Genomic DNA, 71777 nt, shown 5'->3' on the forward strand with positions numbered 1-71777 from the left:
CAGCATCTTCTCAGCCCCATTTACAGCCTCTGGAAACCAGCATTCTACTTGCTCTGAGTTACACTTTGCTTGGATTGAACATATGGATGAGAACATGCATTTGTCTTTTGCGTGTCTGGCTTATTTCACTTAGCAGCGTATACACCTGGCTCATACATACTGTTAAAGATGATGATTTTCTTCTTTTAAAAGGCCAAATAACGTGTGTGTGTGTGTGTGTGTGTGTGTGTGTGTGTGTGTGTGTGCTTCACCATCCTTTAATGAACATTGGTCCTATATCTGCTGTTATTATGTATAGTCAAAGATGAAACAGATTAAGGGCTGAATCCCAGCATGCAGTGTCAGAGGGTTGGAGAATGATAAGAGCGAATTTACCCTATCCACTTGGCTTATAATTCCTTCCCTTCAGTAATTAAGAAACTATTACCCAGCATGCTAAGCAGAGGAAGGCTGTAACACAAATGTTAAATGGTCTTATAATAAAAATCCAGAGCCAGATATTGGGGTCAATACTGAAAGATCAGAGAGACAAAGGAACAAGCCACTGCCACATCTTATCTTTAGGATTCCTCAGCCTGAAAAAGCCTTTAGTTCCTGTCTCTTTCTGCCTTATATACCTTTCTCCGCCCATCCATATCACTTCCTTCTTAGTGCTGGGATTAAAGACATGTCTGCCTTCGCAAAAGCATGAGATCTCAAGTGCTGGGATTAAAGGTGTGTGGTTCCCAAGTACTCGGATTAAAGGTGTGTGCCACAACTGCCTGGCATCTGTGTTTAATCTAGTGACTTGTTCTGTTCTCTGATCTTCAGGCAAATTTTATTAGGGTACACAATATATCACCACAAAGGGCATTTTGGAAGGTGTGATGATCTGGATCTTTAAGTGCAAGTGGTTAGTACAGGTGTAGATTAAGACAACTCCAGACTTTCCAGATAAAACTTCCCTTTAAGAGTAAAGGGGGCTGAAGAGATGGCTGAAGAGTTAAGAGTGCTTCCTGTTCTTCTAGAGAACTGAGTTTGGGTTCTATCACCCAGATTGGGTGGCTCATAACTATCTGTAGCCCCAGGGGATCTGACCTGTACTCTTGTGCACACACCCACACAGTCACACACACACACACACACACACACACACACACACACACACACACACACACACACACACAAAAGAGTAAAACTTTGGAAGAATAGAATAGTTGGTCTGAGTCTCTGTGGAGAGGATCACTCTCAAAGAAGTCCCAGAGAGGGCACTGGAAACGTAGAAACCCCCAACTCTAAGACAACTGTCATAGCTACAGGCTGGCACAGCTAGACAGAAATTGCAATTGGAAAGATGGCTACTAATCTTGTCATCAGAGAGCACTGTGATTTGGCTGAAGATACAGTGTTGATGGGCAACAAAGTCCCTGAATTTATAGGTGGTGGTAGGGGGTCAGTATCATCTATAAAGGGGAGATGTGCATGTTCATCAGTGTTTATCCTGCCCTCTTCAGGGAAGGATGGCTGTGAAGCGGGAGGTCATAAACCATTGAGACATTTCCATTCTATGCACAGAGTTCAGTGACTGCACTCCCACTGGGCTACACCTGGTCTGGGCTCCAGGGAGTAGCACCTAGCCCTAATCCATCTTTTGTTTAGCTGACACCTTTTGTTTCTCTTGTCTCAGTCTCCCAAGGATACCAAGGCCTATGCAAAACTTGGTTCAGGAAACTGGGAAAATGGTGGTGCCTGATGAATCGAGGAATTTGCACTTGGCATTGTACTTTTGGGAGCCTCTTTCAGGTTGTTTTGAACATATGGAAATCACCTGGCTAAAACTGGAAATACAGAGAAAAATAAAAATGCCCTGGGTGAAGGGAAAGTGCAGGATTCCCCTGTGGCCGTAAAAGGCTAAATTCATTCTTAAGGTGCCTCTGAGTTTTCTTTCCACGGATCTAAGTGAACCCCCACACCCATGCCGCGACACTTAGTTCTCTCTCTCTCTCTCCCCCTCCCTCCCTCCCTCCCTCCCTCCCTCCCTTTCTTTCGTTTTTTTTTTTAGACAAGGTTTCTCTGTGTATCCCTGGCTGTCCTGGAATTCCCTCTGTAGACCATGTCAGCCTCAGACTCACAGAGATCCACCTGCCTCTGCCTCACGAGTGCTGGGATCAAAGGTGTATGCCACCACTGCCTGGCCATGCACAGAGTTCTACAGAATGGATCTTCTTAAACCTTTTCCACTTGTGAACTTTCATACATATATAATCTACTTTTGTTTTACGATCATTGGTGTTTTGCCTGCATGAGTCCTGGAACTGGAGTTACAGACAGGTGTGAGAGGCCATGCAGGTGCTGGGAATTGAACCTAGGTTCTGTGGAAGAGCAGCCAGTGTTCTTAACTACTGAGCCATCTCTTCAGTCCCGTGAACTTTCTTTTGGTTGTTGCCTGATAATTTTTTCTGCCACTCCAGGTAGAGGTATATAAAATAGTTATAAAAATCAAACATTTACTGATAATAAATCATAGATAAACATATTTTAAAACAAGTCTGTTATTACGTATTTAACTTCACTATTTACTCAACAAGAAAGCAAATTTACATGCTAGTGAGGTATATATGCTTAAAAGATTAAATCTTGGCTGAGTAGTTGATATTGCAGAACAAAGGACACCTTCAACATTTTTATGGATGGTAGCTAGTTTGGTTATATAATCATCAATCCTGAAAATGTCAATTCACATAAATACATCATTTAAAATGGCAAAAGGATGTTTGGGTCCATTTCAGAAATTGTTGGAAATTCTGTTGAAATTTTACTTAAGTATTTGCTTTTGAAACCCAAGTCAGCAGCTGGAACAGTTTTTAAAATTTGTTTTTAGGGTCTGGAGAGATGGGAGAGATGGTTAGGAGCTCATGTTGCTCTTGCAGAGGACCCAGGTTTGGTAACCAGCACTCAGAACCATCAAAAACTCCAGTTTCAGGGAATTCAACACCCTTTTCTGACCTTCACAGACACCAGGCAAGCATGTGGTGCACATACATACATGCTGGCAAAACACTCATATATGCAAAATTTTTAAAAATTGTTTTTGTATTTGTGTGTGTGTGTGTGTGTGTGTGTGTGTGTGTGTGTGTGTGTGTGTACGTGTGTAGATGCACAAACATGATGGGCATTTTCTTGTCATATTTTTAAAACGGGACCAATTATGCTGTCACTTAACCAGCACGAATATCCCATTGCCCAATGAGGCTGCATAATAAATAGTTTGACTCTCCTTAGGGTTTGTTTTCACTGTATAAAACCTCCGGCCTTTGAGTGTTAGCTGGTCTTAAAGACCATGTCTAGCATGAACCTCTGCGCTTTGCTGTTCGTGCAGTCCCTAGGGGGAATGCATTTGAAGATCTCTAGACTGGACTGCTTGTCTTGGGTCCTCTTCCATGATAATTTCCTTCAGATAACTTAAAAACACATACCAATTGCTTTCCCCTCAGTGGTGGGATCTCAGCTAGAGGGCTGCTGTGACCATTTTCTAAGTTTTAGAAACAAATCTTGAAGGAAAACATGAGATTCATTTGCTTGGCTATGAGAGACGCATCGCTTGAGTGTGCTAGATTTTAGTTGAATATCCGCCATGAGAGCGGCATCTGCTCATTGCGTGAGCTGACCATTGCAAGCATAGCAGAGATGGTCTTTTCCTCATTACTTGGCAATATTCAGTCCTTTACCTGAAATGGTCCATGAAGTAGTAGGAAGGATGCTTTCATGATAGGAGAAGCAAAGTACAAAAGAAACCCCACTTATTCAAGACCCCTTTGGTATACACCTTCTAATACTGCAGCTAACCTGAGCTGGGAAAAGAGTGAATATTTTCATTTTGCTTTTATATTTTATTTCACTTCTTATTTATGTGCTGCTGTTCTTTTCTGGTCATAAAACCATACCCTAGGGGATGCACTCCAAAAGGGGACATGTTCTTTGAACCATTTGGACCATCTGTGCACATTCTGCATCCCCATCTCCTGAAGAAACGGGCTGCCATGGTTGGGTTCAATCTGACAACTGGCCTGTGTCACCAGGGTGGACTTCTGTCCTGTGAGATCAGATGTCGTTGTCCACCCAGCCTCCTTCTGAAATATCAGCAAGCCGGTTCAAGCAGGTCCTCTGTGCACAGCTGGAGGCTTCAGGCCCACATACTTGGAGCCCTCTTGGAATTTCATCCATATTATCTTTCCAAAATAGTTTCAGCACAAATTTTCAGAGAGCCGTGAAATGAGGGGATTCTTAAAGACTTCTTGTGTTATAAGCTGATTTAAAATTACTTTTACAGAGAGGAGCATAAGACAGTAAGAACAGGAAGAGAAGTGCCTGAGGGAAAAACAAAGACGGGCCCTGGAGGAAAAGGAAAGGGAGGAAGTAAGAGGAAGGAAGGGGAATTGTTGCTAAATCCTCCAGTTTCAAAGAGGAATAGCAAGGAGCAGACATTCAATTTTGGGGAAAACTGCATAAGTATATATGCTTTTACAACCTATTTTGTTTGAAACAGTGTTTGCTGATATTAACAATGATGTTCCCTGACGTTCCACCTTTGAGGGACCGTGTAGCTAAGATTAGGATTCCTGTTGGATGGATTCTCACAGAATTCAAGCCTTTATTAATTCTCTTTCCTGTAAACTGTGGGAGGCAGGGCAGACCCCCAAGTAGCAGACTTCTGAACCCTGTCAGACACCGGAAGCTCCCAATTTAAGCATTCATTGAAAGCGTTTACACCAGCACAGACTTGAAAATCTGCCCTAAAGAGCATGGTGCCAGATGAGATTCTTACTGATGCAGGAAGAGGGGACATGTCCCAGTGCCAGCATACACTGTTTCACTGGGCAAGAGGGCACATTCCTTCCCAAGATTATAGACAGGCCTTTCCTGAAGTCCGGTGAAATTGTGCCTGGCTCTTTTGGCTCTGTGGGAATGAACATCCTTGATCCACTTTCCTAGTGAGGGAAATGGCCACAGAGCAGAGCCAAGTAGATTACTCTGAATTGCTTGAGACAACCCTTTAGATGCTAGAGAGAGCCCTATACCCCAGTTCTGTGTACAGCATCATCATCCAAAGTCACAACTGTGCCCACATGGCTGTGGCAAGAACTAGATGCTATGTTTTGTTTTATTAATTTTTATTTTTTATTTTTTGAGGCAGAGTCTCTTGTCTCCCAGGTGGCTTCCAATCTACTATGACTTTCTGATTCTCCTGCCTCCACCTCCCAAGTGCTAGGGTTACAGCTACACATCACTGTGCTCAGTTTTATTTGGTGCTGGGAATTGAACCCAGGTCTTCATGTACACTAGACAATCACTTTACCAACTGAGCCACACATTCTCAGCCCAGTCACACGTTTTGTTTTTTGAGATAAGATCTTTCTATGTAGCCCCGGTTGCTCTGACTGTCTGTATAGACCAGGTTGGCCTACAGAGATCTGCTTGCCTCTGCCGATAGAGTGCTGGAATTCAAGGTGTGTACCACAACACTGGGCCTTAGTCCACACATTTTCATACATCCAGAGGTTTGATACTTGGCGCTTGCAGCCAAGATAGAGTGGATTCTTCCCTAGATTTGAAATTATTTTATAAACCAGCTCAGTGATCCCCAAGGGATAATTATGAGATATTAGGATTCTTAGATGGCATTTATGTTTAAAGTGTATCGACACAAATATTTGCCTTTATGTGGATCTCTCTCTGTTTTTTTTTTTTGTGTGTGTATGTGTGTGTGTGTGTGTGTGTGTGAAAGCTCAACACATTTAACATTTCTCTCAGTGAGATTTTTATTTTAGGTCTGTTTGGAAAGCCACAGTGGCTACTTACATTGGCTGCAATGTAGGAAGCACTTTTCTGGGTCCTCTCCAGTGCCAGGCAGAAGAAGAAAAACTAGAACTCCTGCTGTGTCTGCTTTCAGAGCTCCTCCCTCTGTGCACAGGCCCCAGGTTTTTCTTTTTAAAAATGCAACCAGCCCACATTCCCAGCATCTGAGGACCTGACCCCTGGAACCCAGCTCTCCTTCATACACTGCTGAGGGAAGAGAGCGCCTCAGGTGGGCGGAAGGCAGGAAGGTAGGGTCACACGTACTGACAGCTCATATGGTTCCGACCTCACCAGTCTCCAGTCCCTCCCCACCCCTCCCCGGGGACGGGCTGTGTAGCTCCCTGGGGCCCCAGTCCCCTACTGGGAGTGGCTTCTCCCAGACAAGCCCCCCCTTTTTTTATTATTACCAAATGAGTGATGGTAGAGGGGGGAGGTGAGGAAAACCATGAGAAACTGATGCAATCTTTGTCACATCATCAGTTTTTAATGAAAAATCGAGACAGTTTCACCTTTACAGGGGTAGAATTCCCTTCTCAGGGACTTGTGAAGAGGGAAGCATCCAGTCGGGGCATGTGTGTGTTTTCCTCAATCATCCACTTAAAAAATAGTCTCTTTTCTATAAGATTTGGAGAAAAACAGACCTGCAACCAAGCACCACTGAAATTTACTTACAGCTTTTACCACCTAACCTTCTGTCTTTCTGTGGAATTTAAGTTCCAAGAGGTGGGAATCCAGTCCACTTTGCTAACCCAGTTTTTAGCAGGGCCCCAGGAAGGTGGCTGCGTAGTAAATATTGGTTGGGTAAATGAATAAGTAACAAGAGGCCTTGCCCTGGATTGGAAGATGTCAGGATTTGAAATGAACAGCAGGATCAGGGTTCCTGGGGTCTGGCAGCTACAGCAACTTCCTACACCTTCTCTGAGAAGTCACTTCTCCTATTTAGGTACGTCTTCAGGGAAATAATCATTTGGAGCTAATATTAAATGATGACTGTGCACAACCTTATAGGTTCTATATAATTCATTCATTCACTCAGAGTCTCAGGTGTCCCAGGATGGCCTCAAACTCACCTTGAACTTGTGGTTCCCCTTCCACTACCAACCAGTCACTGACATTTTAGGTGTCACCCTGTCTATAAGTATTTATTTTTATTTTAGCTCCCCTCTCTCAATTGAGACAGTCTCACTCGGTAGCCAAACTGGCATGGAACTTGTTATGTAGCCCAAGATGACCTTGAACTCATAGCAATCCTCTTGGCTCAGCCCCTCTCTCTCTCTCTCTTTTTTTTTTTTTTTTTCGAGACAGGGTTTCTCTGTGTAGCTTTGGAGCCTTTCATGGAACTCCCTCTGTAGACCAGGCTGGCCTCGAACTCACAGAGTTCCACCTGCCTCTGCCTCCTGAGTGCTGGGATTAAAGGCGTGCGCCACCACTGCCCGGCTTGCCTCAGCCTCTCAAGTGTTGAGATTACAGGCATGATCCACTGCACCTTATTGATACATGTATTTCTTGCCACATGTGTGTACTAGGTACCTACTCTTCCCATTACATGCACAAGGAATCAGGAAGGGTAACTACTTTGCCTAAGGTCACACTGCTAGTAAGGAGACCTGGGATTAAATGTAGGCATTCAGGACATGAAAGTCTTCGGTGAGCCAGAGCTGTGGATTAGGGGACTCTGCAGCCCCCCACCCCCAAGTCTAAGATTAAGAGGGAAGTGGTTCAGGGAGGAAGCTGTGATGATCAGGTCCCTGGCTGCCTTCACAAAAGCCAACTGTGGAGCAAGGTCCAAGTGATTATCACATGAAGATCGGAGTTCAAAGTCCTTAATTCGAAGACTACCTCCAGCAATGCGCACAATGTATAAGGACCAGAGAGCGTAATTAAGGACCCGGTCAATCAGCGCCCCAACATTCAGAGCTTACTGGCTGCTCTTCTGCTTCGTGGGCCTCATCCCACTGCCTCTCACAGGTCAGGACAGGAGAGTCAGGCAGGGAAGCCAATGAGAAACGTGATAATTCCTGGTGATGAGCAGTTGCTGATATGTGTGATGGGGGAGGAAGAACGGGAATCCTGTTTGATGATTAACTGGGGTTTTAATTAACACAGGACTGTTCCCCCCCCCCCCCCCCCCCCCCGCCCCTTCTCCTCCTGACCCTAACCTGTGTTTTGCCTTATGTCCGTGGCAACCAAATCTCCTTTCTGGGGAGCAGAAATGGGCTTCAGTAAACAGATCTATTTGTGTGACTCCTATTACTCATTTGAAGCAATGTCACTCCTTTTTCCACTGTGGTCTGTGTGTCTGACTCAGAGGGAGCTACAACAGGGTTCTTTGAATTGATGGCTCACTCCCAGCCACGTCTGACTGACTGCCAACTTAGCAGGGCGTAGCTCACCAACTTTTTTTTTTTTTTTTTTTAAATCCAGACTGATTCATAGAAACTCCTTTAAAACACTGGGAAAAGAAACCGCCCATCACACACCCCAGCACACCAGCCCAGGAAACTTATAACCTCGGGAGGCAGGTCCCTCCCCTCACTGTGGCCACATACCTCCCGAAGAGCGGACCGGACCAGCAGCTGGCTCCACCACTCAGGGCATCTGCCTCCGTCGCCTGACACTCCAGGTAGGACCGCTCCCTCACTGGGGAAACTCTGCTGGCCCTGGGCTCCTTCCTGTGCGCCGTTTAAGCTCTTGGAAGCCGTTTGCTCTCTTATTTTCTCTGCTCGCCTTCTGTGGCTCTCAAAGAACGGAGTCCTTGAAACTTTTAGCTCAAAGTAGTGGGGGAAATCTGGGACATCAGCGGGCCCTGGCTGTAATCACGCTCTCTTGCTGGTATCTGGATTCTTGCTCTGAGGATGTGGAAGGGACAGGGACTTTGGAACATACCTGAGTGGAATATTCTTTATGGAGGAAACTCTACGTTCTTTGAAAATGCACGAAAAGCAAGCTCGAAAGATGTTCTTTCTTAAATCTTTTGTTTTGATTTAAATTCTTTGAGGTGAAATCTACAAGGTATCTTACCAAGACACTTCAACTTTTATTTTCTTTCTTTCTACGAAGGTTAAATGCAATAGGTAACCTTTGAAAAGAAAGTTCCCTTTGCTCTGTGGGCCGTTTGTTGGTCTTTTATACTTTAGGGTGATGGTGGATAAATGTCTGGGTTTCAGTCTGTTTTCGCTCTGGCATTTCCTGCCCCCTTCTTGTCTGTTTAAGTATTTCATTTCTTACTTTCTCCCGCCCCCCCCCCCCCGCCCCCCAACCGATGGGAAGAGGGGATTGGTTTGTTTAAAGAAAAACCGTTAGGGAAACAGAGGCAAAGAGTGTTTCAAATAAAACTTGGGAGGGGTTGATTCGGTGGAATGGGAAGACTGGTGTGGATTCCGGAATCCTTGGCCAGATGTGGAGGTGGGGGAAGGAGGCAGAGAGGAGAGGGTGGGGCTGGGGGACTTCTGGCATTCCTGTAAAGCTGTTGAATGGCATTGTGCTTTACCCCGCCAGCTGCATTTCAGAGCCAACTAAAAAGATCTATCAGAAACGATTAAAGACTTTTCTGAGTGGATGTGGAATTTTCCAGCGTGGCAGTGGTCGTATGGGAATATTTATCTTCTTACTTTTGCCCAAAGTACTGTATAACTACAAACCCACGTGCTAAGTGTAAAATGAACCAAGACACCGGCTCTGTTTGCTTTTGTTTTTATTAGCTTAGCGTTTTGGTTGAAGGTCTGTGGAGGTGTGGTTCATTTCAACACAGATGTGGGTTTTTTTTTTTTTTCTTTCCCTCTCGTAAACAAGTCTAAGGAGAGTGACAGGATTCAGCTTGCCTATGAAGTGAGGCCCTCTTTTCTTCAGAAATGCAGGTCGCTGGTTGGAAGAGAAAATTTAAAAGAAATCAGTCTGTGCACTGAGTGGTCAAGTCTTTAAAGCTATCCCCTCCCCCCACGGCGGGGGTGATGAATGAGGGCTAGGATCCCCTCTCAAGACTTGGGGAACAACTGCTTCGGCTTCCAGTGTTTATTACTTCCAGACTGCATGGGTGTGAACGAGGGAAGCCGTTGTTAAGTCCACAGCCACAGTTTCCTGTGAAGATAGCGCATGATTGTGTGTCGTTCTGATCTGGTTGAAACCAGGCAGGCTGCCTTGAACAAGTCAGCAAAAAGAGAACACTGGAGCGGTAAACTGCCACCAATTGCTCGGCCTGGCCTGTGGAGCTGTCTTAAATTCCATTGTCTCTTGATAGATGAGAACATAATGCTTTGTCCCCCTGGCAGCCTCCCCCCGCCCCCCCCCCCCCCCCCCCCGCCCCCTGGTCCCCCTCCTACCCCTGCCCCAGTGGAGTTGGAGGACAATTTTTTTTAAAAAAAATCGTTGCTCAAACTCCTGCTGTTTCCCCTCCAAGTAGTGCGAGAGTCCCCGGGCTGTGAGCTTTTCTAGGCTCTAAGCCTTTGACCATCCTGGAAAAGGATGCTGTTTACTCCCCTCGCCTCCTCCACACACCATGGCTTCTCACCCTCAGGAATCTCCAGTTTCACCCTGAGTCTGCAGAGTAGGGTGGCGGCAGAGCACTGCCCAGGGCTGCTGGACATCCGGTCTGGCACCTCTGTCAGAGAGCCCCCAGATTTTACATTGTTCCAGGCTACTAAACTGTCCTGGGAGTTGGCAGGAGGCCATCAAGGTCCAGCTGGATCAGATCACGTCCGAAGACCGTTGTTATGGCCAGTAGTAAGGGGCAGCCCTCTGCCAGACGACAAGATGTCTGTCCCCAGACCTTGAGAAAGGTTGGCTGGCTTTCTCACGAGTCTTCTGGAGACAAGATTAGGCCAGTCTCCAGCCCTGAGGAAGGGCTCCGTGGAGGCTGGCCGGAATGCAGGGCCTCTTAGCTGTTTCTAGGTGGCTTTGGGACTGCATGATGGGAAGCAAAGCACATTTCTTTGGAGGTAAAACTGACTTTCTGTAGCCTTCACAGACCCGGAAGGGGTCTCTACCTGGGATGTGGCCAAGGGAAAAGACAAAAGATGACTTAGATCCATTCCTTTCTATTCTTCATTGCTTTCATAGACTCTGAAATTTGGAAGTTGGGCTTGGAAGTTCATACCTGTAATCCAAGGACTCAGGGAGCAGGAGATTGCTAAGGGTTCAAAGCCAACCTGGGGCTAACCTGGGTACGTAGTGAAACTTTGTCTTAAAAACAAAAACGACAAAAATGTGAAGGTAATCTTGTTTTCCCACTGTATGCAGAAATCTGACTTTTATGTCATCGTGGACAGATGGCTGTCCCGTGCCTCATAGCTCCTTGGGATACCAGGGAGAGGGCATCCAGAGTGTAGGTGCCTCAGAATGCACATCCACACTCATCCTCCTTTGCTGGACAGCAAATCACATCAGACAGTGCTTCTGAAATTCAGCAAAAATGGCTTCTCTGAAAATTCTTGTTTTTCAGGCCTGAAATGACCCAGAAAAAAAAAAAGTTTTTGATTCTGGTTCTGCCACTGCCCCACCCAACACTCCACACTCCTGTTCCTCTGGATACTTCATTTTCATTTGGTATTTAATTAATCTGGTGGAGTGGCATTACCCACAACATCTTGCTTTATTCTTTCCTTTGTTTTTTAAACACAGGGTCTCACTATGTAGCCCTGGCTGTTCTGGAACTCGCTCTGTAGACCAGACTGGCTTTGAACTCACAGAGCTCTGCCTACTTCTGCTTCCTGAGTGCTGAGATTAAAGTCATAGGCCACCATGCTCAGCGCTTTTGTTTTGTGAGCCAGGATCTCCATGTGAATGTCAGGCTAGGTAGGGACAAGAACTTTCGCCATCCTCCTTCCTCAACTACCCCAAATGCTGGGGTTATAGTGTAGACCACTACTGAGGGCAGAAAGAGCATTTTGAAATATTAAAATTATCCACCTAGTCAAATTATTCGTACAGTATTGATTATTAGCTCTTTCATTTTCTAAGCACATGGCTATGGTCTTTTCTGTAATTTACTACATCTGTATGCATAGCCACCTAACATACGCTCTCAGAGGCCTCTGGGCCTCTTATATGGTCATGGGACGGCACACCCAGTGTTGCTGTCTACTGGGTCATAGTTAAATCAGCCCAGTCCCTGAAACAGCATCTAATAGCCTTTGGGGGATTGTCCCTGATTTGGTCTATAATGCTTGTCGTGTATACCTGCACACTCTTACAACCTGGCGTGGTGACAGTCCGCCAATCAGAGGAACCTCTGTCTACTGCCAGCAATCTGGATATCCACTCCTTGAAGGGTTATAATTCTTGATTACCATGGAACTAGAATTTTCTGGACCTAAGTCTTGCTTTTGGAATACTTTTCTCTGGTTACCCTGAATTCCTGGGTTATCCTTGTTCTTCCAGAATCAAAGAATGCCACGTGTCCATTTAGGGTCTTTTTGGATTTCTAACACTCATTTTCTAAACATAAATCTCCAAGAAAACTCTGGACACTTCAGTCCCTGATACCCTGACTTGTGAGATACTTCCCTCAATTTGACAGGGGTCAAGGGTCAGGGTGGGGGGTGGGGGGCCTCCAGAGGGTGGGGGGGTGTTCCCTGACACTGAAGGAGAAAGAGAAAAATACAAACGTGGACACTGCTGCTTCTGAATCTTCCTTTTAAGGAAAATATCAGGGGTCAATGTTTTCTTTCGCGTTGTGGAAAGAGCCTTTCTCAGGAACTAGAGAGATTCCTTATTGCCACTGCTCAGCCTTACGTAGCCGGGGCTGATTCGGACTTTTCTGAAACCTTCTCCTGGGGTCTTCTTTCAAAGGCAGCTATAATATAACACTGATGGCATATGTTGAAATTGTGTCCATAATTGTGGGGAGGATGTGAGATGACTGAGTAGGAAGATGGGGCTGTGGTCTTGCCTTGAATCTTCTCTGTGATCAGAAACCAGTCACTAAGAAATGAAGAAAAAACAATTTGGTCACCGAGACACCCAAGGCTCTGAAAAATCTAAGAATCTACCACTTCTATTTTAAGAAATCCCATCAGTTCACACTAATGGCTAACTTAATCCATAAAAGTTAGTATAATGGAACTAGAGGCTAGAGATTCTGTTCACTGCATGCTTGCCTAGCTTGGGTGTGACTCTGCATTCATTTGCACGTACTGGAGAGAGAGAGAGAGAGAGAGAGAGAGAGAGTGAGTTCTTGGGCATAGTATCAAAGAACTTACCTGAAACAGCCCTGGACATCACCACCCAGCACTTGGAAAGAGGGAAGTGGTTTGGTTTATGAGACAAAGGGTACCGTCTCAGGAGGGGCCCTGAGCAAAATCAGGCTCAGAAACTGACCTGGTCCTGAGTAAGACGCTGCCCTCTTCTCAAGGAGAGAGAACAGGCTCAGGCGTGGCTGCGTGTGGTGGGAGCTAAGGGGACACACTGGGAGGAAAGGGAAGCTTTGAGAACCTAACAGAAGTGAGAGGGAGTGAGCGGATGGCTGTGTTTGGGGATGAGGCAAACAGAAAAGTCTAGAAAGAGCAAGTGGACAGAGAAAGTGCAATGGGCAAGGGGGACATGGCAAGTATGTCCTTACTTCTGACTCTGCCCCTTTCAGCCATCCACACTCACTGTCCCAGGATAGCCCTTGGATCAAAATTCAGTTTTTGTCCCCATGAAGATCTTTTTATCCTCTTAGTTTTTGGCATGGTTGATACATGATTGGGGCCATTGGGTTTCATGGTAGCATTCCAGTGTTTCTCCATCCAGCGTCTCAGATGAGAGTCCAGTGAGGACCTTGATCTTAGACCTCTACTTCCAGAAACCTAAGCTCCTTCCCTTGGGGTCTGAGAGAAGGGAAGGGGAGACAATTTTGCTAAATTGCAACAGCGAGTTTTGCTCATGCGGCAACGTTCACAAAGCGCCACAGCTAAGCCCAGAGCTTCCCTTTGCTCACAGCTGCTTGCTGAGCTTCCACAGGGAGGAGCCTCTGCCAGGGCTGAGGGTGTGGCCCAGGGCTGAAGATGGAAACCAGTCTCAGGGCTGGCAGTGAGGGGTTTGACGGGGCCAGCTGTCTGTACAGGGTGGCCTTAGAAAGCAGTGTGACAGGAAGAAGCAACGGCCTTTGAAAGACCCTTTGTTATCACCATTGGAACTATTGTGAGGGGCTGTCCAACTCTAATCAACTCAAAAGCTGTGGGAGGAGCAGAACCACTAGCAACCGTCAAACCCCCAGACAAGAGCTGGATGTGGTGTCACAGGTCTTTAATCCCAGCACAGGGGAGGGTTGAGGCAGGAGGATTGCTGTGAGTTAAAGGCTAGCAGGGACTACATAGTGATTCTATCTCAAAAAAAACAAAAAGGAGGGTCTAGGGAAATAGCTCAAGAGGTGAAGTGCTCACTATGGGAACAAGAGGACCTGAGTTCGATTCGCAGAGCCCACATGAATAGCTGGATGTGGTGGCTTGGATGTGTAGTCTCAATTTTGGCAAAAAAGAAACAGGAGGCTCCCTGGGGCTCACAGTCAGTCAGTCTAGCTGAATCCCGAGCTCCAAGACACTAATGAAACCTCATCTCATAAACACACATGCACGCACGCACACACGCACGCACGCATGCACGCACGCACGCATGCATACACACACCCTCTCAGACAAAAGATAGAAGTCCAAATTGGGGTGGGGATCTGAGATAGTGGCTTCATTCTAACTATGTTACCTAGGAGGTGGGGTCTTGGTCAAAGTGCATGACTAAAACTGAAAGACCCCCCCAATACCTCTCAACCCTAAGTAGCCAACTTCTCTGAAACTGAACCAAGCCAGCAGCCTATCCAGCATACTTGGGTGCCCCTGCTGTCCACAGCCCTCCTGCTCTCTCAGGCTTTGCTGGTTGAAGCATGTTACTGCCATCTGCTGTCAGACGCACCCAGAAGCCTCCAGGGCCCAGCCACACCTTGATTTTTCTTACTAAACCCTAGTTATTATCTTGGCAACATCTCCCTGGGAGACAATCTGGCTGCAGGAATACTTCTCCTTTGTCAAGAGCAGAAGGCAACGGAAGCTTCCGTCCTCACCCAGGGGACATCCTCCCCAACACTGGCCAGCTGCAGTCAGAGGGCGTGGGCTGAACTCAGGCCTCACAGCCCAGGTCTGTCTTCAGGCTTTGCAGATGTTGTCCAGATCCACCCACTCAATGGACATAATGGAGGGCAAGCGGAAATAAGAGAGAGACGGGGGTGGGGTTGGGGCGAGTGTTTCTGTGGATGCATCTGCAAAAACAATATTCATGCTGTTTGCTTGCCTTTGCATAGTTCAGGCTTTCAGGCTGCAGAGAAGCCGCAAGACCACCTCACTGTCCTGAGTCTTTCATGTTACCCTAATGAATAAATATGAACTACAACATATTGTTTGCTTTGTGTTAGGCACAGACCCTTTAGCGCTCATGCTAACCCTATGAGGTCCATGTGTGACCCTTAAGAAATTTGAACTTAGAGTCTGTGTTCTTTATCACTTGTGGCTCTGCCTCCCTAGATTCCACCAAGCAGACAGGTTTGGCAAAATCTTTTAACTCTGGCCATTAGCCAGATCGAATGTTTGTGGGAAATGGCCTCGCCTTTCTAACTGGAGCACGTGCTCTCTCTCCCTCTCTTCTGCCTTTCTTTCCTTTCTGATATTTTTCTTCCCCCCTTTCTCTCCTTGTTTCCTTTCCTCTTTCCTTTCTGGTCTTTTTCCATGTCTTTTCCCCTTCTCTCCCTTCCTTTCTCTCTTCCTGTGTCTTTCCCTCCGTCCCATCCTTCCTTCTAACAGATTGTTCCTTAAGCTTACACTCTGGCTCTATATTCTAACTATGTGTGTGACAGTCCATACAGGCTATATTTGCCCCGAAGACACGGCACTATTTATCACAGTCCTCCGTCTTTGTAGATGGTAGTCCCTTTGCTCCAGGACCGTGAAGAAACAATTATTTCCCCCGAATCATCCAGATCCCTGCTTCTTTCACTGCTCAATTGCTGAGGGCCACAGAATCTACCAGGACTAGAAGCATCAGCCCTAGTGGGAGATACACAAAGCCAAGGGCAACCTGCAGCGTTTTCTTCCCACACTGAACATCCCATAAGCAGAAGCAGGAAGACTTGGTCCTTTAGGATCCCCCCCTCCCTGTTTCCCACGCAGAGAAACATGGCTCCCTTTCCATCCGTATGTAAAAACAAAGCCAAGGATGGAAAAGTACACATGACATAAAACAGCAGCAACAATGGCCAGGAAAACTCATCCAAGGTCCCGTTCCCCTCAGCTCGCCTTTAATCCCAGCCTTGCCCTCCTCCAGACACATCCTCCACACTGCTCCCCAAGGGCAGTGCTTCCTTTTCTGTTTGCTTTCATGTCCCATGGACACCTATTTTGCCAACTAAAATGATCCTCAGTGGGAATACAAACACATCTCAACCCAAACCACAGCCAGAATGGTTTTGACGTGGAGGAGGACAGACAGACTTCCACGCTACCCTGCAGTGTCCTTAGGAAGCATAGGGAGACTCAGTTTCGTTTCAGATGTCACATTGGGGAAGGTGTGAACAGTCAGGGCTGACTCCTGAAGGTCACATGACCCAACCCCTGTCAGAGCGGTTTTACCTTCTCTCTTCCTTCCTGCCTTGCAGGAAGTGCCAGGTCTTTTGATGGAATGAGAAAGCTTTCACCCCAATTTTCAGTTAGCCAACAGGAGATGGGAATTTCATTGTTGGAACAGCATTGGCCAATGTAGGGCAGAGGAGGCCCTAGCAGAGTAATCTCAGGACTGGGCTGTGCACGTGTGTGTGTGTGTGTGTGTGTGTGTGTGTGTGTGTGTGTGTGTGTGTGTTTCATGCAGCCCAGGCTCACCTTGAACCTATAATGTAGCTGCTTTGGGTGGCTGATCCTCTTACCGCTACTCCCCAAGTGCTGGGATTGCGTAGGTGGGTGCTGGGGATTGAACCAAGGGCTTCCTGAGTGCCAGGCAAGCACTCTTTTTTGTTTGTAGACCAGGTTGGCTTTGAACTCACAGAGATTTATTTGCCTGCCTCTGGCTCCCAATTGCTGGAATTAAAGGTGCGTGCAGATTAGACAAGCTGGATTATTATGACTATATTAGGCAAGCACTCACTCTTACCAATTGAGTAATACCTGAATTCCATGGGCTGTATGTACCAGACTTGGAAGGACTTTTCTAATAGGGTCTTGATCGGAAGGTAGTTCCCCAGGCAGGAGGAGATTGTGATTTGCTTAGTTCTTCAGGTTGAGTTTGTAGATGAGTTTGTTGGTTTTGGAAGCAATTTTAAAACTCTTAGCTGGGAAGTTCTATACTTAACAAAAAGTAGCTATAAAAGTTAAATGGAAATAAGTAATATGAAGTTTGTGTATAATAAGTTGCCCAACCCATACTTGTAGTGATGTACCAAATAATTTATAAAAATGATAGAGGACTACAGTAAATGTTACATGAAAAGAAAGACAGAGGCTCTGGAGAGCTCAGTGGTTGAGAGCACTGGATGCTTTTCCAAGGGACCTGGTTCAGTTCCCAGCACACGCTTAGCTGGGCTTACAGTTGTTGATAACTCCAGTTCCAGGGGACCTGGCACTGTATTCTGGACTCCATGGGTACCACTCATGCTCATGGTACACAGACATACATTCAGGAAAAACACCCATACACATAAAATAAAAATGAAAAACTTCCATAAAAAAAGAGAGAAGGGAGCCATCTGTATCCCTTATAAGGCCTTCAGCCACTTTGCTGTTATTTTTCCATAGTGAAGAAAATATTGCGCTCCTTAGTTCATTTATGTGTTCATTAATGAGGTTTCTCTGGTACCTGTCATAGACTCTGCCCTTAGGAACTCAGACTCCTCAGGGTGGGAGAGTCAAACATGTCCATAAAGATCTCTGTCACCAGCCAGGCTGCCATTAGTGCCTTTATTAGGACTGAATAAGGGCTATAACATAACAGGAGGGGGGAAAAAAAAACCCTGCTTCAGACCTGTGGAAAGGAGGAGGCAGAATTTGAGCTTGGGTGTGAAAAATTAATAGGTAATTACTCAGGGAAGGACATAAAAGCAGCTTTCATTTTTGGAAGCCAAATTCCCAGGATTCCATGGGCAGCCGTCTGGAGTCTCATTTCCTGGTGACCGGTGCTTGTCTCAGCTGTGGAAGGATGGAGGTTTGTAGGTTGAGGAGGAACACGGTCAGATAACTCAATGCCGCTGCAGAGAACGCATGGGGAGAGAAAGTTTAGAGAAAGTGTCCTGGGAGGGGCTGATGCCAGCGTCCAGGCTAGGATCCTGATAATGGGGGGTGGGGATATCAGGGACCCAGTGCAAGGTAATATGGGTAGACTCCCACCTGACTGTGATGCTTTGGGCAGGAAACCAGGGAGAGGCAGGAGCGGCAGCTGAACCATTATTCCTCTTTTCTTCCCAGTAATGGACTGTCTTAGAATCTTAGACACCCCAACCCCCAGAAGTGCCTAAACTGGATTCAGCCAGCCAGATCCACAGACATGGTCCCAGGAAGCATCTTGTACCATCTTGCCATTCATAGAGACTGTCTCATTGGCTAGGGTCTCACTCTTCTCAAGTGAGTTGTGGAACTCTATCCACTCAGGATGGTAGAAGCTGAATTACCACAAGTTTGAGTCTAGTTTGGACTGACAGAGTGATTCCCAGTTGTACTTGTCTCCAAGTCTCTGATCCCTATTTTTCCTAATAGTTACTTCTTTCTAGTGTGGCCATTCATGTCTTTTGGTTGTTTCCCAGTTTCCCTCGACCCTGACCACACCCATGCCAATCACACAGTGCAGATGGGGTGGCTGCTGTGCTTACGGGTGGGGAAGGTGTAAGAGAAGTGTTCTTGGTGTCCACATAAGCCACCGCACTCCTAAACCTTTCAAAACACTGTGAATTGACCAGGTGTGGTGGCCCACACTGGGGAGCATAAAAGCAGCATGAGGAGTCACTCTCTTGGCATGGGAGTCCCCAACAATAGATGACACACCTTGGGTCTGTCCATGTAGCAAGAGGGGAGGGAGGGCTACCATCCAGAGCTGTAGTGCTATGGTCTCTGCTTCCGGGTTTGGTCCACCCATCAAGGATGAGGAATGTGTTTCTCCATTGGGGAATGCCAACCAGAGCATTTTGGAGAAATAGCAGGGAAAATTCCATTATTGCCTCAGTGAGACACAAGCTGTAGCAGCCCATGCTTTCAACGTTGTCTAAATGCTTCTGGAATTTTTTTTTTTTTTTTTGTGGTGGTGGTGGTGCTGAGGACCAGTTCTAGGGCTCTGAACATGCTAGGCTAGTGCTACATCAGTGGGGCACATTCTGAGTCTTATTTCTTGAACGGAATGAGTCAATGGACCAGTTACAAAAGACCATGGTGGGTGGAAGTCTCAAGAACATGGACGGACTTTGCTGTTTGCTCAGTTCTCAAATACCGACTCATCAGCCGCCACTGGTAGTTTCCATAAAGACCCGAAGGGCTTTGTCTTCCTAGATCAGTGGTCCTCAACCTTCCTAGTGCTACAGCCCTTTAATACAGATCCTCAGGTTGTTGTGACCCTCTCAACCATAAAATTACTTGTGCTACTACTTCATAACTGCAATTTTGCTACTGTTATGAATTGTAATATAAATATCAGAAATGCGCAATCTGTTGTGACCCACAGATTGAGACTACTGTCCTTGACTGAGTGGGCAACAGATAGGCTCTGTAATACAGAGGCTGGCTAACCATGGGTGATCCAAGACAGAAATTGAATAAAATATTTCACTGTGTTTCTCAGTATTTGGAAGAGGGGTGCTAAAAATAATGGAAGTGCCGGGCGTGGTGGCACATGCCTTTGATCCCAGCGCTCTGGAGGCAGTTGCTGGGAGCTCTCTGAGTTCGAGACCAGCCTGGTCTACAAATCGAGTTCCAGGACAGGCAGGACTATACAAAGAAACCCTGTCTCAAAAAGTAACAAACAAACAAAAAGGAAGCCCCTGTAAGCAGACAATGGATTTCATTGATAAAAGTTGACAAATTTGGGACAATGGAAAGATGAAGTTATGTGTATTGTGGAGTAACTCTTCCTAAACAGCCAAAAGCCGGGAGGACTGTGTGTCTTGTTCATGAAGAACACTCATTGATCTGAGATACTTTGCTCCCTTACCATAGGGAAAACACACAGCACCCCCTGCCCCAATCAGTTAAGAGTCACTTTTTAGTTTGATTCCCCTGCTCTTCGGCCTGACAGTAGGCAGGGGACAAAGACTAGGGCCTGTGCTGAGGTGAGAAGTGAGCCCGAGTGGCTGGGAGAGGACGTGCTTCTTCTAGGACATGATGAGGGTCACTGGATGTAAGTGGGGTGAAACAAGATGGACTCTACTGGATAGGGTCCCAGGGCATCCAAGGATACAGAAAGGCTCTTGAATTCCATCCCCCCTCCCCACCCATCCCCGTCAGGCAACTCATTTAAAGAGGCCTCACTTGGTGGATTATATTCCATTCTTGGCTTCTTAACCACTTCTCACTATAAGGAGTTATCTGTAAATTATAAACAAAAGGAACGAGAAAGTCATTAAAGGGTCAAGGAGGGTTGAACATCCGCACCCGTTAATTTAAATCTTGTCATTTCCTGCCTTGAGCTGGCTTCATTCTGGAGGGGCAAGCCTGGGAGGAGGGTATGTCAGAGGAATGGGCTGAGGAAAGCTAACTTTCTCTGGTGACTCTGGAGGGTGTGTTCTTAGTGTTCTCCTCACTCAAGGGGCAAGGACTGGACAAAAATGACAATTTCTGAGGACCGAAATGACTTTAGCCATATGCTGCCTGGTAAACTAGCCCGCCAACGTCTTACTCCTTGTGCTTCACATGGGGCTGCCTGTGATTGAGTAACTGGATTGGGTTGGTAACAGCTATTCTGCTTCCTAGAAGAAAAACAGCAACAATAACAGCAATCATGACAACCCCGTTATTAGTACCCACCATGTGCCAGATGCAACACAAGGTGTTTCACTTATGTTGAATCCCCACACTTCTGGGTATAATTGACATCCTCCCCATCTACGAGGAAACTGAGGCAGAGATCAAAGCACTTGGAATCATTCTAACAACCTCTAACAAAACAAAATGAAACAAAACAAAACAAAACAACTTTCTTGGTCCCTGAAAGCCAAGCGGGAAGTTGTGGAGGTCTGCAAGAATTCCAGTGAGGCAACAGAGAACCTGAATGTGGGAGAGAGGATTCACAGATGTGAGAGTTCATTCTGTCACCAGAGGCAGCAGGAAAATGTCATCAACTTTGTTATTCATAGTTAAATGAGAAACATTCTCTGCCTCTCTCACCATTTCCCCCCAGTCGAAGGGAAGTAGTCAGTGGGAAGAGAGTTTTGCAGAGTGGAAACCAGTGTTCACAAAGAACCAAGAACTCAGGCGTGCAGTAGATCATGTTTGATTCTGAGTGCCTAATGAGAAAGCGAGAGGAGATGAAAGACACCTGAAATGTCAGAATAATGATAGCATCGGTGTTCTAATAAACACCTAGTGTGGCATGAAAGTGGCTGAAGCATACTCAAAGCAGCAATTACACCAGGCGGAGTGAGCCGGGAAGCGAGCAATTGCAGGCTACCAGCCACCATCTCCCAGGCTGGGCCATCCTCACCTACTCCCTGCCTAGAGGGTGAATCCGCTCTGGTCCTTCCCTTTTGATGTCTCCCTGGGCTGGCTCTGTATCTAACTGTCATGGGTGTGACACAGAGATGATGCAGCCGACATCGGTCAGAACAGCTCCTCCATCGACACCCCTCACACTTCCTTTAGTAACTAGTTTTTACGATCGGTGGTCTCTACTGAAATCATAGCTGAGAACTTTTGTTTATCCACACACATTGTTAATTTGTGTTAGTTCCTAGTCTTCTGAACAGTGATTTATGCATCTGTTTGTCTTCTGGGCTGGGTCCTAAATGACTGAAGTTGGATAAACACCACACACTAGTAAAAGGCACATCTGGTGTTATCTCAGGCTTTACTCTTCTGAAGTCCCAGAGCTGTTCACGTTGAGCCATAGGAAATTTGACATTGCCCTAGATGCCCCTAGACAGCGTCTCCACCAAGAGGCACACAGGGCCAAAGGCTCAGGTGTTGCAAATATTAGTCTGGAACGCTAAATCAGTAAGTGATCAGACATTACACTGTAATTAGGTTGTCATAATTTTGGATGCCAAAGAGCATTGTAATAACAGAAGTAGTGTCTCCCCCATTTTACGTCTCATCCGGGATCAAATTAGTAGCCACTTTGCTCTATGGCCATTGAGTCATAGTGGCTTGTTCTGCAGAATACATCATTTCTATTCAAATTGCTGGGTGAGCATTTTGTTGGGAGCATGGATGCTTTCTTTATGCAAACTAGAATAGTGTATGATGCTTCTGCAGAGCTCTGGAGATGACAAAATCCTTTTCAAAAGTCAAAGTCCTACTTTTGGCCTCTAAATCATAAACAAAACATTAGCAGCTATTAGAAAAATACAATACTCCCCCTTTCTTAAAAAAGGGGGGATAGATAAATATATTAAAGAAATGAATCTATAAACATGTGGGAACAAAACAGAAGTACATGTCTCTACACAGATGATCAGGCACTTAGGGTTATCAATCAGGATAAGTGAAAAGCTGTTTTTAGGAGTTTTTGATGCAATTTTGAATTTTAAAAATTGTCACAAGTTATCTCATGTTAACAGAGAGCCCACAAAGTGAGAGGTGGGATTTGTTTTTCTTAGCATGACGGTAACCTTTTTGTCTCCCTTGTCTTTTGTTTTCAGAACTCTCTGCTCACGACTCACCAAAAAGCCAAGATGTTGGTGTTACTGGCTGGTATCTTTGTGGTCCACATCGCAGCTGCTATTATGCTGTTTGTCTCCACCATCTCCAATGTGAGTCACATCCTCTTGTTCATTCATCCATGGGAGGGTCTTTGGAATATTTTTGCAAAATGTTAAGAAAAATGGGGGGGGCGGGGTAGGGTGTTAAAATCAAAATGCAGAGACCCTCTAGCTTAGCTGTGGAGGAAATCAAACATGTACTCATACATCAAACAATGAGATAACCAAAGTATAAAAAGCAAGTGTCCGGGAGTGCGATTCTAGGGGTGCTGGGAGACCGGAAGTACAAGGAGGAACCTTCAGCTTCTAGAAGGATCCTCTCTACCAAAGGTGGAGATTGGGTGCGTTTGGAGGGTGAGTAGGTGGGTTTGGCTCCCCTTAGAGAAAGAAGGGAAGTGGAAGAAAGTGCATTCGGGGCAGGATAGCTGGCGAAGGTGCCCTGTGGGACAGACATGCTCTCCCAGTTCAGAAGTTAAAGGTTATCTATGTGCGCCAGCCTTTCCCCTCCTGCAGAAGTTCGTGATTACCAGGTAGGTGATGGTAAGAATAAGAACACTGCTTTGGTTATTAGGTTGACAAATCCAAGTTTTGAGTGGAAATCGGTGTGTGAAATGGAACTTGGCAGGATTAACTAACTCAGTTAAAAACAACCTGATCACACGGAGATCGCTGGTCTTTGCTCTCCGAACCCGGGGCTACTCTGACCCCTAGTGGTCATTTCCAGCTCCCTATTTGCTTGTATTGTCTTCGTCTTAGGCAAAATGAGCCAGCTTCTTGGACTAAGAAGAAAAGTAGTCGACTAGGTGACGTTAAGATTGCTTGAAAGAAGCGGAGGCAGCAGGTTCATGAGTTTGGGGCCAGCCTGGGCTACACATTTTTCTGGGCGTGGTAGCTCGAGCTTTTTAATCCCAGCACTTGGGAGGCAGGATCTAAGTGAGTTCCAGGCCAGTCTGGTCTACGTAGTGAGTTTCAGGATAGCTCAGGACTACCTAGAGAAACTCTGTTTCAAATAAAAAACCAAACCAACCAACCAAACAAAGAAACAACAAAAAAAAAATTAAGGCACCAATCATTAGATAGACAAATGATTGTTCTAGAATGGGCTACAGTCCTTGCTGCAGTTAAAGGTGAATAGTTTTTGTTTGTTTTGTTGTTTTGTTTTGTTTTTTGAGACAGGGTTTCTCTGTGTAACCCTGGCTGTCCTGGAACTCACTATGTAGACCAGGCAGACCTCAAACTCTGAGATCCACCTACCTCTGCTTCCCAAGTGCTGGGATGAAAGGCGTGAATAAGTTTTAAAGTCCAGAGAGAAGGACTTTGCAAGCATCAGTGGGTGTGAATACAGGCTAGGCTAGTTTAAATATTATGAGAGAGGACACAACCCCAGCCCATCTTGCCTCCTCCAGATTTGCAGTTCATCAGTGCTGAATGCTGACTCCTATGCCTCGCAGGATAACAGTGGGGTGAACTTCAAACTGTATTACGAGATGCCCACAGGGCTTCACATCCACACAGTGTCAGCCCCTGATGTGGGGCTGAGAGAGTAGGCGACTGTGCATGCTCCGGCTTCCTGTTTCAGCATGTGCATGTGTAGACAAAACTCTGCGCTGATTTTTTATTTCAGAGTGGAGTTGTTCTTCTTGGTTCGGGCAAGAAGGGATACAGGCACCACGGTGATGAACCTGGGGATATACATTTTGGTCATCCTTGTGCTCTTAGCTGGCCCTGCTTTGAAGCCCTGGATGCACTATTTTGATATGAAATGACTTTGCATGTTGTGACAGTCCACGTCTGATCCTTCTGTATAGATTATGGTGGCCGGTGGGCCACCAGAATCAGTCTTGTTTCCCGAGTAGCCCTCCTGCTCCTTAGTTGTCTCCAGCTGGACATTTTCCCTTGTTTTTTTGTTCTTTAAAGGTTTCTTTTCATTCTTAAAAATCTATGTGTATGTGTGTGGGTGTGCGCATATGAGTGCAAGGGAAGAGGATGCAGTCCCTGAAGCTGGAGTTACAGGTGATTGGGAGCTTCCTGGTGTGGTGCTGGGAACTGAGCGCCAGTCCTTTTGCAAGGACTTAACTGCTGAGCCATCTTTTGCTGTTTTTAGTCTTTTGAGACAGAGTCTCATGCAGCCTACACTGGCTTCAAACTTTCTATTTGAGCTGAAGCCTTAGGCCCCCAAGCCATGCTCATGTCAAGGTACTGGAATAATAAGCAGTTGCTACCAGGCCTGACTTTTTTTTTTTCTTATTAGCAAGGAACTTAAATGTGAGTCTTTTAAAGTGTGTTGCACATATTCAATGCTTGTTTCCTCATCCAGAGGTTTTGTTCCTTAGAACTTCAGAATTTTAAACCGTAGGGTGAACTTTCTTCAGCTGTATGTATGTGTAAGTGGATGAGTGTGAGTGAGTGTGTGAGTGATTGTGAGTGTGTGAGTAAATGAGTGTGAGTGACTGTGTGTGAGTGATTGTGACTGAGTGTGAGTGTGTGAGTGAGTGGAGTGAGTGTGTGTGTGTGTGTATGTGTGTGTGTATGTGTGTGTGTGTGAATCATGAGTAATGAAGTCCAAGGAGGAAAGGTGACTTCTTTTCTGGCCCACAGTTTTCTCTCTTGGAATCTTTATGACTTTGGATCTAATGTCTACAGAGACACAGGGCTTGACCATATTTACAGCTGTATAGGGTGTTTTGGTTAAGATGCAGTCCTGACACATGATGATGCTCTCTTCTGAAAGCAGAAGAGCAACTCTTAATTGACTGTCTCCTCTGGTTCCAGGTCTGGATGGTTTCCTCCGATGTATTATCCTCCGTAGGGCTTTGGAAGAACTGTACTCAGGGTACCTGTGATGACTCCCTGTCATACGGCAATGAAGGTATGAGTGTAGACATCAATGCCTAGCCTTGTGGGTGTGCTCAGATGTCCAGACTCTCGGTGTCTAATGCTCCTGCTCCTGCCCTGTGTTCACAGATGCTCTCAAGGCAGTGCAAGCCTTCATGATCCTCTCCATCATCTTCTCTATAATCTCCCTTGTGGTCTTCGTGTTCCAGCTTTTCACCATGGAGAAGGGAAACCGATTCTTCCTCTCAGGGTCCACCATGTTGGTGTGCTGTGAGTATCCAGGGCAGAGTCTATTTTACATGGAAGCATTTTTTTTTTTTTCTTTTCACTGCTGGGGACTGAACCCGGGGCCTTGAAATGCTAAATAAATACCTGACTACTGAACTACACACATCCCTAGCCATGCAAGGGATGTTTTTCTAAATTTCCCATCATTCATTGCTCCAGTCACGGCCTCAGACTAGCACAGGACTGTGTGAAGCTGCCTTGGGCTATTCTCTCCTCTAGCTGTCTGTTGATTTGCTATTGCTGCTCGGATTAACAACTCCCTTCTGTTTTATCATGTTAAAAGCTAATGTCCCCTAGGAGCCACCAAGTGGTGAGAAGGTGGAAGTCCTCAGAAAAACGCAGATAGTGCCATGGTGCGCACATTTATTGCGAGGCGCCATCTTCTCCGTCTTCCCAGAAACACCCAGTTTGGTAAAAGGCCATGCTGCTCTCATAACACCATCCCTGGACATACCAGGGTCCAGGTGGGAAAGGCAGGCGGCCAGTAGGATGCTCCATGGTTTAGTCTTCATGACACACAAAGCAGTGCAGATGTGAGAGCCCAGACATCTCTAACTCACTAACACACCATCAAGTTTGACTCTGGGCAAAGCAACAGAGAGACCTTTCAGGGACAAACAATTAGCGTTCCCTTTTCCATTGTTGTCCAGGGACCTGGGGTCTAAAACAAAAACAAACAGCTTTGGTGTCAACCATGACAGTGCCTTTTTTCTTGCAGGGTTTTGCATCCTGGTCGGGGTGTCTATCTACACTCACCATTATGCCCACAGCGACAGGAACTTTGCCTCTGGAGGCCACCAAGGCTATTGTTTCATCCTGACCTGGATTTGTTTCTGCTTCACTTTCATTATTGGCATTCTCTATATGGTCCTGAGGAAGAAATAAACCGAACGAGCTTATGGGGGCCTAGGGGGGCGGGAGTGGGGAGGAGGAAGCAGCTAATCTGGGAGGGAAGCAGAAGTCACTGTGTAGGAATAACCAAGGGAAGGGAGGGGGGAGGGGAGGGGAAGGAACAGTGGGAGAGGCCCAAACCCAAACCATTTCTTGGGGGTGGGATTCTCTACTACCAAGCAACCACCCTTGGAAAAAAGGTGTTGGCTACTATGCTGATGCTTCCTTGAGGCCATCAGAGAGTCCTCCTCTAGCCACCAAATATGGCCCCATCTGTCCTCAGTTACATAACACCACTTGGGGCCTCACCAGCTGCCATACCTCTGGTTCCGCTCTTGAGGATGACTGCTGGGTCGCACACTGAGGTCTTCCAAACGTATATCACCAGGCTCTGATAGTGGTCCAAGTCCTGGCAAGAGCAGGTACTGCCTCTTTGCTGAGAAGGCTAAGCCTGGAGGCCACCGGGTCCTGTGACCTAAAGCCAACTGCCAAATTCAGATCCTAAGTGCCTTTAGCGGGGGGTGGGGGAGCTTTGGCCAGGAAGCCACTGCCCCTATTTGGTGGACTTTCTGACAAAAGAGTAGAAAGAGAGGTGGTTTATAAGGCCAAGCTGGTGGGATTGACTTAACCAAGAAGCAGAAGTTTTTACCCTGGAGGACCTGGGAGCCGGGTGGAGATAGGCAGAACCTCCGTCACGCCTCACCGAGATGTCCCTCACGGAGGCCTCCTGCTGTGGACTCTCACTTAAAGCCAAGGCAGCTTTTCTGGAGTTTCTCTAGAGCCAAAGATGAGAATGCCCCACAAACGGTAGGGTCAAAGGGCACACCTATCACAGTGCGATAGTGAGGTTGTGGTTTTAGGATTTCCCCCCAATGCACACAATGTTTCTTGTAAATGTAATAGGCAAGGGATGCACATGATTCTGTTAAGTTTCCTCTGAATTAGGGACGTTTGAGGAAGTTCTGTCTGATAATACCAACACTGGGGACCAGAACATAGCATCTAAGTTCAGTGGTCACTGTAGCTTTGACCCTGGCTGAAATAGTCCCCTCTCAACAGATTTCACCACACTGTTTTCCAAATGAAGATGGTAGTTCTGGAAGGCAATTAAAACATAAACCAACCTAAACCAAAGAACAAGCCCTGGAGGTGGGGGGGCGGGGAAGGTGCTGTCTGGTTACGGAGTATCAAGTATACTACATTTCAGTTATGATAAGAACAGAGTGCCTGCTCTCAGGGAAAAACATTTTTTAATCCCATGAGATGAATAAAGTCCAGGTGATGGGCAGATAGTTTCTTTTTAAAATAGGAGAAACTTTTGGGGGTATCCAGTCAGATGGTAGCTGAATTGTTGGGGCCGCATGGGTACACCTATGTAAGACTTAGAAGTAGTGTCACAGTCCTGGTTCAGTGGGCAGAGCTCTGTTTACAGCAGCTATTTCAAGCCATCTCAGATTTCTGCCTAAAGGGCTTTCTTTTTAGACATTGTTTGCTTTACTGCCCTTAGATGACCACCCCTAGGAAGAGTCTGAGATATCTTGCTTACCTTCCTTTTCCTAGGGGTATTCTTATCCATTTCTAATACACATTTCTTTACTGGGGGGGAGTTGTTTTGCTATAGTTGCTGGTATTTATGTAAAGGGACTATTACTAAGTATATTTCTCTATGTGTATTATGTTTAAGGGAATGTGGAAGGTGGGTTACTAAATTGCTGGGCCGAGGGTAGAGGTATTGGCCAGGAAAAACTTGGATAATAAACTCTTACATTATAATTTGACCACCAAATTATATTCAAGGCTGTCTTATGTTCAGAAGGATATCAGCAGACAGCTGTAGCCAGAAAATATAGTCACGTTTTGTTAAAAAGCTGAATTCTGATTGAAGTGAAATGAACCATGCATTCCCTGTCTTTTACTTTTTTTCTGTGACATTTACGTCTCATGTAACTTGCATTGCATTGGTGGATTATTCTAGTACTGTATCTGGCTTCTTCATTAATAGATTATTTCATATACTATAATTGTAAATATTTTGATACATATGTTTATAACTCTAGGGATATAAAAACCAATTCTGATTCCCTACGTTGTGTGACTGTTTTCTTTTTCAAATGAGAAGATACAGAGAGTGGTGACATTTATTCCTCCTCATTAAATTTCTTACTGGTTTGATTTGGGGAACTTGACATTTATTTGAGACATTAAACTACTTTCTGGTAAAACCTCAAGGATTTCTTTAATAATTATTTCAGGCAACTGAATGTTATTAAATATAACTTTGCCTTGCTTTAATTAGACCTCTTAGGCAAAAATGGAATTTCATAAGCTAGTAGATTAGAAAGAAGTTGTTATCATCTTTAATAAGAATGGCTTATGACATTAAGAAATGAGGCACTTACACAGTTTGGTTGAAGTAGCCAGCTCCTCAAGTGTGTCTTCACAGTACACAGTGATTCACAAGGACACAGTGATTCACAAGGGCCATGCTACTTCCTATCTGCGGAAGCCCATTGTGTTAACAGGAACATCTCCTCCTGGATTCAATGACTGAAGGCAAGATTAGCTCCTTTCTGTGAGCAGTCAGAGATGTCACTGACGGTGGAGAGCAGGCAGATACTTTGTATTCATTGTCGTATCAGCATTAGTATGATAAATATGACTGATTGGTAGGTAATCTTCTGGCCCTTTATATTCTTGCACTAAAAAACTACAGAGAGGTTGGAGAGATGGCTCAATGGTTAAGAGCACTGGCTGCTTTTCCAGAGGACCGGGTTTAATTTCCAGTACCCACATGGTAGCTCCTAACTACCCATAGCTCCAGTTTCAGGGGATCTGATACATTCACACAGATGTACATACAGGCCAAATACAAATGTACATAAAATACATAATTTAAAAAAAACACAGAAACACAAAAAATATACTGGGAGGGGCTGAAGCGATGGCTCAGTGGTTAAGGCACTGGCTGCTTTTTGCAGAGGACCCAGGTTTGGATCCAGTGCCCACACAGAGGTTCACAGTCATCTGTAACTCTATTTCCAGGGGATCCAGTGCTCTCTTCTGGCAAAACACTCACATAAGAAAAATAGGTAAGTATTAAGAAATATATCATGAAACCTGAAAATGAAACTTCAATGTAAAAGGCTAGGAAGACAGCTCTGTACAACCATGAGGACTGGAACTTGGATTCCCAGTACCCATAAAAAAATTGGGTGCAATAATGTACGTCGAGTCCCAGGAGCAGGTGGCAGAGACTGAGGTAGATCCACAGAGCTAACTGGTTAGCTAGCCTAGCAAAAAATGGTTAGGACTCCAGATTCAGTGAAAGGCCCTGTCTCAAAAAGTAAGGTGAAAGCGTGCACACACACACACACACACACACACACACACACACACACACACACACACACACTTTAGTATATTTCATATTAGCAGATCAAATTGCATTGGTTTCTGTGATGCCCCCTAGAAGCCCATGCATCTTTTTTTTTTGGCGGGGGGAGGCGATGGACAGAGTCTTACTATGTAGCCCTGGCTGGCTTCAAGCTTGTACTCCTCTGAGCTTTGTCTCTTCTGAGTGGTGCAATTACAGGTGTGCCCTGTCACCCCTGGCTGCCCATCAGATTCCTTAGGCTACTTCTAGGACATCTTCATAAGAGGCGTACTTCCTTTACTTAGCTCTCCTAGAGATTTTTCCTCCCATGATACACTCCAGCTCCTACGTTGACTCTCCTGACTGTCCACCCCTTCCCCACAAAGGTCTTTAGTCACTACCAAACACTTAGACCCACCCAACATGTCTTCTACTCCCAAGATGTCATCTTCTACTCCAAGAATTGGGGTGGTAGACAGGGTGTGGTAGGAAAAACTGCCGGAGGGCTATCCAGCAAGAAACTCCCTCAAGAGCCAACACAGCAATTCACATCTCCGAGTGATCTTCTGCAGTACTTCCTCTGAAGATGTGCTTTTCTTCAGGTGTTCAGCTCATCAGATGAGGCCCACTCACACCATGGAGGGCAATCTGTTTAAACTTAAATCCATCACAAGTCGTTCTCATCCCCAAATGTATTCCCAGAGACACTCTGAATAACGTTTGGTTACACAGATACTTTGACCCAGATAGGTTGACATATAAAATTAGACATCACTGGGGTACCTGCTTATCCAGCACAAGGTGTGCTAGCTTTCTAACTGTTTTAGAAATGATTTAAAGAAAGTTTAAACAGCAGATACCTCCACAATTCCAGCTGATATTTAGGCCTTTATGGTAGTGAGATCGCAAGATATGAATGTTATCCTGCAAAAGTTTTCAGATTTCCATGTATAAAGTGCTTAATAAATATTTGAGTGAGTAAATGTCTCAGATAGAGTCTAATTGAATTAAAGTGGTTAAATAAATATGCAGGTCCAAATTTATTTGGAGAGTGTGGAGAAGGTGAGTCACAGAGATCTCCCTGTCTCTCAAGAATGAGGTCCATAGGCACAGGCACCCCATTCATTGAGATGATAAACACCAGGTGCCACATGGTTAATAGATAACTATGTCACTCAGCTTTGGACTTGGTCCTGATTGTCCTTTGGGAAATCCCACTGGCTTTCAGCCACAGTGGACAGTTTCACAGGAGCCTTGAAAGAAGGAAGAGGTGAGCTAAAAGTGTGTTGTGCAGGGTTCCATCATCCAACAACACAGTGGGATTCTCCTGTGTCTGCTAAGAGACGCCAGAACATACCGATGCGGATGAAATGTCCCTCAGAAATGCTTCACTGAGTCTGAGATAGGCCCATTCTAGGGTACGGAGGGCATGTGGGCAGTGGTGGGAGGGAGGAAGGAAGGGGGCTTGCTGGCCATGTTTTATAGTGGTACGACTTGTTAGATCAATTGGCTGTTGAAAGAACAGCCCCCCCCCCCCCCCCCCGACACACACGCAGCACACAGCAGTGGGGACATGGGTCCCGTGGGAAGAAGATTTCCTACCTGGCCTTATTTCCCTAGGAGCCACAGAGAGTCCCACATTTGGAGCAGAGGTGTGACTGTTCAGATGTGTGTTGGTAAACTGCTAGGCGTAGGTGCCATATCCACCTGCTGGGAAGATAGAAGAAGAATCAGATGTGTATCTCTGTCTCCCTCCAGCTTCCAATCTAGACTGGGGATTGCTGTCATACTTACATAGAGCAATAGGAGGCTGGGGGTGGCTAGGTGGAGGAGGAGGCTAGAAGACAGTGGGGCTCTATTACCTCAGGGAGGGTCGAAGGGCTTTTGGGTTCTTCAGTTCTTCATGAGGCTCTCCCACTTCAGGAGCAATGAGCTGTGCGTTTTGTTCTTTTGAGACAGGGCTTTGCTGTGTAGCTCAGACTAGACTGTAGCATGCAGTCTGTAGTCTCCTGAATGTTGGGATTACAGGTGTGCACCATTCTGCTTAACTCAACACGGACATCATACAGTCTTCTAGTGAATTGGATCTATGAGAACCTACAAAGTGACCCACAGTTCAAGAATGAGTGTCCAAGTGGCAAGTGAAAGACCTTACTGTAATAAGAGCTAAATAGGGGCTGTTGAGTTTTTAATGACTTAAACGTGGTTGGTACGAGCCAGGAGTGGTGCTCATAGTCCCAAACTATGAAAGCAGAGGCAGAAGCCACAAGTTCAAAGCCATCCTGGTCTATGTAGTTGAGTTTCAGGCCAGCAAGAGACATAAACAAGACTGTGTCTCAAAACTGTCTCCCAGCAAAAAATAAATAAATACATAAAAATTCAGAACTATTTCACTTACTGTCTGGGCGAAAAAGGTTTTTGTAATCTACTTTGGCAATTCAGTGTATTTTCAGTGGGATAGGATTTAGATGAAATACTAGACTCTTCTGTTGCCCTTCCAAGCCCTCATGGGAAGCTGACTGTGTCTGATTGAGGGAGGGTGAATGTCTTGATTACAGCAAGGAAGTAGAGTGTTTAGTTTTTCATTAAATATGGAAGAACGTGCCGGGCGGTGGTGGCGCACGCCTTTAATCCCAGCACTCGGGAGGCAGAGCCAGGTGGATCTCTGTGAGTTCGAGGCCAGCCTGGGCTACCAAGCGAGTCCCAGGAAAGGCGCAAAGCTACACAGAGAAACCCTGTCTCGAAAAACGAAAAAAAAAAAAAAAAAAAAAAAAAAAAAAATATGGAAGAACGTGGTGTTCAGCATGACCTTGTCCGAATTGAGACATCTCCCTCCTTCATCCATTTGATGCTGGAATTTGGGTGTTCTGAGACTGCAACTTCTTAGCTGCCTCCCTTGTATTTATACATGGATCGCTTAAATTCAGATCATTTAGGCATGTTTGAACAGCACCAAATCCTCAGCATTATAATTTACAAGCTTTGGGACATTATGAAATCTTGCTATTTTTAATTCAACTTCACTACTTTTTTTGTCTTCTGAAATGCTGACATTTAGCACATACGTATTTATATTTTTTTCTGAGACAGTGTCTCATGTAGCCCAGGATGGCTCCCAATTCACTGCATAGCTAAGGCTGGACTCCTGATCCTCCTGCCTCTACCTTCTGAGTACTGGGATTGCTGTCATGAATCAACCACTTTTAGCTCTTGTATTTACCTTTTTTAAGGTGAGTCAAAACTGTACTTGTTTTGAGTATTTTGCCATAGCTTTGAGATAACTAGCTACTGCAAGGCTAAGTCTGAGAGTTATAGTCCTTGCTTTGTTGAGTGAGTTGGATGACATTAATGAATCTGACATTTAGTCATCCTATCTCAAGAAACATTAAAACCGTTCGGGCAGATTTCTTTTCATGAACCACGCCACAGAATGCATATCAGCACAGCATAGCAGAAATGACTACTAATATCTTTCCCTGGGGTAATTCAGATTCTGCCCATCTCATTGTGTTGAGTACTTGTCAGAGCCTCTGGAGAGGGAGAGAAAAGCTGCTTGCAGACAATTATTAACTGTTGGTGTAAGCTCCTTTCAGCCACCTGTTCCCTGACCTTGGCCTGGGCCTCTGGTATCCCAGCACTGCTTGTCCTGACTCAGGAGGCTGTTCAGAGCAGCCAGCACCACCGCCACCCTGTGTTCTCTGCTCTCAGGGATCCCCTTAGATGTGCTCCTTTCTCCCCACATCTCCACCATTTTCCACCCACCCCCCAGAAGCGTTCTCTTGAGGACCAGATATGATTATGCTCTTCATGTCTTAAGCAAAAAAAGAAACAAATGAAAAACTTGCTTCCTTCTATTTTAAGACTCTAATTCTTGTCAAATGTTTCGCTTCCACCAGGCCCTAACCTGTGTGGGGCTAAGGAGGATGAGGGCACACATAGAGGCCTATGTACCATATATTTAAGTGTATGAAGAAGACCAGGACCAAATTTAAAATACTCAGGGTCCTTGGACTTCTAGGGGAGAAAGGGGTTCCCGGGGGAGTGCAGTTATTGGTCTCTGGCTGGAAGTTCAACTTCTTCATTGCTCGTATCCCTGTTCCAGTCTTCAGCTTTAGGGGCTTTAGCTGCATGTGTGTGCAGGTTCCCAGGCCAGTCTTCACCCTTACCCTTCTTTCAAAGGACCATTATTCAGCTGACGTCCTTTGAACTAGGAGTGTGCACACTGTGTACTTGGTAGTGTTGTGAGTGGTAATTGGGCAGGGAACTTTGGGTCTTAGATGATCAGAATATAGTTAGGAAGGAGGCAGCAAGGTTGAAGGTACATCAGGTCCTTTGGCCTGACTCCTGAGACTTCTTGTTCTTGGGAGGGTATGGCTAGAGGGTTGAGGAGAGCCTTAGAAGTTCAAGTCTATGAAGACATTGCCTGCCTGACTCCTGGTTTCTCAGTATCTCTCTTTTGTGTGCATCTGCTCCAGTAAATGATCTCTCTCTCTCTCTCTCTCTCTCTCTCTCTCTCTCTCTCTCTCTCTCTCTCTCTCTCTCTCTCTCTCTCTCTCTCCATATATATATCTCCCTTTCTGAGACAGGGTCTCATTTTGTAGCCCTGGTTGAATTTGCTCTGTTGGCCAAAGGCTGGTCTTGAACTCACTCAGAGGCACCTGCCTCCTGAGTGCTGAGATTAAGGGTGTGCATCAGCATATCCAGCACAATTTGATTGTCCTCTTAAGGACTGATCAACAGTAGCTTTCTTTAACATCCAGTGAATATTCTTTTTTTTAAAAAAATTATTTATTTATTTATTTATTTATTTATTTATTTATTTATTTATTTATTTATTTATACACTCGCCAGAAGAGGGCACCAGATCTCATTATAGATGGTTTGTGAGCCACCATGTGGTTGCTGGGAATTGAACTGAAGTCCTAAGGAAGAGCAGCCAATGCTCTTAACCTCTGAGCCATCTCTCCAGCCCCAGTGAATATTCTTAAACTTTAGCCTCGACCCCCCTTCTAAGTCTTCTATCCAGTTTATCTCTGTATTCTGCACAGGGGTTGCTTAAAGTTTATACAATTAATGATCATTTATCTTGTAATGGATCCAAAATCCGCATCTCGACTCAGGTCAACCTTCTGGATCCAGGCCTTTGTGAACTACTGATTCAGCTGGATCCATGCGTTTCTTTTGTCCCTTCTTCTGCCTCAGGAACAGACTGACAAGCCAGAGACCCAAGTGTCACACAGGACTCCTCCTTGTCCCTCATTCTTCCCATCTAATTAGTAATTGATTGCCATTGATTCTAATTCCCAAGTATTTCTATATGCACCCCTTCTTTCTATTCTCTTTGCTATTACAACATTTGCTCAGGTCTGGAATAACAGTTATTTAAAGTGGCTGAACAGTTCAGAACCCACTGATGTCATTTTTCCACTTGACTGCAAAGCATCTCTTAACATGCAAATGTGGTTGTGCCAATCACCTGATTTTAATCCTTCATAGTTCCCTTCATGTTATCCAGGATAAAGTTCAAAGCTCTAAACACATCTACCACTGCCTTTTGTCCCCACGTCCACTGAACCTATGTCTTAACTTTCTTTCTATGGCCGTGGTAAACAGCACCTTGCGGAGGAAAGACTCTATTTGGCTTATATATGTCAGGTCCATCACTGAGGGGAGTCAGGTAAGGAATCTGGAGACAGGAAGTGAAGCAGAGACCATGGAGGGATGCTGTTTACTGGCTTGCGCTCCATAGCTTGCTCAACCTGCTTTCTTACTTCTCAGGTCCATCCACCCAAAGGTGGCACTGCCCACAGCGGTCTAGGCTTTTCCACATCAATCATTAATCAAGAATAGGCCCTGCAAACTTGCCTGCAGGCCAATGAGATGGAGGCATTTCTCAGTTGAGGACCCCTCTTCCCAGTGACCTTAGCTCATATCAAGTTCATATAATCCCAGAACATGGAGGCAGGAAGATGAGAAGTTCAAGGTCACTGTTAGCTACCTTGTGGTGGTATTGTGTTCCCCAAAATATTGTGCACGCTAATAAACTTATCTGGGGTCAGAGAACAGAACAGCCACAATATTAAACATAGAGGATAGGCAGTGGTAGCACACACCTTTAATCCTAGCATTTCAGAGGCAGAGATCTACCTGGATCTCTGTGTGTTCAAGGATACAGCCAAGTGTGGTGACTCAGCCTTTAATCCCAGAGAGTGAGCCTTTAATCCCAGGGAGTGATGGCAGAAAGCAGAAAGGTATATAAGGCGTGAGGACCAGAAACTAGAAGCTTTTAGCTGGTTAAGCTTTCAGGCTTTCGAGAAGCAGTTCAGCTGAGATTCATTTGGATAAGGACTCAGGCTTCCAGTCTGAGGAAACAGGATCAGCTGGGGAACTGGCGAGGTGAGGTAGCTGTGTCTTGTTCTGCTTCTCTGATCTTCCAACATTCACCCCAATAACTGGTCTCAGGTTTGATTTTATTAATAAGAACTTTTAAGATTCCTGCTACACTACCTACTGAATGTGAACCTGGCTCGGACTACAGGAGACTGTCTAAAATAAAAAAAAAATAGTTTCTGAGCAAAGAGTCACAGAATTGAAATTTGTGTTCTGGGAGGATGAATTTGGCAGAGGACAGAATGGGCTCCTCTGGAAGAGAAGAAATTGTGGAGATAGCACGGATTGCTGCAAGAGCTGAGGGGAGAGGTTCAAAAGAGAACAACGGATAAAGCAGGTGGGATGGGGATACCGGGGTTAATACCGAAGGTGTGATTGAGACACTGTGTGATTCAGCAAGGTTTCAGGGAGAGCGGGCTCGAGAGATGCTCAGAGGTCAGGAGCCCCGGCTGCTCTTCCAGGGGGTCTGGTTCACTTCCCAGCACCCACATGGAGGCTCACAATCCTCTCTAACTCCAGTTTCAGGGGATCTGAGTCCTCTTCAGGCCTCTGTGGGCACTGTACCCATGTGGTGCACAGTCATGAACGCAGGCAAAAACTCAAACACATAAAAAAAATAAATTGATCAATGGTAGTAGAAAACTAGCTGGGCATTTAGAGATGGCCATGTTTTGTAAATAAATTTCCCCCACAATGTCATGCAGTTGGGGTCTTGGCTGCTAGCTGATGGATGGGCATTGGGTAGTGACTGGATCCTAAGGGCTCTGACCTATCAATGTATTTGTCCCTTGATAGATTCACAGTATGACGGAACTATTGGAAAATGGTGACATGCAGGTGGTGGACCGAGTTTCGGGACGTGCATCCATGGGAGTGTGTGCTGCATATAACCTGTCCTGACCCTGCTAACACCTCTGTGATTCCTGTCCACCCTGAGGTGAGCTGCTTCTTTGCTCTCCCACATGCTACTCCCATGATGGTCAGGCATGCCTCAAGCCAACAACTCACTGTGAACTAACACCCTGAAGCTCTGAGTCCAAACTAGATGCTCCTCCTTCAAAACAGCCTTGAAGGTGGTTGCCATGGTGAGGAAAGCTAGCTAGCAGCATTGGGATCGGGTCTGAAAATGTTCTGCGGTGACTGTGACAGATTCTTTTCCAAAGTGGTCCTGTAGGTTATTGAAGATGTCTTGTTCTAGGAGGCTGGGTATCGCCATGTTTTAACTCAGGCAAGGCAAGGTTTTAAGGACTCATGTGTCATTTTGGGCTATCTTTTCTTCTGTCATGTGTGTATATGTATGTGTGTATGATTGTGTGTGTGTGTGTGTGTGTGTGTGTGTGTGTGTGTGTGTGTGTATGGAAGGGTACAGACATGCTACAACATACCTAGGGAGAGCACCTCTGATGTTGGTCCTTGTTTGAGACAGGGTCTGATGGTGGCAAACCCCAGGGTAGCTGGCCTTCAAGCCTCCAGAGACTCTCCTGTCCCTATGTCCCATCTCTCCATAGGAGCCCTGAGATTACAAATGTATGCTACTTTGTCTGACTCTATCCGGGCCTTTGGGATTCGAACTCAGGTTCTCATATTTGCATGGCAAACTCATGGAGTCTACTCCCCATCCAGGGTCATCTTTCTTGAGAACCATTTTCCTTCTATCTGTTGGAATTCAGTTGTGTTGTTGCCGGTTTTAACTTTCTCAAATCAGCATGACATTTTCTGTTTATGTTACTTGTAACTCACACCCTACACTCATGGGCATGGAGGGGTGATGGGAGGACAGGACATGGATCTGGGACACACTTGGACTTTTAATTTTGTATCCCATGAAGCTTGTTTCAAATATCTAATCTGCTTAAATTTGCTTCTCAGAAACATTGCCTTTTACTGAATTTTCCTTTTCAACGGTTTTTAACATCTGGTTTTGTTTTAAAAATAGTTTAAAAGCATCCTTTGCTTTTGTCCAAATTTCTTAGTCCTCCCCACCCTAGTGGAGACTTCTTTGGGGCAATTTACTTTGACGCTGAATCTCTCTGAGCAGTCTTCTCATCAGCGAGAGACCTAGGATGATGTCTACACACCTGACACAGAGATCAGTCAAAAGCTGTGGTGAGAAAGCTCACGTGATCCCAGGGGGGATGAAGAAACATGAACTGAGAGGCGATCTCCCCTTTATATTCTGAATCAGTCTCATTATAGTCTGAATTAGAACACTGTCTTCAGTATTGGTCACCGCTGTTCAAAGGGAGATGAAGAAATTGGAGTGACTGGAGAAACAAGAAACAGCGATGATTAAAGGGCTGGAAAAATAGGTTCCAGGATAAAAGATAAAAAAGGGCTGTGGCTGTCTCCAGGAGGGAAGAGTGAAGTGAAACGTGACTCTGACAGGGTTTTATGGGGGAATGGTTGCCACGACGAGAGAAGATGGAAGCCCTTGATGGAGGAAGACTGATGGATGAATTTAAGAGACAACGCTCTCTCCAAGGTGGTTTAGGTTGGAGCCAACCTTCTACCTGCCCTGGCAGCCATCACTAATTAACCACAGCAATTTCTCCCGTAGAGTTTGAGCCACCCCTCCCCCAACCCTTCATAATGAACTCTGTAAATCTCTATGAAGACGGTGAAGCTTTTACTTAGGAAGAAACCCATTTTCAACCCCAGCTTTAGACTTTCCACTCAGAGATGTAGATTGTACCAGATGATTTCTCAAAGCTTCTTTGAGCACTGTGGTTCTGCTAAGTCCCTGGGTTAAATGAATTTCAAGAGAAACAGACTTCATTTGTGGATGATAATGACCCTTGGAGCAAACCAGGACATCTTTGGAATGTACCAAGTGAAGGAATTGAAGACTGGGCTGCTATTTTCACATATAAAGTTTAGTTGACTCTTCAAATAGATTCACCACAGGTAGTCTAGAAAGTACCATTCATGATGCCGAGCTGACTGAACAAACCAAGTTGGAAGTGAGGGGAAGAAAATCATAGTAGAGAAGGATTTCTTTTTTCTTTTTCTTTTTCTTTTTTTTTGGAGCTGAGGATCGAACCCAGGGCCTTGTGCTTGCTAGGCAAGCGCTCTACCACTGAGCTAAATCCCCAACCTAAGTATTGTGTACATTATGACTTTTATTTTTTTTTTCTGAGACAGGGTTTCTCTGTGTAGTTTTGCGCCTTTCCTGGATCTCGCTCTGTAGACCAGGCTGGCCTTGAACTCACAAAGATCTGCCTGCCTCTGTCTCCCGAGTGCTGGGGTTAAAGGTGTGCGCCACCACCGCCTGGCGAGAAGGATTTCTACCAGACCACTTGTGAATGCACAGTTTGACCCCGAAGAGGAAAACTGAGCTCTCGATGGATCCTAAAAGCTAATTGGCTCGGGAAGTTCTTTGAGATCCCGCTTTGCCTACAGCTCTTTATGAGCTGGTATGAGAAACCCGGATGAGCAGTGGTTTTTCTGGCACGGGCTTCTCAAAGGTAGACAATGAAAAATGGCTGTTCTGGAAGCTGAAGGGCAGAAATCAACACTAGCTGATACTTTGAGGCGAGTTGTGACAAGCCTTCAGTGAGAAGGATAGATATTGTTTTACCAACCCGGCTACTGAACCTTAGTTGTCTCTAAGTCCCCTTCCCCCTCTTGGGTCTAAGGTGTAGTCTTCTTTATATATATTCAAACATGGGGGGACATCTACGAGACCAATTCAAAAGGTCATTTTACCTGGTGCTAGTTGCATATTTCTTTTTGACCATTCAGTTTATTTAAATTTTCTAATGATTCCAAATGCAACTGGTTGTGTTGAAGGGCAGCATTTGGGTCATAAGATAGATGTAAATGACAAAAAAGAACTGTTTTAAAAACACCTCTCACCCACCCAAACCTTAAGAATCAGCTAAGTCTAACGGGTGGAATTTGTCATTGCTATTTAGCTCACAAACACACATTTCAGAGCCATCAAATTTGAAAGCTAAAATTAAAAAAAAAATAAAACCATGTTTTTCCCTAGTGAGGTTAAGCAACCATCCCCACCATTTTAGAAACAAGTTCACCATGTCTTGCTATTATATGGCTTTTCCTAGGGTGAGTAAATGAACATCCCAGACTCAGGACCAATGGCACTGCAAAGAAACTTCCATCCAAGCCTAGCTTGGTGAACCTGAGTTTACTGGGGTTACTCACAGGAGCACGAGGCAGCTGTACCACCAATAAGTGATGACTCAGGACAGATACACCACTGGAGATGCCTGCACAACTTGCAGGCAGTTCCTCCGAAGAGCCCCCTCTTCCTGAAAATAGTTTACTACTGATAGATGCACTGTTGCGAAGGGGCCCATGTATGTCTTTCAAGTTGTGAGCTTTCCGAGTCCTGTGAACCTCCCGCCTCGCTCCCATCTCAATCTAGAGAAGCATCTATTCGACATCTCTCACATCAGGTGGCTTTATGTATTGAAGATTCATACCTGGAAAATAGTAATTTTAAAAAGGCTTCAAAGCATTATGCTTGTTTTTCATCATTGTGACAAATGAGACCTGAGAGAAACAACTTTAAAAGTACAAAGGTTTAGTATGACTCATAAACTCAGAGTTATCAATCCATGTTTAGCTGGCTCCGTTGGCATGATGTGGGGCAGAACATCATGGTAGGGGGAACAGGTGACAGAGAGGTTCTCACCTCTTAGCTGCCAAGAAGCATAAACACAAGGGCCTGGGGACAAGATGTATCCTTCAAAGAGACAGCCCTCAGTGAGCTACTTCCTCCAAGTAGGCCCTAGCTTCTGGTCATTCGCACCACTATGAATTCATCAATGGATGCACTCACGATCCAGTGGCCTCCCAAAGAGCACCTCCAGCTTGGAAATCAAGCCTTCAACACAAGTCCTTTGGGGGACGTTTCCTGTCCAAACTATAAATGCTTTTGGCTGTTCTCATGGTAGCTTCTGGCCTTTGATGCTAGTTGATTTTCCTTATTGATACTCCATCCCTTTCTTAAAAGAACACAATTGTTTCCTGAAAGACGCTGCTAGGACATCCTTTGCTTTATAGTTGCAGCTCATATCACACATGCATATGACACTTACCTGAACCAGCTGTATGGAACCTTCTAGAACAAACTCTCAATAGCCAAGTTTGCAGAAAGAATGCACCAATCATAGCTCTCTGTCTTTTAGGGCATTAACGTTACTGAAGAAGGAATGAGCCTCTCTTCTCTCCCGTTCCACTGCCCTTTTGACTGGAGGGTCACGTGTCCAACCTAAAAAGGGAACTCAGAAGAGGGCATTCCATCCTATTAGGTGTAGCAATTATTATGGAGTGGGGTGCAACCCCGATAGCCTTTCAGACTTAATGGTTTTAAGGTAAAGAAATGATGTCTTAGGGAGGGGTCTATGACTTAAGGTCAGACAAGAAACGGTCCTCATGGGGCTGGGACTGTAACCACAGTAGAGTGATTGCCTAGCATGCATGATGGACTAGGTTAAACTCTTAGTCCTTAAAAAAATTCTTGAGATAAGATTTAATCAGCAGCAAGCAGCAAGTGTACCTCTTTTGATTGCAAGCACTCTGGGGTTTGGTTCTATGATGTTTTTCGTCTTTGTTTTCTCAGAATCTATCATCTATCTCATGTCTTGGTCTGTCTTACAGATTGAGTCAACATTCATTGAACAAATGAAATGAATAAAATGATCAAAGAATCTCGGTTTCAGATGAAAGAGAAATTGGCTGACATTGAAATATCAGGAGTCTAGGGAAACTGTGAGGGCAGTTCTTGGCAGGGGGCGCCTTTGTTACATTATGGGTTTGTTAGGGCTTATTGACGAAGTTCCATGTGAGCCAAGGAGACTCATGATTGGAACTGGACTGTCAACAGCTCTGGGATGTGTTCTGCCAGGAGACAGCACCGACTGGCTGCTGCAGGCTCCCATCCTTCCTGATGATGGCGGAGACTTTCGCTTCCACCTCTGCCCTTCTGACTAGCGTCTCTATTTTCGTGGATGGTCAGAATTTCTTCTGGTCCCTGCAGGGCAATCCTGGCATTGCTACAAGCATGCATGGTATTGGCAAGTGGTTTTTCATAGCATATATGTTTATGGCACCACCTACCAAGGTGACCCAAGGGCTAAAGTGTGAGAAGGATCTGAGGTCCCACCACCGAGACTTCATCATAGCCTGATCAGAGTAATGCTGAGGAGCCACAGCTAGAAGCTCTTCCCATTTTTCTTTCTCCTTTCTGATTTCTTTTCAACCAGAGGTAAGTAAGCATGAAGGATGCTCATCAGGGTTTCGTCAATAACATGTGTTGTGCAATAAGAAAAATGATGCGTGGCCCGCCATCTTCCAGGTTCCTCCTTTTAGCTTCTGTCGTGGACAAACTGTGAGGTGGGGACTCAGCAGCTGCTTACTGGGGGACCCTGCAAGGCCATGAGATGAAAGGCAACCTTTAGGAACACAGCCCTTCAACCCTGGTGACAAGTCAGGCTAGCTTGCTCCTCTCTCCTGTGTCTGGTTCCCAGCCTGTCATTTCAGGAGCTGACACTAGATGTCAGGGAAAGACTTGGTGTAGCCGGCAGCCGGCCTCTCCCCATTTCAGGCTGCAGGTGGGATCTGAGTTGACAACTGGCAGATTTCCAGCTGAGGCTCTGCAGTTTCCAGGGTTGCCAGGGCTCTCCTGCCAAGACGCCTCTACCTGCTCAGGCCTGTTAGACATGCTCTGGAGGTTGCTGAAGCCCATTTACAAAATGAGGTAGATCAAGGTCGTTTCATAAAAATAGATTTTGTGGGAGAAGAGGGATAAAGTCATCAATGTACACTTTCAATTTCATTATGAAAGATATTCAGTTTTACTTCAAGAAAAGGACAGATGATCTAACATGGCCATGTTCCTATAGACTATTTTATTAGTGAATTAAGAAACAGGCAAACCAGTTAAATTATTTAAGTCTCATATAATCATTCTTTCATTTAAAAAATGACATATTTATTTTCAATAATACTAAGTAAAAAAAAATCACAATCCTATTGGGAACAACTCAGATTTGATCTGCTTTTGTTCTGTTGCAAGATTTCCAGGCTTGTGGCCTCTTAGCAGGCTTTCTTGTGTAGAAAATCATGTGTTTTTCCATTGAGTTGGTACATTCATTCAAACCCCTCCCTCCCTTACTCTGTCATCTATTTAGTGAAGTTATTTTAAGGTTGAAATGTATTAATATTTTCAAACTTTTTGAAATAGCAGTGGTACCTAATTCATGCTCCTTGGGTGCATTTCTGAGTAAATCAACATGTAAATCAACAGACCTCTGAACCAGCCTTCTTGACGGCTCTCCATATTTTTATTCCTGTCTGAGCTTCAATCCCTCTGCTTCTGTCTCCCCCTTCCTTCCTTCCATTTCCTTCTTTTTCAGAAAGAAAGCATCATCCCAAATCAGGTTGAGTTTCAGGGAAGGTCGGATGGAGCCTGAAGAGGGTCTTTTCTCATAGGGCCCATTTCCCCCTCAAGTCAATATGTTCTCAATCATCCTTAGGAAATACTGAGGCTTCTATCCGCCCAATGTCAAAAATAGCACTCTTCTTGGTAGGAGGACCCTGTGGTGAGGAAGGCCCACCCAGACACGTGGAGCAGGCCTGCCTGCAAAAGTCCTCTTGGTGATTCTGGAAGCCATTATGTCATCACCCAAAATAGCAGTATTAATACCACATGGGTGTGCCCTTCATTTACTGTTGAGCTGGATGCCACACAAGGCAAATATGACCTGGAAAGGAAAGGAGAGTCTCTGCAGGCTCACAATGGGTGCTGGAAAACTGCCCCAAACCCTGAACTGCGAGCTGTGACAATTGCTCCCTGTCACCAGGGAGCAGTCTAGACAACCTCATCCTCTGGGAACTTTCAGGTAAAAATTGGTGTGAGCAAAGATAGTTTCAAAACCAATTCAGATCAAGATTCCTCAGAGGGTGTGAAATAGAGTGAATTGTTTATACTATTGACTTTATTGACTGTTGGCCAGGCTGCTGACTTACTTACGAAACACTCACATGACACAGGGCAAATAGAAGGCTAGGCATCAACCTAAGAGTTTTGTGAGAACCAGTCCACTTCATCCTTAAGAGGACTCTATTAAGTAGGTTCCAGTATTAGTCTTGTGTTACAGATAAGTAAGTTGAGGCACAAAGAGGGGCAGTAGTTTGCCCAAGGGTCCCCAGGGCTGGGATCCTGGGGAGCTTATTTTATTTGCCTTTCCCCCCCTCCCCAACCTAATCTCCCACCTAGGAGCCCAGGCTTTTTCTTTTTCCCCAGAAGAGAGCACTGTGTTGTTTAACAGCTTGTGAACTGATCCCCTCCCTACTTTTCTTGGTCTCATGTAGTCTTAATGACCTTGAACAACTTCCACCTCCTGAGTGCTGGGATTGCAAGGATGTGCCACCATCACTGGTTATGTGGTGCTGAGGACCAGACCCAGAGCTTTGGGTATGCTAGGCAAACACTCTGTCAACCGAGCCACAGCTAAAGGTTCCTAGGGCCTCCACCTTATTCTCAAGAAACAGTGGTAATGGGTTCCTATGCCGGTGGGAGAGTAAAAGGAGATAGGAGAATAAGATTCCGTATTTGTGTGTGTGTGTGTGTGTGTGTGTGTGTGTGTGTGTGTGTGTGTGTGTGTGTGGTGTTTGCATGGGACTATGCACATACAGAGGCCAGAGCAGCAGGGCTTTGGATGTCTTCCTCTATGGCTCTCTGCCATATTGCCTTGACACAAGGTGTCTTGTTGAAGCAGGAAGTCATCATTTTGGCTAGGCTGGCTAGACAATGAACTCTTGAGATCCTCCTGTCTCTGTCACTCAGTGCTAGGTTGTAGGCACATATGACACTAGGAGCTGGGGGTTTGAATGCAGGCCCTCAAGCTTGCACAGAAGTGCTCTTACCCATCAACCCATTCTCACTCCCTGTGGAAGTCTGTGTCCCAGATCATCACCACAGAATCTCCACTCTTGGGGACAACATGCTGAGTAGCTTCTCTATGGCCAGCCTCTGTGACCAATGGATGTCACTGTAGTGTCAGAACATGACATCTGAGTTTAGGCCACAAAGACACTGTACCTTCTTCCATCATTGGTTTCCCACTCTGAGGAAAGCCAGTTACCATGTTATGAGGAGCCATAGAAACCTAGGAAGACTCCAAAGATGGTTGAAGACCCCACCACAGTAATCACCAACAATTGGATCACGTGGCAGTCATGACCCTCTAACCTAGTCAGGCCTTCAGAGGACAGCAATCTTTGCTGACATCTTGACCAAGACCTCGTAAGATAGGACAGAATCTCCCAGCCAAGAACTTCTGGATTCCTCACCCAGAAAAGTATATGAGATCATAAGTATTTAACATCATTTTACCCTGCTAGGTTTGGGGCTCTTTGTTACACAGCAATAGCTGACTCATATACTTCAACTATTTTTTTCTCTGATAGGTTAAACCAGACTCTTGTCTCCTGTTACAAGCACAAGTGTCATGAACAGAGCTTGTCCTAGGAACCCCTCTCTCATAGCTGTCCTACCCTCCTCTCTGCTCTTAGCTTACAGTATGTCGGCCTCCTCCAATCTCCCCAGGCACACTGCCCACCAGGTGTTGTTGGGTGTGACAACCACTGTGTCTCTCTTCAAAGACTGTTCTCTCAACAGTCCACGTGGTTGGCAAAGTACTTTTATGACAGACCCTGGGGCTTCCCTTCACACCACTGGGCATGAGTCTGGGCCTAGGCTGAGTTTGTTATCTGTTAAAACACGCACCAGAGTCCTCATTCTATCTACAAGGCCTGTTAGGATTTGGATGTAAAGTGTCTCCCACAGGCTCATGTGTTGAACACTCGGTCCCAGCTGGTGGGGTTGTTTTGAAAGGTGTGGAAACTGGGAGGTGAGGCCTCCTCAGTGGAGGATGTAGGTCGCTGGGGGTTGAGTACTGAAGTTAATAGCACTGCTCCACCCCCCTGTCCCCCCCCCCCCCCCCCCCGCCCCTTTCTGGTCTTCTGGATATGAGCAAGCAGGCTCACATCTGGCTGCCACAGCTGGATGCCCCTTCTGCCACTACACCTGCCATGAAGCCCAATTCTCCCTCCCGTAAGTGGCTTTTTTCAGGTGTGTGGTTGCAATCACACACACACACACACACATACACACACACACACACACACACACACACACACACACACACTCACACAAAATAACCAAGACAAGGACCTGTCCCTGCTGGCCTCTTCAAGTCACCTCATACCAGTCATTCCCACGTGACTGTCATCACACCCAGGCCTTTCCGTTCCACGAGAATGTCAAGAGCTCTGTGTGCCTGGGCCTTTGCCTGAGGTATCCTTACAGCCCCAAACCCTCTTTCCCCAAGGCTTCACTTGATTGGTTCATCTCAGCATTTAGGTGTCCACTTAGTTCCTGGGAGGGGCTTCTCTTTACCACATGGTAAAATGAAGTCCTGTCCCATCACCATTTCTGTGTTAGCTACCACCTTAACATCTTCATGACAGCCACCGGTACCCGAGTGGTCTTCACTGGTCCCCAATTGACCTTTGGTTCTCTGCTCCTCATCTTGGTTTTCTTTCCTGTTGCTGTGATAAAATCCCTCACCAAGCCACTTTTGAATGCAATGACACAAAAGTAACCAATACAAGGACCTGTTCCACGAGGGAGAAAAGTCTACTGCTGGCTCACAGAGTTCGGGAACAGTCCACAGCAGCAGGGGCGGAGCAAGGGCAGCGGAAGCCTGAGGCAGCTGCTCATCACATCCACAGTCAAGAAGCACGCAGCCCACAGATGCTGGCTGCGGCTCGGCTTTTCTCCATTTACACAGTGCAGGAGCTAAACTAGGGAATGTTGTCACCCAGAGTGGGCAGTTCTTCCCACCCCAATTAGTGAAATAGAGACAGTTCCCCAAGGTATGCCCAGAGGTCCGTCTCCCGGGAAATTCCAGGTTCTGTCAACTTGACAGTTAGTACTCACCGCCACACCCCCACTGCCTGCCAAGTCACAAGCATGTTCTTGTGTATTGAAGGGTGTTTGGTATAAGATAGCCACTTTAAGTAACGAACTTCTCAGACTTGGCCTTGTTAGCGAGAAAACGAGACTGTAGAGTCACATGCACGATTCACGTGCAGAACAGAAACAAGAGACGATGCTCAATAAACGACCTTTTCCAACGTTCTCTCACTGTGCGAACTCATTTCCTAAAATTGTAAGAATTCCAGGCCTCTAGCTGTGGCTTCTTGTCATGATCACCATGTGTGGCCACAGGTCACCCGACCTGTGTGCTGTTCTGAGTCTTGAGGACACCTTTAAGCCCGCTTGCTTTTTTTTTTTTTTTTTTGTCTCTATGGAAGTTGTTAGTGCAACTCTGCCCCCTGGTGGCCACATCATTTTCTTTTTCCTTTTTTGAGACTGGGTCTCCTATCGTGGAGGTTGGCCTTTGACCCACCTGTTTCTGCCTCCCTAGTGCTGGGATTATAGGCATGCACCATCATACCAAGTTTACTTCAGAAATGACGTGTTGTGGAAAATGTTACTGAAGGATACGTGTGTTGATGGCTATTTACAAGTAATTTCAAAGTGGGAGGCGCCAGCCTCAAGTTTGGATAAAGGTTTAAGACCACAAAAATTATGGTCTCTATATCTGTTCAATCCTGAAATGTGTCCCTTTTATGACCTCTAGGTTGGTCCTAGTAGGGTCCTGACAACTTCTCTGAATTAGTTTTCTCTTGTCTGGGGAAAAAAACCAAACCAAACCAACCAAACAACACCAAACCGCTTCTAATTGATTTCTACACTACACCTCCCCCAACTCCAAGTAGACAGTCTTTTTTCCAAAGGTCATGTTTTTCTTGGGTCCCTATCCTGCTCAAAAGCATCCATGAGCTCCCAGGGATGTGGACAATAAAGCCACACTCCTTGACCTGCCATCCCAGATTCCTCGAAGCCCAGGTTCAACCTCCTTTCCGGTTTCAACATCTTCTACTTCCCCCTCCCTCCCCATCTTCCTGCAGTGATGTGTGAGCCCTGCTGACCACTCCTGGGGAACAAGCCTGCACTCCCTTGGAGCCCTGCTGCTCTCTCGGTGTCCTTTCTACCTGAAATACTCTTCTGCTCTCACCAGGCAGCCAAGTCGCACAGGACTCAAAGGCAGCTCACAAGCCCCGACTTCCACACACTGCCTCCTGGTACCACCACACTGCAGACTGTGCCGCAGACCATTGTTCATGCATTCACCACCACAGTTCAGTGGGCTTTCATTTATTTTAACAGTGGTGTGTATATAGCAAGTCATTAATATTTGCTAAAGGAGTAAATGCCCAGGATGGAGTTTTTGTTTTGGGGTTGAACTGAGAAATGAAAGGCCACACACAGTGATACTCAGACAGAAACTTTGACATTGGAACCACCTTGAAGACTCAAGGAGTTGTAATTACTCCATAGTAGAAATATTACCTACCCCAGAATTCTGTGGTTATTGGCTTCCTTAGGGTTGTGATGGCATATTGATTTCTGAAACTCTTTGTTTATATTGAGAGAATGAAGGGGAAGAAGTTGAGATGCCAGCTTATGTCTTCTGGAAGTGCCGACATTAAAGACAAGGTGCAAAACCTGTATTATTAGAATATGAAGGAACATGTTTGAGAAATTATGCTCCTGCAAAATGTTCGGTTGCACAATTTTTCTTGAATTTTCTGTCTCTTTGGTTTGTCTCTCAAGAGAGCTGCATATTACAAGTGGCTGAGATGAACAGTGATGTAACCCTTAGTGAATTTTGAGACCTAGGAGTCAGTAATTTCTAAAGCACACAGCAGGGACAGAACAGCCAGAGAGATTCAGCCACTACATACATTAATTCTTCCCCCTACCCCGAGGTACCTTCTTATATCTCTGATAAAGACACAGATGGAAAGACCTTGAATGTTCATGGATTGGCTGACTTAATGCTGGAAAAATGGCTAGGATATTAAAAGTAATCTACAGATTCAGTGTGATCCTCACAAAAATCCCAACAACATTCTTCACAGAACCAAAAGAAAAACAATTAAAAATTCTTTTTGAGGCTGCAGGGAGTGGAGAGATATCTCAGTGGTTGAAAGCATGTACTGCTCTCTAATAGAACCCAAGTTTGCATTCCCAGAACCCATATATAGGGTAGCTCACAGCCACCTGTAACTTCAGCTCCAGGGGGATCAGATACTTCTGACATAATTAAAAATATTTTTTAAAAAAATAAAGTGAAAAGACTTAAAAATTATTTGTCTATGTGTATTTGCGAGGGTATGTGCGTGTGAGTGACTGTGGAGGTCAGGGCTGTGAGACTTTCCTGAAGTTCCGTTAGTTATAGGCAGTTGTGAGCAGTCAGCCGTGGCTACTGGGAACAAAACTCAGGTCCATTGTGAGTATAGGTTCTCAACCACTGAGACAGCCATCTTCCCAGCTCCTAGAAATTCTTAATCTTTCTTTTGACTCAGTTTTATCTGCTGAAATTTGGAATAATATCTGATTTCCAATATTATCAACAAGTTAGGTCTTCAGTAAATGCCAATGAACTCATACCCCCAAAGTTAAATATTCTTCAGAAAAATGCTAATTAACTTAGGCATTATATTTTCGAAGTACATTTTTGGATCTGTCTTTGCGTCTGTGCCTAAGACAAGCCTCACAGAGCTCATGGCTTCTGCTGCTCTTCTTGGCCACTGGGGAAAATATTTTTGCCTGACTTGGAAGACAAGCTTCTCCATCTTTGTCTGATCCCCTTCCTAGTTAGAACACAGCAGTGACAGCTAGCTCCAGAATATCTGCAGAGGCAGGACCCCAACCCAATTTCAACTGGAGATCCAACCATTGTGGAGATTGGTGGCAGTCTGTGACAGACATTAAGCCACTGAGCCTGCCTTTGGTTCCTATGTCCATCTCTTCATGAGGAGATAGGTTTTTGTCATAGACATGCTCTATCCCAAAAGGGGGCCAATAGAAGGAGAGAGCTAATGTGAATCAGTAATCAGGAAATACCACAAAGGAAACACTTAGTTCCCTGGTTTAGTGCAATATATACCTAATATCCCAGTGTAGAGTAATTGAGATTTGATAGATTTGGGGCAAGTTTCTACACTTTATGGGAGTTCCAAATAAACTTAGACTAATTTTGAACTTAGATATTTTGAAGATCAATTAACTGGGCATCTCCTTGACTGTCCATAATGCCTTTTTGTTTGTCTTGGTTGGCCGGTGACCTTGCAAGTCATGTTTGGCTTAAGGCTTTTGGTTGTTTTAAGGTCTCTGAATAGAACTTGGCATTCTCAAGACTATCACGAGGAAAAAGGGCTCCTGAATCAATCCTGGGTCACATGATTTGTGCCTATGTGGATTTGTAGGAAAATTATTCCAAAAGTTCTGGGTACTACCCAAGAAGACAGTAGAGTGTTGACATCAGGCTTCTGTCAAACATATGCTCCCTGGTATGACTGTAACAGTGTAGATGACCACCCATGAGAATAAAATACAGCCCATGCCTGCAGCTCTGCATGTATGCTATGGAAAGCACTTCATGTGTCAATATATTCCTGTCACAAACTGTCTTAGTTAGCTTTGACTGTCGACTTGATACAGTCTAAAGGTATCTGAGAAGAGAATCTCAGCTGAAGGATTGTCTAGACCAGTTTGGCCTGTGGACATTTCTTTGGGGCTTTGCCTTGATTGTTAATTGATATAGGATGGCCCTGCCCACTGTGGGCAGCACCATTCCCTGGACAGGTGGTTCTGGACTGTATTATAAAGTAGCTAAGCATGAGCCTAAGGGAAATCCAGGAAGCAGTGTGCTTCCATGATTTCTGGTTCATGTTTGAGTTCCTACCCAAATTCTCTCAATGACAGACTGAGTGCAAACCACACAAATCCTTTCCTCCCTGAAGTTGCCTTTGGTCAAAGTATTTTATCAGAGCATCAGAAAGAAAACTAGAGAGCATTGTGGTGGTGCTGCCTTTAATCCCTGAACTCAGGAGGCAGAGGAAAGCCATCAGAACAAGGTATGGCACTTAGAGACAGGCTCTCCAGTGACCTACCTCCTCCAGCTCGACCCCACCTCCTCAAGTTTCTACAGCCTTCCAGAATAATGCTATTGGCTGTGAAGGAAGTCTTCAACACACCACCTGTGAGAGATATTTCATGGTCAACCTGCAATTGAGTCCAGTTCAACAGTTTGCATACTTGTCTTTCAAGTGCAGAGGAAGGATTGACCACTAGGGCAGTTCAGGTGAGCTTTGAAGTGCAGATCGACTGGGACACACATAGTGGATAAGGCTGTGCAGCAAGGATTGATGTCCTCTGCTCTGAAAGCGAGTGATGTCTCCCATAATATAGACGCAGTTATGGCCATGTATATTCAACAGTGAATGCCTCCTGTCCCTGCTCTGAGGAGATAATGGCTAATGCTATTCTGCCTGATGTGTGAAATGTGGAGGGTCAAGAAAACACTCGAGGCTTAGAGCAACAGGTTGTGAGACACAGCCAATCTCAGGCGATTCTAAGTGCCAGAGCATATGCTCTGCAAACGGGATTTGGAACCGGCAAAGACATTCTTGATGGTGAGTTAATTTTTATGTGAGACGGAACTTGCAACAGTGAGTGTGATGGAGGGGTGGAGAGGAGAGGAGGGAGGCAGGGGAGGGGAAAGATGACGGAAAAAAATGAAGAATGAACAACGGTAGGAAGAGATAAGGATGAAAGCAATATGGAGCAGAAATGGGATGGAAATGAAGGAATGAGTGCTGATAACTAGAAATACATGGCAAATATAAATGTGGCGGGCGAGGGGGACGAGGACAGTGAACAGGAGGATAGAAGACAAGGTGGATGAATAATGAAGGAGGCAGAGAAAAAGGGAGAAAACACTTGAAGGAATAGTCAGGAGACCAGATGTGCATTTGGAATTTCAATGGATTATATGTCTTCCAAGTTTTATGCCTTACAAGGTGTTCTCCGATGACAGTCTAATTCTCAATTAAGATATGCTAATAAGGCTGACCATATACCATAGACTCGCCAGGCCCGATAAGCAGCTCATTTTCTTTGTGGGGTTGGGGGAAGGCAGTTATCTTGTCTTTCCACACCTAAGTTTCTCATTGGCATTCCTCTTCCAAAGGCACAAAGTGACCACGCGGCACTCTAACAGAAACTGGCCTCAGCCCGGCACGCCTTCCTCTTTGCAAATTGCTCATATAAATTTCATATTTCCCCGACTGCTTTTAGTTGACTTGATCAAAAGTCGTCTTTACATTACATTCTTTCTATTAGTGGAGAAAAATTGATTTTGTGTTGGCCTGTTTATCTGTGGATACATTTCATGATCTCTCCGTGTGCAAAGGACCTTAGGAGGCTACATGCGTAGCTTAGAGTAGCCTTGAGAGAAAGAGAGGGCTTGTGGCAGAGTCAGCTTGCTGGCCATAAAGTAAGAGAAGAATCTGAGTGAAGATCTGGATTGTACTTCCAGGGACATCAAAGAGAACATGGGAGATGGTGGGCAAACCTGGCACACTGGTGACTGTTCTGGACTTCTAAGCACAGTGAAAGGCCATGCATGGGTGACCAGTCTGCACAGGAGCTGGGACCCTCCTTTTTCACATGACAATTTTCCCATGAGGGTCTCTGTCCCACAGTTCTGCAGCAATCTGGGTTCTTCCTAATGGCTTCTGGATATCCCTAGGAACTGTTCATATTCTTCCAATGTCCTTGCCATGTGCTGGCTGCAGGACTCTGCCAGGTCTCTTCTGCTGGGCTCTTCTTTACCTCATTTTCACACCAAGATTTCTGATCCATTCCAGCTCCATGTGCTCTAGCTGATTAGGTTAAGTAGACTCTTTTTGCCTCTGGGACAGATACATCAAAGGAGTAATTTTTAAAGGGGAGAAAAACGTAATTTGACTCACGATTTCACAACATTCAGCCTGATGTTAGCAGGATCAAGTGTGCAGACTCAGAGACAAGAGAGACTATCATGGCACAGAGGCATGCAGGAGAGCTTCTCCCCTCACACTGGCTAGGATTAGAGAGCAGAAATGGCCTGGATAAGACCCTCTTCAAAGGTCCATTCCCAAGCACCTACTTCCTCCAACCAGGCTTTTCATCTCCTACCACCTCCCAAACAGCGCCACCAGCTGGGGACCAAGCCTTCGCCACCTGAGCCCATGGGAGACATTTCAGATTCAAAGGATTACACAGATCCTCTCTTTGTTCCCCACTTCAGTGGAAACATACAGCTAGAGAGTAGTGGTTGGCCAGATGAGCTTTGCAGTTCAAGATTCTGACGGTTTCCACCTGTACCAGGCTCCGACTGTTTCCAGCTGTAGCAGGCTCTGTACTAACTGTGCCAGGCTTCGACTGTTTCTAGCTCTATCAGGCTCTGTACTAGCTATATCAGGCTCTGACTGTGTCCAGTTGTATGGTGTTAGACAGCTTATTTGATGTCTCTGTCCTTCAGTTTCTCCAGGATAAGGCTGCTAATAATAGTTCTCTCCCTGAGTTGCTGTGAGGCTTGAATAAGTTATCAGTATAGAAGGAACTTAGGAGAACACCTGGGACGTGTGCAAGCCTCAATAAATGCTAGTTATTAGATGTAGTTTGCAGTGCTTAAGATTTGCTAATGAAGCCTTGAGGTCAGCAGAAAACTATAGTTTTGGGAAGAAACAATCAGACTGAATCGCAGACACCGTTACTGCTAGAATCTGTGAGATGTTCGCTGGTACAGTCTCCCTTGGGGTGTGTGTTTTCTTAGCTAGCAGTCCCTGTCATCTTCATGGAGCCCCTTTCTACTTCTCACACTGCAACTACAGCTCCTGAGTCAAGGCAGCCAAAATTTGATGCGTGACAAGACATTCTTTGACCCGAGGATGACATTTCTCCATTTTGCTCTTTAGAAGCCTAAAGTCTTCATGTCCTCCACCCATATTGGCTTTCTCTTATTGCAACAAAGCATCTGACAAGCCAGTCTAAGAGAGGGGAGCTTTATTTTGGCTCATGGCTTTAGAGGTTTCCAATCCACAGTGAGTCAGCTCTGCACCTTTATGCCTGCATGAGCTGAACATCATGGTAGGAAGCATGCAGCAGAGAAATATTGCCCAGGTTAGGTAGCAACAAAGAGCAAGGGAGGGAGGGACCAGGGACAAAATATCCCCTTCAAGGACATGCCCACAAGGATCTCATTCTTCCAGCCTCCTAAAATTCCCCCACATCCTTAAATGTCTACAATTTCCCAATAGTCCCATAAGCTACGATTATCCCATTCATGAAGTCAGAGCCCTCACAACTGGGTCAGAGCCTCAAAGGCTCTATGAAATGGGAACTCTGGAGGCTGGAGGCACATGCCATGAAAACTAGTCATGGGCTCTGGGGCTGAGATCACATTGGGCACCACTTGAAACGAGATCCAAAAGGGTGCATATATGAATATGTACCAATTTATTAATGGGTGCTATGGGGAAAACAGACTCACGGATATAGGACAAGGCAGATCTATTTGCAGAGTCCTTCCATTTTGCCTGGGGTGAATGGAACCAGCATTCAGGTCTCTGACCACCACAAGAGAGCAAGCATGTGTCTTCTCCTTAGTTTTAAGCAGTCATGTACCCAGAGAAAATCACGCCTCTATCAGGCCAGAAACCCCAAAGTCATTGGCAGAGCGAATTCTCACAAAAGCCCCACCTGTTGCTCTCAGGACCAAAGCCTTTGTGACAAGAGTTGTTGGGGACATTTCAGAGTAAACTCTAGCTCTGACTTGGTATGTGTATACAGTCTCAGCCCCATTCAGAGTAAACTCTAGCTCTGACTTGGTATGTGTATACAGTCTCAGCCCCGTTCAAATGTTTCCCAGACAATGGTCTTCCAGAGAGGGAATTCTCATGGCATTCCTGGGAAGAGAGCAAAAATGCAGGGAGTGGGGAGCTTCCATCATCCTAAGATCCTTTCAAATACTGAAAATATTAAAATAATTTTGACTGAGGTAAGCTTGTTTGGGGGGTTCTTGGGATGTACTTGTTTGGTGCTGTTGATGGTTAGTCATCTTGAAGAAACTGGCTTTCAAAACAAGATCTGGCTGCTGAGTAAAGAGATAGCTGAGCCTTGGTGGCTGTGACTTCGAACATGGCTCCTTGGCAACATCTAAGGAAATGATGCTCATCTACTCATCTATATGCATCCCTTGATTCCAAAACACATCGTTTTCGTGGTCTCACTTTCCTGGTGTTATTTTCACCATTGTGCAGAAACGATTTTCTTGAGAACTGTCAGTGTTCTGGAATTTGCTCTGTCAGGTGGTGTTCTTGTCATCTAGGTCCTCATTTCCAGATTTTCAGAACATTCAGCATGGCTTGTGCCCGTTCTCTGTTGAGTGCTTTGTCCTTCTGATGTCCCCGTGTCCTTTGGACCTTTCAGTCTTCAATGTTTCATCACCTTTTCTTCCTCCCTCTAAATGTTTTCATGGCCCAAGGCTTTGCCTTTGACATTTTCCCTTGCATTTGCCACACTCTCTCCTTTGATAACCACCCTTCATGGACGTTTCACGTACAACTTGTCAGAAAATGAATTCTAAATTCTTTTTTTTTTTTTTTTTTTTTTTTTTTTTTTTTGGTTTTTCGAGACAGGGTTTCTCTGTGTAGCTTTGCGCCTTTCCTGGAACTCGCTTTGGAGACCAGGCTGGCCTCGAACTCACAGAGATCCGCCTGGCTCTGCCTCCCGAGTGCTGGGATTAAAGGCGTGCGCCACCACCGCCCGGCGAATTCTAAATTCTTATCTCTAGCGTTGACATTTCCCTCGTGTATTCTCACTCTCCCAGCTGTCTTTGCACCTTTCCATTTAGATATTTAGCAGAAATCTTACTTTCAAAGTCATCTTTAGAATTATGGGCATTTTTTGATATCTATTATTATTGTGAACTAATGGTACCAGAGTCCTATCTTCACACAAATTTAAAACTTCCAACCTAATGCTTTCCAGTGTGCAAAACCATGATCCACTGTAAGGAAATATACATTTGTATTATAGCTTGTCTATGTTTACATATGCCTATACGTAAATGAAACAAAAAATTTCAACATAGTATTAACCTTTTGTTGTGGCTTGGATATGAAATGTCCCCCATGGGCTCCTTTGAACACTTGGTCCCCTTGCTGGTGCTGTCTTGGAGGTTGTAGAAGATTGGGTTGTAGGACTTGGCTAGAGGAGATGGGTCTCTGTGGGATGGATCTGTGGTTTATATTCCCACGCTGCCTCTTCTACTCTCTCGGTTCTATTTTACCCAGATGTGACTATGCAGCCTTGTGCTTCTGCTGCCACAGCCAGAAGTCTCTCCCACCACTGTGTCTTCCCACCATGATGGACTGCACCCTTGAACTGTGAGCCAATCCCCTCCCCTCCCCCTTCAGTTGTTTCTTATAAGGTATTCAGTCACAGCAACAAGAAAACTAACACACCCCTACTATGGGCGTTAAGCTGTATTTTATTCTAATCCATTTTATTTCACTAAAGAATGGATTGCGATCGTTTAGTTGATTTCATTATCCACTAAGGATATCTGAACTGCAGTTTCCAAACACCGCTTTTCAATAACCTTTGATTCATCATTCCCTTGCAACCTCCAGATCTGATCAGTCATTAGGTCATCGATTCGTCGTCAAATGCCTTGCACCTTAAGCCTCTTTTCTAATTTTCTCTCTGATTCTTTCAGGTGTCACCATTATTGAGAAGCCTTCCCAGTTTTCCTCAGCCAGAGGCAATTGCCCTCTAGGCGGCTTTGGCTATATTGCTTAAATTACTGAAAATCCACATCCCATAGCTCTCTGTTTTCTTGTTTTATTTTCCTTCTTAGATTGTGTCATACGGTGTTATACAGTATATCTTAGAGTGTATTTGTTTTCTTGTGAGACTCAAGACGACAGTGGCTTGGTGTCCCCAGCACTAGGAACTGAGCTGAGCTCGGAACACTGGGTGCCGGCGGAACACAGGGGAGGGGAGAATAAACGGAAAAATGACTCCCAGAAGCAATCAAGATGAACACTTCCAGGTCTGGAGAGGGCTCATCTCACAATAATTTTTTTCCCCATCAGACATTTGGACTGTTGTGTTCACCTTCACAGACAAGGCACTGGTGTGCACTGATTGAGCTGATGGCCCGATTCATTGGCAGGCACGGAATCACCCACTGTGAATGGTTTCAATCAAGGCCCACACTTAGAGTGGCCAGTGAGAGCTATTCAACCAAACACCTGGACCACTCTTCAGCAGGAGTGGGGGATGGGCTAGAAACGTTGATTGACAGTTCTAACACCACTGCTAGGGTGCAGAGGGGTCTGTTAGCAATAGTCCCCCATAAAAACTCAGCACTCCTACTTGCCCTTTCTAGGCAGCCTCCGTAGAAAGCGGAGAGAAGGACACATGCCTCCCCTCGTCCTGTTCCTCCCTCCCCCTTTGGTCTCTAAAACATGCCACTTGTCACTCTGTAAAATGCACAAAAGGACACACTAGCACAGGGCTGCCCAGAAAAGAATGAAATAAAAAGCAGGAACAAATGGTTAAAATTCTTCACAGACCAATGCATGCCGCTCAGAAACTTGACTGATGTGAACACTGTTCACAGTAGTCAAAGGTGCCCCAGGGGAGAAAAGCGAGGGGGGGCGGGCATTCAGAGACATCTAAAATCTAAAGCTGCACGGGGAATTGTACTGGTTCCAGTGACACAGAATTGTCCCTAGAGGAGGGGGTTCTTGGAACTTGCAGGTTCCCTCCAGCAGGCAAGGACTAAACCCTACAGCGGTCCCTGAGCTAGGAAGGGACTGTGAACTCGTATTCAGTCTACACTGAATAATCACTGTGATGTCAGCACCCAGTTCTCAGTACCCACAAGGGGTGTATCACCTTCATTCATATTCCCAGACTCCAAAGCTATGCCTACTCAGGTAGGGCCAGGCCTGTGGCCAGTTTGGGGTCCTCTCAGAGTTCCCAAGAGCCAACCCTCAGCCTTTTGTGGGGTGAAGTCACAGGTGAGAAAATGAATTCCTAACCAGAGAGAATATGATGCTCTTCCTTCAGGCCTGTCTCCCATCTAGTCAGTGAACAGACTGACTGAATACTTGCTGCCTAGCTGGTATTTCATCAAAGCAACAACGGAGATATAAGTACAGAGACCTCTGACCTCCATGAACCCCAGGTCAAGTAGGACAGAAATATAGTAAATTAATGATATTCATCTTACCATCTTACTAGAGTTGTGAACATAACTAGTTAATGGGTGAGCAGGGGATGACTCAGGCCTGCAAATGTCCAGGCTAGTGTGTGTGTGTGTGTGTGTGTGTGTGTGTGTGTGTGTGTGTGTGCGCGCGCGCGCGCGCGCATTTGGTCACTACCTGGTGGCACTGTTTAGGAAAGTTGGAGAACATGGGACCTTGCTAGAGGAAGTGGGTCTCTGGGGTATACAGTCCTTTCGTGGTGTACGGCCCCACCTTACTTTATATATATTTATGTCCACTTCTTGTAGAAGAACCTTTTAGGGGGCTTGAAGGGTGGTTCAGTGGTCTAGAGCAGCCCTTGCAGCTCTTGTAGAGGACCCAGGTTCAATTCTCAGCACCTACATGGTTGTTCACAATCATTCTTAACTCTAGCTCCAGGGGATCCTCCTTCTGGCTCTGCAGGCACCAGGTATGCCTATGGTGCACACACATAAATGCGTGCAAAACAATCATACACATATAATAAAAATGAATAAATCTTAAAGAGACAGAGTCAGGTAAACTTAATTAAAAACTTAATTTAAAAGTAATACTTTAAACAGCTTTAATGAACCCAATTACATAAAGCGAATAACCAGGAACACTTTTCCAGCTGTCCCATAAGATTGCCACTGGTCTTTCTCCACCCCTAACCAGCCACCATGCCTCTTCCAACGGCAGTGGGAATCTGCAGCCTGAAGAATCTCAATGTGAGTCCCTTGCTTTCTAGTTCTGAATTACATTGACATCCTCCCTGGACAGCAGAGCAGTTCATTCCCGGCCAACCTCATTTTCACAGACTTTACATGGCTGTCCAGCTCCGTTAGAAGGGCAGGTGGAAGGAAAGGCTAAGAAGGCGTCACTGGTCCAGAGCACTGCTGAGTGGCCTGAAGCCATGCACACACAGTCAGATGACAGGGCGTCAGAGCCACTGGTGACAACACAGTAAAAGTCTGACTCTGCAGTGGAGCTGGACCCTGGGGGTCACCCCACCCTACCCCTGTGACATCTATCTCAGAAGCTCGGCAGTGGGAGTGTCTCACAAAGGCAGGGACAGGTCAGTGTCAGAGCTAGGGCCAGGCAGAGGATCAATCCCTAGACCCCAGTCCTTGGTCCTGAGGCTGCTGGAGTGCTTCATGAACAAATTGCTCCTTTGCCCAAATCTTTGAGAAGAGACACTTGGCAAGACTGAACGAAGCTGTAGGGGTTTTAGCAACCAGGCCTCCCTCTTTCTTGGGTATTTCTGGCCAATCATCAAAGCACAAGGTGTTTCCCTTCTTCCCTTCCCCTCCCCCCCCCTTTTTTTTTTAAAAAAAATCTTTTCACACCCTTTTGATGATATACATTGGTGACTCAAATCACACCTGGGGGTAGTGTGTTAAAACTGCAGCAAAAAGACTGGGGTGCACAGGTTGCTTCCCAACCCGAGTGACTGTGCAGCCTTCGCTATATCGCTATAGTGGCGGATGAGACTTCTGCTTGTTCTCACGATGACTCCTAGAACGGGTCCTGGAGTGAATCTCACTACTTTGGGGAAGTAGAAACAATCTACGCTCTTTCAAAAGCACCGTTGGAGGGTGGCTGGTGGTGCCTGGGGAGGTGGCTTAGTGGGTTAGGTATTTGCCATGCGGATGTGAACATCCGAATTCTGATCCCCAAGTAAAGCTAGGCATGGGAGCACTCATCTGTCATTCCAGTGCTCTTAGGGTGAGATGGGAGGTGCGGGTCTCTGGAGCTGTCTTGCTGCTGTGTGCCTCAGTGTGCGGTCCCTCTGCCTTTCACAGTATCCAGTCACTTTGTGTATCCACCAGGGTTCTTCAGAGATGCAAAGCCACTGGATGTCACATAGTGTGGATACTAAAGAATTAGATTATGTACCTGTGGAGACTGTGAAGTCCCAAGTTTGCCGAGTGGGACCTGCAGTTCGGGACACAGGAAGAGCTTGTGTCGCAGCTTAAGTCTGCAGGCTGTCTCCTGGCCGAACACCTTGCTCAGAGTATTTTGTTCTATTGAATCTTTAACTGCTCGGATGAGGCTCAGCCATCTTATGGAAATCAATCTGCTTCACTCTGTCTCCTGACTTAAATGTTATTTTCACCTCAGAATACACCATAGAAACATAGAGACTGATGTTTGAGCAAAGAAGAAAAAAAAATCACACACTGGCTTAATAATTAATGTTATTGACTCAATAACATTAAGTATTGGCATTGTTTGCCTGTAAAATCCTTCTAAGTCTTTTCTCTTCAGATTTTTGTGTTTTGAGGCCAAGTCTCACTAACCCAGGCTGGCCTCAACTTGTGACCCGTCCGTCTTAGCCTCTTCAATGCCGGCATTACAGGTGTGTGCCACCATGCTTTTTCTTAACTTCTTGTAAGTCTTAAAGGCACAGCTTAAACATCTTGGTTCTCCTAAGGTCTTTCTCCATGCCACCACCGAGCTCAGTACATCCTTTTGTTCTGTTGCTGTTGTGTATACACAAGTGTATGTGTGGTCTCTGTGTGTGGTGTGTGTGCACATGTAAGTGCAGTGCATTTGCCCATGCACATGCACAAGAAGTCCAGAGGAGGGCAGAGGGTCCTGCCCTATCACTCTCCGCTTTCTTCCCTTGAGACAGGGTCTCTCACAGAAACACGTCAAGGCTGGAAGGCAGGAAGTCCCAGCAGTCCCCCTGTCTCTGGTTCCCCCAACCTAAGCAGTAGGTTACAGATACCTGCAGCCCTGCCTGACTTTACATGGGCAGTGGGGATTCAGACTCATGTCTTCATGCTAGTGCCACACATTCTTATTTACTGGGCCATCTTCCCAGCCCCTCAGTACTTATTTCACAGTACTGTCATGATTTCTTGTACCCACATGACTTTCTCTCTGCTAGGCAGTGAGTCCTCTCAGGGCATGGACCTTGGAGCTTATTGGAGACAATGTTACAAGACAGTATACTAGCTCTACCTACCCCATGGCCAGCATGGAGAATGGCTCATTGGAGTTCATAGAGTAAAATGGTGAATTAGTGGGACAAGTCAGGAACTAAAACCCCTTGCAGCATTGAGATATTGAATCTGTCAATTATGAAATCCCCCCAATATTTGTTACATCAGAGAAGTAGTGGAGCTGATGGATCTTCCTGGCCACTCGGTCCCCGGTATATGTGTATGCGCATGTCCATCCCTATGACAAATTGCCAATGTCATCAGAGAAGCATATGCTGATTAGTTCTTGCTTGTCTTTCCTAGAGCAGAGGGTAGCAGATGCTAAAGAGTCGGACTGAACTTGGTCTGACTCTTGCATTCCCAGGGCCTCCAGTTTTCCTTTCCTAATCAACCACACAGGGACAACAGCAATAATGCTTAGAACACAGTGTTAGAAAACTTCAACCAAAGCTAACTTTGTCTGAATTGGCCCGATTTCTTTGTGACGTTTGAGGTCATGTCTGGGGCATGCATGACACATTAACTACTGAACATGACAGGAGCGTGTTAGCCACTTCCAAAGGTGCTCTTGTTCTCTGGGTTTCCTTTTGGCTCATTTCCATATTTTGACCAAAAGGGAGAATGTAGGCTGAACGGAAGGTGCTCCAGAGTGGAGGGACAAGGAAAGAGGTTGATGTGGCCCCGTTTTGTTCTCTATTGAGGCTGGTGACTCAATATTTTTGAGGATGTGAGCACTTTCGAGGATGGGAAGAAAGCTAAAGATTTTTTCTCTAGAAGCATGACCTTACAGGAGACACATTGTTTGTAATTTTAGAGCCCTCATGGCCCCATAGGCCACAAGTGAAGAACCTTGAGTTGAAATTCCTCATTCCCAGTGCTGGAGAGAGAGAGAGATCAACAGTTTTGAAGAGTACATATTGCTGTTGTAGAGTCCCAAGTTCAGTTCCCAGCACCCATGCCAGGCCACTCACAATTGCCTGTAACCTCAGCTCCATAGCATCTGACCCCTCTGACCTCCAAGGGCACATGCTTTGCCGGGCACATACTCCCCCACAGACTCAAACACACACATAATTTAAAAAAAGTGAATCTTAAGTAACGCCCTTCCCTTTTCCTCCCCATCCCTTTCTTCCTCACCGTCCTTCTTTTCTTCCATCTCTTGTTTGTCTTCTGTCTCTGTCTTCAAGGACTTGACTGTTGGTTTGGGAGTGGTTCAAGGGTTGGGGATAGACACAAGTAGATCAATGGGTAGAAAAGCTGAGGGCAGAAAGAGCCTCCATGTTGAGTGACTTTATTTTTTCCAGAGAGTTCACGGAGGCATCGACATGCAGATATCGGTCTACTATAAGGAAGGGTGTCATCATGGGTCAATTCAGAGTCTCAGAAGTCATCCACACTGCTGGCTTCAAGTCCCCTGTATGATCCTGGCATTACATTCTGTTTGTTCTTTGGTGTCTCGATCTTTAAGATGAAGATAATATAGTGCCATAACTTCAAATTAGCACAAAGATGACTATGCCAAGAATTTTGGCAAAATATATTTCAGTAAGGATTTTGTATCTGTTAGCTGCCACCATTACTAGTTTTGATCATTATTTAGTAGTTTAAGAAATTATTTTCTTTTAGTTATGGTATAGAATAATGGGTTCCATGGTGACATTTTCATACACAGTTGAACTTGAACTCTGTTGACTTTAAAATAGCAATAATGTAGTGGGTAGTCATTCCAGCCTTGATCTGGAAGTTCCAACCCCCATTGAGGCTTCGGTAACTGTCACGCCTAAAAGGTGGGGCCAAGAGAGGACCCTGAAGACCTGAGATCTGGATGCGCTGGCTCTCTTGGTTCCTGGACCCTAGACGCTGGAGGCAGACCGAGCAGAGTTCTCCAGAGAACACCGCCGGACTGTGCCACGCCTTTCCCAGACCCTGTAAACTATCCCTTCACTTGTAAGTTACCCCACAAAATAAACCTCCCTTTTAACTACGTGGAGTGGCCTTAATAATCTCACCAATACAATAACACAGTTACTCACATACAAAGCATGGCATACCACAAATGATAAACCAAGCACTCCCTACCCACCCTAGCTGGAGAAGAATTGAAACCTGAGATCTCTTTTTTAGAAAAAAGGAATGTTTTTAGATGATTTATTTTTAAAGAGGAGTTATAGATTAATAGAGCAGATAGAATGTCATCCTGATTTTTTTTTCAGACCCAGTGAGACATGGAGCTACTTTTCCATAACATGATTTTTTTTTTTCCTCCTGTAGTGTAAAGATCTTCTAACTGGGAGAGGGAGCAGGCATACTATTGGGCATTACCTGTGGGCTTTCTGCTATTTTATTTAGTCAGGGTTTCTAGACTGGTAATTATTTTTATATCAAGACAAAAATCCATTATACCAGTTTAATAAAGCAGACACTTCCCATGCCAGGTGGCTGGAAAGAAAGGAAAAATGATGACAAAAGCTGAGGATGGCTGAGTCTGCAACGTACTGACTGTGCAAGCATGAGGACCTAGCTTCATCCCCAGCCCTAGCACCTAGGTAAAGATCTAGGAGCCGGGGGGGGGGGGGGGTGCTCACTTGCATCCCCAGCCGGGTGGAGTCAGGTGATTCCTAGGACTGACTGGCTAGCCAGCCTAATCAGCGAGCTCTGGGTCTCAGTGAGAGACTCTGCCTCAATAAACAAGGTAAATAGAGCTGGAGGCTGACATGTGGTGGGTGTGCATGGGTGCCGCAGACGTACATACATACATACATACATACATACATACATACATACATACATACAACAGACAGACAGACAGACGGACACACACACACACACATGAGAGAGAGAGAGAGAGAGAGAGAGAGAGAGAGAGAGAGAGAGAGAGAGAGAGATATTGATTGATTGATTTATGGATCTTACATTTGGCTCTTCACCTTTCTTGCAGTTCTCCTCCATCCCCACCCCCCTAACCTTCTTCTTGGAACCACTAGCCTTTGCAGAGCTAAAGCAGAATTATCTGTCAAAGGAACTGTGGCCAGAAGAGGAAACCTTAGCACTTGTGACCTCTGTCCCATCCACTAGGGAAAGGTGCAGCTGAGTTCTTCTCCAGAAGATGGCGCTGTCTACAAAACCCAGTAGAAATTCAAAGACTCAGAGAGGGAGAGAGGAATGGTTGGAAGGATTGTGCAGGGCCATGGGTCTGTCTTTTAATGGTCCTAGAAGTATGAATTGTTAATTTTAAAGGGAACACTAATTTCCATGCTAATTGTAATTAAGTCTAAGTATATGGAGACATGTTTGGGATTGTCAACAAGCCTGATGAGCCGGATCTCCTAGCAGCCTGTTTGGAGGAGAATGGAGGACCCTCCTGGGAAGAACTCATCCTGAGGGAGTGAGTTGCTATCAGCTGGCCCAGTCATAGTTGCTCCTGCATCCCTAACTGCTAATTGTGCCAATGGTTTGGAAGTGGCTTTTAAGACCCATGAACAGCAGGCTCCATCTTGCCGGGCAGGGATAGGAATCTGTACAAACATCATAAAGCTGCTCTACTGAGAACCCTAGAAAGCACCAGGGTACAACCAGGAGAGTGGAGGCCCAGAGGCCCTCCAGAGCCAGTCTCAGGTGACAGCTGATGTGGCATCTGGGGTCATGACCACGGCTTTGAGGACACTGGTAACATTGGCAAAAAAGCATCTTGCTTCCAGAACTTATTTTCTACCTGGCTCTTGGTAGTCTTCTGTGGTGGCCTGAGTGAGACACCTCCCATAGTCTCAGGTGTTTGAATACTTGGTCCCTAGTTGGTGATGCTGTTTGGGGTGGCTTAGGAGATGTGGCCTTGTAGGAGGAAGTATGTCACTGAAGATGTGCTTTGAGAGCCAAAAAGACTGGCACCACTTCCGGCTTGCTACCTCTGCTTCCTGCCTGCAGTTTAAGATACGAGCTCTCAACATCCTGCTCCAGTTGCTCTGCCAATCTGCCGCCATGCTTCTCCATTGTGATGGTGGTGGGCTCTTATCCCTTTAGAACTCTAAGCCCTAATAAATCCTTCCTTCTATAAGTCATATTAGTCATGGTGTTTTCTCAAGCAGCAGAAAAGTAGCTAGTACAGCACCTCTTTTAGGTTTCAAAGTAAACCTACGTACAAAGAAGATTCTACTGGAAATCTTACCGCCCAGAAGAGGAAGCTGAGGCTGACACAATACACAGACAAAGTTAAGAAGTTTCAGAATTTGGACTCGGGTGCACACGGCTGCTGCCCTTAGTGCCTGACTCTTCAAGAGCAACTGGATTTACATCTAGCCTTCTCTTGGAGGGCACAGCAAGGTCCTGGTGGAAGGCACTGTACCATTCAGAATGAGTGGCACTGTCTTAGGCCTTTGATATTCTTCTGAACTTGAGTCACACATGGAAGACATGGGCTTGGGAGAAGGGCTAGGCATTTCACACAGGAGTCTAGAGGAGAGAGAGGAAGGATAGCAGGGAGGGGGCAGTTTGCTCAAGGGCATCAATGCCTGGAGGAGGGCAGGAACACACAGCCTGTTAGGTTGAGTGAACTTCAAAGACTTCAAATCTGGAATCCATAGGAACAAACAGCACAGGGAGGGAGGGTGAGGTGGACTTCACTTCCTTTTGACTCTGGGAATTTTAGGTTGTCTTAAGCCTGTGGGTTCATGTGCCAGCCATGTATCTCTGATGCCATACAGAGGGTACCAATTAATAATGGGTTTTGACCAATGCAGCGTGAAGATAGCATCGGAAGCTGGTTGTGGTGGTGTCCGCCTTTAATTCCAGCACTGGGGAAGCAGAGGCAGGTGGATTTCTGAGTTCCAGGCTAGCCTTGTCTACAAAGCAAGTTCCAGGACAGCCAAGGCTCCATAATAGAGAGACCCTGTATCAAAAAAACAAAAACAACAAAAAGATGACATCAGAAATAAAAATTTAAAAAATGAAAAGAAGTTTGCAAAGAAAATAGCTTTTCTTCCTTGGTCAGTTCTCAATTATCTGCAACAAGTAAGGTTAATTGAAATTTGCAGATTTCCATGGCTAATAGCCTTTTCTTATTATGCAATGTGTCTTCCACCACAGCTTCCAGAAACCAGCAAACTGACTAATCAGATTCTCACATTTATTCTTCTCAATCCTTCATCTAAAATGCCAGGCCCAAATGTAGACAGCAGCAAGGACAGGAAGGGGAACAGAGGGCTGGGAAACATCCACTTAACACCACCATCCCAAGATGTCCAGAACTGAGTGCTGTGTTAAGGCCACTGTGGCTGGCTGCAGGGGGGTGGGGGGGATAGGATGGGGCATCCATTGTGCCATAATAGCTGCAGATGTCACTGAACTGCAGAGACTTACAGGCATACTACCAAGGTTATATGCCCTGAGGGACTTGAAAATCTTGTCTTGGGAAAACATAAAGACCTCACTGGGAACATACAGTAGGTACAAAATTGAGGGGAACTGACCCAGGCATTGTGAAAAGTGAAAGAGTTCAGAGAACAGCCCTGTGCCCAGGGCCTTTGCATGCCAAGCAAGTGAGCTACACCCCAGCCTTTCCAAAATGGTTTTTATTTAGAGACGGTCTCACTGAGTTGCTCAGGTTGGTCTTGAACTAGCTTTGAAGCCCAAGCTGGCCTTGAACTTGTAATTCTTCTGCCTTCATCTCCTGAGTATCTGGGATGATAGGCCAGCACTGCTCTCTCTGGCTAAGTAAAGTCTATTGTTGATGTGAGGATGCCAGGCCCTGGGAAGATCCTTGTGTCTGGGTAAGGCCAGGCAGGCTGTGTGATCTGTGAAGAGTCTCTGATGAAGGGGGGTTGGGTTTACTATAGAGGCTCTATGAGGGATCGGTAGTGCAGAAGGCTGAAGAGAGCGGGCAAGAGTTCCTCCCCACTTTCCTGAACCAGGGTCTTGTATAGCCTAGTCTGGCCTGACACTGTGTAGCTGGGGCTAGCCTTGAACTCCCGATTCTCTTGCCTCCATCTCTCATACACTGGGATTACAGGCATGCGCTGTCATGGCTGTCATGCCCTTCCCTCTCCTCCCATTCCCTTCTTATTGGACAGGATCTTGCTATGTACAGCTAAGGCTGCTCTGGAACCCACTCTGTAGCACGGGCTAACTTTGAATTCTTGAGCCTCTTGCCTTATCCTTCCTAGGGCAAGTGCCACCATGCCTGTCTGCTTCTTATCTTTCTCGATGGAAGGAGTTGATCATAGATGAGAGATACCACAGGATAAGGAGGGTCATTCTGCATTTAAGCACGAGAGGCCAGGAAGATTGGAGCCAGAGCAAATGACCTCTAGGCTGAGACAGCCTCTGGAAACCCTCTTGTACTGTTCTGACAGAGGCCACACATGAAGTGACCACAGAATCCTTCGGTCCCTACAGCGCCTCATCTGTCCTTCTCTGGCTGAGACCCCTCCCCCGGCCCCAGGAACAAGCTTCCTCACTACAAGCCCCTGGACTCTACTCTCAGAGGGTAATCCAGAGCTTGTTGAGGTGGTTCAAGGGCCAGGGTTGCCCGAGGCTGTGTGTCCCTTGTGAAGCGAGGGAAGCTGTGGCGGGAAGGAAGAGTTGGGCAGGGACGGTAGGGAGAGGGAGTTTACGTGGACTTCAGCAGTCTTTGTTCATATGGGTTATTACACAGTTTGCTGTCTGGTTGCCTTGTTGGTGATCATGCTGTTGGCATCTCTGACCGTGACCCTGGGGGAGGCAAGACTCCTGCATGCTGGCTAGGAAGTCTCAGGCTTGGAGTAGTGGTCCTAGAAGAGTGGGACTGGAAGATGGAGACAGCCTGGGGAACAGGCTGTCGGTTGAAGGGCTAGGCGTGCCTTCACTGATGACCGTCTCAGAAAATTCACATCACCACCATCACCCCAGTTTCTCTGTGAAAGCCGAGTGGGTCTGGTGAATGGCAGCAATTACTGCCATTCCCGTGAACAAGCTTTTAGTCTAAGTGTTCGGACAGTCACTACACCTCTACTTCCTCATCCACAAATGGGTAGCAGCATCTTAGGGTCTACCCTAGGGAAGGCGCAGGCCCTCAGCGTTCCAGGAGGAAAAGCATGGTTGAAATCCGGGGTGGGGGGAAGGATCGTGACATTCTGTTTGTTGTCTCCTTGTCAGCCATCATAGCTGTGCTCTCCAATCGTGCTCTGGGGGGAGTTACATGAACAGTCACAACAAGCAGGTTTCCTGGGTGACTGAGCCTTCTGATTGTGCTCCAAGAAAAAATACACAGGCCTTTCCTTAGCAATTAGCGAGGGACCCACTGACCCTGGAGCAGGTGAGTCTGCGCTCAGTGCTGATACTGCTAGACTCTAAGATTCTGCCTTGTCTGGACTCCATCCCCCCCATCTCTTCCACTTCTCTTCCCTTTCCCTTTTCTCCTCTGCCCTTCTTTCCCCTCACTCTCCCTTAGACAGTGCCTCGCTCTATATCTTAGGCTGACCCCCAAACTACTATGTAGCTCAGACTGACCTCAAGCTCATAGAAATCCTCCTGCCTCAGCATCCTGAGTGCTGAGATTACAGGTGTGCAGCATCACTTCTGGCTCCTCCTACTCCCCTTGATTTCTGTGGGTGTGTTTTGACCTGGACAGCACAGTGTGAATGCTCTGTGGCCCCCAGTGAGGCAGCAATAATGGCTGGAACTCTGACACCCTGGAGTGTTCAGGATCTCCATTTCCTGGAAACCCCCGCACAGCCGAATGTGCTGGAATAAAGACTCCCTTTACCTCTCTAAGCAAACATGAGCAGGTTTGTAATTGCTTCTGTATTTCTCAGTCATAGCCATCAGGGGCCTCCCAAATTGTGGTTGATTTTAATGTCAGTGGAAATCTACTGGGAATTAACAGCAGCAACAACAAAACAATCGTTTAGAAATTGAATAACATGCCCAGGAAAGTTCCTAGCCCATCACCTTGTCCATTCCACGTCGCTAGTCACACAAAAGGTCATGCAAATCAGTTCTTATTTACTGAGCACTTTGCTTCAGTGACAAAAAAAAATTCTAAGAAGAAAATTGCTTATGTTTAGCCATCTATTTTTCCAAAAATAGGATAGCAATTAAAGTAGTGCCACAGGATGTGACTGATGATGTCAGTTCAGAAAAAAGAGTGCTGGTTCTGTGCATGGGCTCGGGCTGAGCATCTGTCCGTCATCAGGGGTTAGATGCTGTGTCCAGAAGAGAGTCGGAGAGCCCCAGGTCCATGGAAAGTATGGATGTTACTCAGGGCACCGAGTGATGCAAGAGTCATTTGTGGTAATAACGACAGCTGTCTTCCAACAGGGGAGCCTCCGAGATGCTCTGGGGCCTTGACTCTAGTTCTCAAGACCCCAGTTTGTTCCCTGACAGAAGCCGGATGTTTTGGTTGTGTGTGTTCTGAGTCTTATGATTCTATGGATAGGGCATGGGTTATATGCACCAGAAACTCAGGTGCACTCTCTTAATCTCTTTTCTCATTGCTATGGCAATATACCCATCAAGAAGCGCTTTAAGGAAGGAAGGAAGGAAGGAAGGGTTTATTCTGGCTTACAGTATGAGGAGATAAATTCCATCATGGTGGGGAAAGCATGGTGGCAGGAGCAAGACTCAGCTGGTCATGTACATCTGTAGTCAGGAATCACAAAGTAAACAGGAAGTAAGGTTGGGCTATGAAACCTCAAGGTCCACTCCCAGTGACTAACTTCCTCCAAGAGTCAACCTTCTACAAGTTCCAGAACCTTCTTCACCAGCTGGTGACCAAATGCTCAAGTACTTGAGCCTGTGGGGGACATTTCACATCCAAACCACAAGACTCACATAGCTCCTGTGGGTAGGGATGCCCAGCTCTATTTCCAAAGGAGCTAAGTTAATCACCACTTGTCATAGCTCTCAAGTGGCAAAGTCCAGATTTGTATGCAGATGGGCTTGCTCCAAAACTTCTCACTGTCTTATCCTGTCTAATAAATTCTCTATCAAGAGGATAAAATTAGGTAATGTAAGTGGGTAGTGTAGCATTCACTACTGGTGCTGTATTGCTTAGAAACTGTCCTGGTGGGAAGTATCAGGCAAACAAATAATGCCCAGTCTAGAGCTTAGGCATGCAGAGTGGTTCTGGAGTCTGGTTCCATTTACTTATTTACTTAATTACTTATTTATTCCTTCATTTATTTATTTTTCTTTACTATCTTTTCTTTGCTGTAAAAGATAAAGACTCTGATCAAAAGCCACTCAGGGAGGAAAGGGTTTATTTGGTTGAACTTCCAGGTTCCATCACCGTGGGAAGTAACCTAGAGGCAGAAACCGTGGAGAGATGCTGTTCCCTGGCTTGCTCACTGAGCTCACTCACAAGCTTGTGCTTACTGTCTTTCATTGATAGCGCAGGACCACCTGTCTAGGGATGGTGCCACTCAGAGTGGGTAGGTCCTCCAGTATCAATGAATAATCTAGACATTGCTCCACAGGTGTGCCCACAGGCCAATCTGATCTGAGAACTTCCTTAATCTAGGTTCGTCTATATGACTCCAGGCTGTGTCAAGTTGACAGTTAAAAGATAACCATGACACCATCCTTAGCTATGGCTCCTATTATTAGGGTCAAACTCATGACACAAGATGGCTGATGGAGATCCAGCCATCATGCTTGACAAAAAGGAGGAAATCAGAATTGAGTGGCTGTTTTCTTAGCAGATGTGTAGAAAAGGGAAGGAAGTGACTTATCCCTTTATGCCATTGGGATGGCAAGATTAAAGCCAATCTGCTTGTAGAAACCCTGGCTTGAACCCCTAGGGTTGGAAGTTGAATCCTTGTTTCCTCCCTCCCTTCCTCTCCATTTAAGAAGTGCTACACAGCTCCTTTACCTGTGTCTCATGAGCCAGTACACAATCACATGACCATAGGTCTTGGCGGAATGAAACATGGAGGAATAGAGTCTTTACTCTGAGACATACTCTGACAATCTGTCTAGCTATGCAACAGGGTTTATTGAGGAAGAACAATAAAAAGGCATCAGGAAATCAAACTTTACCTTTGTCATCCTTATCAAATCCTACATCCAGCTCTCATCTGTGATGGGACTCTGATTTTGGTCCCTAGCTTATTGGATAGTCCTAAATCTTCTTCAGCCACAACTGGAGGCAGGAGGGAGTTTCTGGGAAACA

General features: G+C 45.7%; 1 protein-coding gene and 1 non-coding gene across 2 annotated transcripts; one reads left to right on the plus strand and one right to left on the minus strand.

The window, feature by feature from the left end:
* The first annotated feature begins 8294 nt into the window (after window positions 1–8294).
* Emp1 (epithelial membrane protein 1) lies at window positions 8295–28864 on the plus strand. The gene is made up of 5 exons (XM_052719900.1): window positions 8295–8458; window positions 22619–22729; window positions 25451–25547; window positions 25643–25783; window positions 26520–28864. Exons 2-5 carry the CDS (start codon window positions 22652–22654, stop codon window positions 26684–26686), a joined length of 483 nt encoding a protein of 160 aa, XP_052575860.1. The 5' UTR covers window positions 8295–8458; window positions 22619–22651; the 3' UTR covers window positions 26687–28864.
* A 10611-nt stretch (window positions 28865–39475) lies between these two features.
* On the minus strand, window positions 39476–39548 carry Trnaa-agc (transfer RNA alanine (anticodon AGC)). The gene has a single exon. It is a non-coding gene; the product is annotated as a tRNA-Ala (tRNA).
* Between the last annotated feature and the right edge of the window lie 32229 nt (window positions 39549–71777).

The sequence above is a fragment of the Peromyscus californicus genome, unplaced genomic scaffold, assembly GCF_007827085.1.
Source record: "Peromyscus californicus insignis strain IS unplaced genomic scaffold, ASM782708v3 Scaffold_6__1_contigs__length_162567912, whole genome shotgun sequence".
In the NCBI taxonomy this organism is placed as follows: domain Eukaryota; kingdom Metazoa; phylum Chordata; class Mammalia; order Rodentia; family Cricetidae; genus Peromyscus; species Peromyscus californicus.

Excerpts from the sequence above, each read along its gene's own strand:
- Emp1 (XM_052719900.1), top strand. The coding sequence starts at position 22,652 with ATGTTGGTGTTACTGGCTGGTATCTTTGTGGTCCACATCGCAGCTGCT. Across the intron at positions 22,730-25,450 it reads TTGTCTCCACCATCTCCAAT|GTCTGGATGGTTTCCTCCGA; the intron begins GTGAGTCACATC and ends CTCTGGTTCCAG. Across the intron at positions 25,548-25,642 it reads CCTGTCATACGGCAATGAAG|ATGCTCTCAAGGCAGTGCAA; the intron begins GTATGAGTGTAG and ends CTGTGTTCACAG.